This window comes from Manacus vitellinus, unplaced genomic scaffold, assembly GCF_001715985.3.
Source record: "Manacus vitellinus isolate BGI_N305 unplaced genomic scaffold, ASM171598v3 scaffold_6_pilon, whole genome shotgun sequence".
NCBI lineage: Eukaryota > Metazoa > Chordata > Aves > Passeriformes > Pipridae > Manacus > Manacus vitellinus.
Window position 1 is genome coordinate 17,645,489 of NW_021940750.1, and position 71,521 is coordinate 17,717,009.

At 44.3% G+C, this 71,521-nt stretch overlaps 2 protein-coding genes across 2 annotated transcripts in view; one reads left to right on the forward strand and one right to left on the reverse strand.

The window, feature by feature from the left end:
• Positions 1-3,347, forward strand: part of PSMA6 (proteasome subunit alpha 6) — an 8,412-nt gene extending 5,065 nt beyond the window's left edge. Inside the window, exons 6-8 of the mRNA XM_029964083.1 lie at positions 532-710; positions 1,349-1,443; positions 3,141-3,347. Coding sequence (XP_029819943.1) covers positions 532-710; positions 1,349-1,443; positions 3,141-3,198 — 332 coding nt within the window. The 3' untranslated portion in view covers positions 3,199-3,347. The remainder of the gene's footprint in view (positions 1-531; positions 711-1,348; positions 1,444-3,140) is intronic.
• Positions 3,348-32,124: 28,777 nt separating this feature from the next.
• Positions 32,125-35,640, reverse strand: NFKBIA (NFKB inhibitor alpha). Its single transcript, XM_029964087.1, has 6 exons — positions 35,460-35,640; positions 35,064-35,185; positions 34,336-34,546; positions 33,754-33,842; positions 33,376-33,636; positions 32,125-32,881 (listed from the first exon to the last, which is right to left on the reverse strand). The coding sequence occupies exons 1-6, from the start codon at positions 35,638-35,640 to the stop codon at positions 32,834-32,836; spliced, it is 912 nt and encodes a 303-aa protein (XP_029819947.1). The 3' UTR covers positions 32,125-32,833.
• Positions 35,641-71,521: the final 35,881 nt, after the last annotated feature.

Sequence of the window (71,521 nt, forward strand, 5' to 3'; positions counted from 1 at the left end):
TCTCCATTTAATTTCAGATTCTTTTTTTCTTTAAAGAAAAGAGGAAAAGGTATATAATGCTTTTCAGTGCTTTTTAGGAATATAAACGAGAAATCTAAATTCGATCTTTTAATATTTCCATTATTTTCAACATGTTTGTAAAGTTGCTTTCTAATAGAAAGCAACATGGTAATGGAACTATTGTTTACACTTTGTGTCATATAACACAGGATGTGAGCTGTGGCTAGGTTAACTTTTGTGTTTCCTGACTTTGTGGTTCTTTACACACTGAGCGTGGTAAAAATGCGTTTTTAATGAGTAGCCTTCCTTGGGAATCACGGAAATATGGTTCGTGCTAAACTGAGTCACACCTGGTAATGAGATGCTCATAAGAAATGGCAAATTAAAGAGGAAATCGCAGCTCCAGGTATGGACTGATTCCCAGAAATGTACTGCTGTGCGTGCACGTTTTTTCACAGGAGTATCCATTCTATTCTTGAATTGAATTGATAAAATTGGGAAATAAAAAGATTAACAAATTTTCTCTTCAAGGTATGATTTTGATTGGTATTGATGAAGAACACGGCCCTCAGGTATACAAGTGTGATCCAGCAGGTTACTATTGTGGATTCAAGGCCACAGCTGCAGGAGTTAAACAGACAGAGTCAACCAGTTTTCTTGAAAAGAAAGTAAAGAAGAAATTTGACTGGACATATGAACAGACAGTAGAGGTAGGCCAGCAGAAGGAAATAAAGATTTGTTAAAGTATTTTTAATGAATGTGCTGCATGTAGGCTTGCAATATAGAGAAATGCAGGTAGGCATTTCTGCTTTCCTTGCACTTCCGTATTGCTGCCATAGCAAGAATAGCTATTCCAACGAGAAAATCTTTTGAAGGTATTCTGCAGATGTTTAAATAGTCATCTATTCTGCTTTTTCTGCTTTATGTTAGCTGAAGAAGATTCTGTAATTGTAGCACTCCCATTGTAGCTGGTGGTTGGTTACTACAGTGCTTGGTTTTGGGAATACCAGTATGACTTACTTTTAGTCGCATTTAAAACAATCTTCATATTAGAAGGCATTTCAGACAGGATCTTTGCATGATAGAAAGTTGGTTTTGTTGTGTGGTTTTTTTACTACGAAAATGACTTGTCCTTTGCTTTTTGTAGATTGGTCTTTTTAGGGAGAGGAGTGGAGAGGTACTGTGTTCTGTAGCAAGGAAAAACTATTTGGAACTTCTAAGCTGAGGTTTTGAAGTGAAAGGAAATAACTTTAAACCAGAAGGAAGGGTAGTTGTTAATGCTATGTCTATTTAAAAGAAAAGCCTTAGTGCTTTATTTTTAATGATGAGGGGTTTTGTCATCTTTCAGACAGCAATAACATGCCTATCTACTGTACTGTCCATTGATTTCAAACCTTCAGAAATAGAAGTTGGTGTAGTCACGGTGGAAAATCCTAAATTCAGGTAGGTGATCAGTGTTGATAAAACTTGGTGTGTTTCTCTGGTTATTCGCAATTAGTTTTACCTTGTGTAATCGTAAATCAAGAAAAGAGATAAATGCCAGAGGCTGATGTTCTAGAGATTTTTTTACTTGTAACTCTTCAAAACATGTAGGGGTAGAAAACATTGTTTTAAAAAAATAATACATTTTTAAAACGTTTGACATGGTTAAGGGATTCAGTAAAGTGTTCCCTTTCATTTCTTAAAAGGGTATTGTTTTACCTGATGATTGAAATGTAGTTACATCTGGTCTAGTTGTGCTCTCATGGTTAGAAGCATAAAAATCTTTCTTCGTACTGGTAGCTGGAGTTCACTTCCAAATCATCGTCGTGCCAATTAATGCAGTAAAGTCTGGTGTACATTATGAAACATTTACAAGTTCCTTATTTTTTTTAATCCTTTTCTAAATTTAATCTTTAAATTATTCTTGCTCATCTTGTAAATGTAGCAGTTTTTAACATCTCCAGTATATAGTTAATAGAATGTGAATTTGTATGATTTGAAATATTCTATTTAAATTTGACAAGATTAAAAGATCTTGGATTTAAAAAATCACTGTAGTGATTTGGAAATGGCTGAACTTTTACTTCCTGAACACACTGAATTCCTATCCACCATGAAAGCAAGGCACCTGTTATTTCTTCCCTCCCTGATTGTTGCCTGAGTGTGAATGCAGCACACTGTGTGGACCAAGATTACTTGGTCAGTGTGTTAAGACAACACCTGGAAGTCTTCCTGTTGAGGGCAGGAATACTTCACATCGGATACAGTGTACTGGACAGCCTTCTGAAGGCACAATGAAGTATGTGTATAATGCATACAGAAGTATGAATGAAACGTGGAAGAAAAAGCTTTGGGGATTTTTTGTAATGCAAAACAACCCTCCAGATACAGCTTACCTAAAATTTTGATAAGTTTGACTTGCTTCATAGGGGCTCAGTTATTTCTGCCTTAAGCCGTCATTGGTTCTTTTATTTATTTAAGAAGAAAAAAAGAGAGGAACAACTAAATAGGCAATAAAGTCCTCTGCTACTTTAGTCTAATTACTTTGTAAGTGGAGATTGGAGGGAGGCTTCAAACCATTGGGTCCTACAGGTGCAATCTTTTAAATGTTTCCTTCCTAAGGTTTTTTGAAGTTGACACAATGATGGTGGGTGGTTTTACATTTGGTGGTGTGTGCTTAGAACAACAGAATAGCTCAACATCTTTGAGAAAGCGTGCAGGAGCTGTATTACTGCTTTTCTACTGCTGCTCAAGTGTCAAGTGCTAGCTTTCTGACAAACTTTATTTATTGGTCATCTGTCCTTTTCAGAAAGGGCAGATAACAAGCAGAGGGAGAAGGCTATGAAAACATGGAGTAATCATACTACTAATTGCCATGCCCATTCTTCTTACCAGGTCCTAACTTGAAAATGTATTACTTGTGAAGAATTACCTGTTCTGTTTCCACCATTTGTTACCTCCTTTTCTCTAGTGCCTTTGATTATTCCTTTATTTTTCAAAAAGAATTGAAATGTCAGCCTGTGGCCCTGGCAGCAGGACTTTAAAGGGTAGAAAGATGCATTGCTATAAAACTTAATTGTGGAGATATTAGGTGGTAATATTGGAACTTAAGGGGAAGAATCATTTAAGCTATTTAAGATTTCTTTTTGTTCTTTCAGGATCCTTACAGAAGCAGAGATTGATGTGCACCTTGTAGCTCTGGCAGAGAGAGACTAATTAGCATTCCCATTTCCATTGTCTGTGCTTCTGGCCAGGATGGTTGGTGAAAAGAAAACAGTTACTGATGGTTTTAGATTATGGGTGGGAAACAATGTTCGCTATATGATGTATTTTACTCTGTACAAATAAAACAGAGGTTTTTGAAATGTGTTGTATCTCCTTTTAATACAATTTTTTCAACTTTCAATTCTATGAAACTTATCCAAATGCCTGATGATTTTTAGTGTTCTGTGATGATTGCTTGCCTTTTAATTGTATTTTAAGAGAAGTTTTATACTCTGAGCTGTATTTTTCATCTGAGCTATTTGGCTCCTAGTGTAAAGTTATATATCAGTTTTTGTGGTGTGTGTCCCCTGAGATAATTCTTACATTCACATTCATTCTCTCCTTGCCCTGATGTTAAAAGGCTTACAACGTTACTGGTTTAATTGTGGGGAAATTAAGAAGATCTTAATATTTGCTCAGGTTTGTAGGAGGATATAGGGCAAAAACTGAAGGAAAAAGCTTGAGCTGTGAGCTCCAGTCCAGTCCTTTACACTAATTTATTTGGGGTACAGGTAGTGAACAGACGTCTGCTGTAATTAAACAGCTCTGAAGCTAATATTTATTTAGGGAACATATTCTATGTGCATATAGAACACATTCTATATGCAGTGTACTTTAGGATTTTGGCTGTTAGTCACCTACCAGGTTTTGAGGCTTTGGCAGGCAGTGCCAGAAGCAATGCTGGGGCTGGATGTGGCCAACAGACAAAATCCATCAACAAGAGTGTCTCTGTGAAGCAATTGCTCTTGCTCCTTCAGAGATTCTGGGTTAGGAGAGAAGACAGCAAAAACTTGAGTGAAGGTAAAGAAAAATGCATTTTTGTTTTGCTTCAATTGAAGGGGTTCCAGCCTCAGCAGGAAGAATGGAGATGAAGTGGTGAGGAAGGAGACACTGAGGAGAAAGGGAAGATTACCAGACAGTTTTAGCTGTTGCACAGACACGTTGAGTCTTCTTGAAAGAGTGCCAAGCTAATACAACTTAGTTCCTTACCTTCATTCTTCTGCTGTGCTCTTCCCACATTGGCTTTCATTATTCCAAAATTTTCTTTGAATTTTTTTCAAGACCTTTGGGGAAGGCTTCATAAGTCATCAGAAACTGGAATTGTGTAATTTTTTTCTTTGTGCTTTACAGTTAAAGCCCCTTGAATGTGTATTTTTCAAGTTCATTGTAGTAAAGAAGATGCAATTCTGTGTTTGGTGGTTTTAATAAAAGACAATGCTAACCTTATGTGATAACTCAGTTGAAGAGATTCAGATATACTGTGAATTGTTGACTTCACAAAGCTTTTTGAATTTTCATTCATGCCTCTGTGCTTCCCTCATGTCAGATAGTGTAGTACAGATGATAAAATGAAGCACTTCTGCTTCTGGTTTTGGGTTGGTTATCTGAGGATTCTGTGTGGGTTTGTGAAACAGTTGGCACATTTGTGCAACTAATGGCGTGTTTAGAAAGGTGTGTTGTTTCAGCTGTCAGTGATGGCTGAGTTTCTGAAACACTCCAGGATCTTTCTTCCTAATACTCCAGTTGTATAACAACCTGGAATTTGAACAGACTTAGGTCATCATTTATTCTACCATAAAATATAATCCACTGATAATTTGTTCTTGATCAGCTTTAATAATTTATAGAAAACTTCACTAATGACTTCTTGAACTTCCTTGAAAATTAAAAGGAAGACGACAATCAGAGAGCCATATGACTAGAGCTCATTTGCATAGTATTTAGTATCAAAACTCCCTGCAACTCCTTTAATTCTAAATTTTGGAGCTTGTATGGCATTGTATAACTCAGGTGATGGTTCTGAGAGGAGTGGGTGTTTGTTCATACATTGTTTTGCATGCCTGTTTTGCAATGCAGAACAACCCATTTTGTGTTCAGAGATGAGGAAATAAGCTGTCTACAATATATTAGCTGTAAATGTTGCTTTTTTTTAATAAGCAAAGTTAAAATTGCAGCAACTGAAATGTTATTTTTGCTAGTGTTTTCCCTGTAGTGAAAATTCATGATTCTCTTTTCATACTAATAATGGGGATTTTTCTTTTTCAGTCAAAGCTTTTTGTTATTGAAGGTAAGGCAGTAATGCAGGTGGGGATACCTGACCAAATGGGAAAGCCCCGTGTGTTATGCATAACACATAATTACATTTTTCACACCCTGGAGCAGATAGCACCTGCAACCAAACTACCAGCCATAGCTGGTGTTGAGTTGTACCTGTTATCACCTTCTGTTCCAAACCTGGCACTTGCAAAGAAACTAGAGTATGTGTGGTACAATCCTAACACTTCTAATTCGGGTATGGCTTAGCAAGAGCGATACCAGACTTGGGATAGCTCCACATCTTTGTGGTTTGTTGTGCTAGTGCTGAAAACTTACAGATCTAGTTACAGTGTGAATGCATGAGTAGTTAAACAGGAATAGGATCGAGTTTTATTTGCATACTAGACCTAGATCAGTGTTACCTATACTAAATTTGGACTGGCTCTTTACCAGTGTTCTTTATCTGTGTTGTAGTGTAAGGATGTAAATGCATTAGCCAGCTTTCAGTCAACTGGAATGTCTCCAGATTCCTAAGACTATTCAAAAATCATCCAAAGAGGGCTAATGACATCAGATGTCTTTATGAGTATTGTCGCATCCCATCAGGCTCCACAGACTTAGAGCGATCCAGCTAAGTGGTAGATCCCGCACAAGTTCAGGGTCGACTGGGAGTTTCTAATTCTCGCAGCCATGGTCCTCCAGCTCAGGACACTGGGACCCTCTTAGCCTGTCTTTGGTGTTGAAGACAGAGGTAAAGAAGGTATTAAACATTTCTGCTTTTTCTGTGTCCCAGTTTGTGAGGTGATTATTCTTATCCTCTAATGGGCTGATGTTATTTCTGTGCTGTCTTTTCCTGTTAGTGTATTTTAAAAAACTTTTTATTGTCCCCTACATTTCTGGCCAGTTTCAACTCCAGTTGAGCTTTGGGTGCACAAATATTCTCCCTACAGTGTCAAGCAGCATCTTTGTTTCTCTCATGTCACTTGACCTTGCTTCCACTGGGCATACATCTTCCTTTTTTGCCTTAACTCCAAGAGAAGATTCCTGTTCAGCCAAGCTGGCCTTCTGCCTCGCCTGCTTGACTTCCGACATTTTGGAATTGCCTGTTCCTATGCCCTTAGTATAACAGAATAACAGAATATTCTGAGTTGGAAGAGACCCACAAGGATCATCAAGTCCAACTCTTAAATGAACGGCCCATATGAGGATTGAACACACAACCTTGGTGTTATTAGCACCATGCTCTGACCAACTGAGCTAATCTCAGGGTAAAAGAAAAAAGTAATTAGCACTGATGGACCCCAGCACCTTCAAAAGGGTTTTCCCAGGGGACCTTACCAATTAGTTTCCCGAGAAGCCTGAATTCTGCTCTCCTTATGTCCGGAGTTGAGGTTTTGCTAGCACTTTTCCTCCTGTCAAAAGAGATTTTAAACTCAATTGCTTTGTAGTCACTGTGGCCAAGAAGGTCACCAATCACCACTTCACTCGTGAGACTCTCCCTTAACAAGCAACAATCATGTTATAAGGCAGGCAATAGTGAACCTCTCTAGGATTTCAGATACTTCTTAAGAGCAATGTGGTACTGAATCAACTTGTAATGCGTAATATTTGGCCATATAATTTCACTGTAAAGCTGATGACAGTCTAAGGACAGAGTGGTAGATCGGGAGTTTAGGTGCAGTGAGTACATACAGATATATTACAGCAATTTTAATGACATGGAATAATATGTGGCATACTTCTCTACCTTCTTTGTCCTGTTTTTCATTAAGTCAATGTCCAGGTTTACTAAATAAATATTTTGGCTCAGTGCACATTGTTGGAAGTAAGCTGAAAGAACTAGATCTTGCTGGCATCTGAATTAAAAAAGTATTTAACTTTCCCATTTTTTAGCCTGACACAGCAGCAAAGCCTGCTATTTTGAGATCTGTAAAACAGCAGCCTTATTGGGTCATGAGATCAAGTTTTGTGAAGCGTATCCCGTGACAGTGTTCATGTTTTCTTCCAGAAAAAACCCTACACTACCAGGGTAGTAACGGTAGGGGCACTGCTTTTCATTTTGTAATCAGTGATCTTGGGGTTTTTTTCAGGTGGAAATTTTTAAATTGTCATAGCTTGTTCCAGCCAGTTCTTGCTAGTAACAGTTTGTTCTGTTCTCTTGTTTTGCTGTAACCTAAACTACTTGGAAACAATGCAAGACATCCTGTAGCTGAGGATCTGTTGCAACAGTGAACTTAAACCTCTCATGCCTAAACTAAAACAAGGACCATCACATGCTCATGCAAAACTGTTTAAAATAGTGTCTGGATGTTGTTTATTTATCGTGGTTCTCATATTTTAAAAAAAACTCCATTAAACACTTTAGCCTGTCCTTTGTAAGTATATCTGTACAGATAGACTTGCATTTTTAAGAGACTGTCAAACCCCTCAGTTATTAGCAGTATTTGCTGCTGTTCACCAAGCTTTTCATAGCATAGTAATCTTTTCTCTAGTAGTAGTCTTAGCTGTGTCACCATCATCTATGAAAATTCTGTGCTGCAATGTTAAATACAGGAACTCTGCTGTTCTTGACTATAAACATGTTGAATAAATAGAGCCAGCATATCACTAAATCAAAATCCAGCTAACTGCTTGGCAGAATTGAGTCATCTGCAAAGTAGATCGTGCTTCCACTTTTTGGGGATAGTGTTTTTCTCCTGGTCCTTTTAAGAATCTGCCATCCATAGCTGAGCTTCCTGGCACTGCAGCTGCACTACTTGTCCATCTTCTACAGCTCATTGTGACTTAGTAGTTCGTTGAACCACAAGCATCTGGAATGAAGTTTCCTATCTAAGCCTCTAGCAGCATAGTGTGCAGTGCAGGTTAGTACACACAAGCCAAGATCTAATTTTTTTCACCAGCAAATTGTATCTGTTTTCCAGAAAATGGAGTCTTATGACACCTACTGGAATAGAGAATTGTAAACATAAGGTATTTAATCCTTATGGGATTCCTTAGACTAGAAAGCAACCCTCTCTCAAGTTAGAGAGTCAAACTTACTAGTTGTGGATGGAGAAACATGGCATGAAAGTGCATGGACTGGGATTGCACAATCAGGAACAGGGATGCCTTTCAGTGGCATCCGATGTTGCTGTGCTTAATCTCCCTGTTTTGTTCCCAGCTATGTCTGCCCTCTTCCTTCAGCCAGCACTGCTCACTTACATTTGTAATGAGCCATTCTCTTTACTTAATTAATGGAAAACATTGTTTTGTTTGGTTCAGTTCTCTGTTCCATTAGTGACCTGAATCAGCTCACTCGGGGATCAAATTGGCTGTAATGCTGGTGTAAAGGAGGGAAGAGGGAAATGAGATTGCACTGCGTCTGGTTTAAGCTGCTGTGGAAACCACACCATGGATCACCAAAGGAGCAGGAGTATCCATAACTCAATATCTCCTTGGGTACTGTTTGACTTAAACCTATATGGTGACACCTGGTTCACCAAAGTGGTGTTTGCCTGTGTCAGCAGGTGACTCAAGCCTTCCCTCAGGCAGCATCAAGATGACCCCCATCTACTCTGAACGTTTCTTTGGCAACAATGCTCTTACAGCAGCTCCTTCTCAGTTTCTCTGCTCCTATACTCATTGCGTAGCTTAGCAATTTCCAGAACTATCCAGGGAACCTGAATTGGAAACAAGCTTATGTTTAAAAAAAAAAAAATCCAGCCAGAGAAGTAGCTGAGTTTGGACACCGGTTTAACCTTGATCCTGCTCCTGCAACAGTAATATTAGCACAGGGGGCAGTGCAGCACAGGATCCACGGGCCAGGTCTGGTTAAACTAGCGGCACACCCGGTAGGAGTAACAGTCAGAATGCTCCCTTGTAAGTAAGTATTTTCCTCTGGGAAAGAGGGGATATTAGCTCTCAGAATCTGTAGAAACCTCCTTTATGGAATTTAACTGAAGGTTGGCATGGCTGGCTAGGCAGGGGGTTTCTCTGGGCAGTGTACCTTAAGGTCATTTAGGAAGGTAGAATTTCCAACAACATATCAAGAAAACCTGCAGAAGTTGGCTGCCAAAGGGGACAGCAGCTGCCCTGCAGTGGCAGCACAAGTAGGATTTCTTTCTTTTCCTTTTCTGTCTGCATCCCTTAAACCACTTTTAGCCTTCCATATTTTTAGGGTGTTGTGAAGAAATTTATTTGCATTGAATATTAGCTTAGTTTCAGTTAACAGTATTTGGAAATGCCTGGCTGACAGAAAACGTTTCTCATCTAAGGATGTGGTGAACCTTGAAAATAGGCTACCAGGTTAGCTTTGTTACTCACTGCCCCTGAAGGTACCAGGAAGCGGGCTGAGGGTTGTCGAGGCTGTTGGCAGAAAGGATGGGAGAGAACGGAGGATTTTCGGTGATGACCAGGAAGGCTGCCTGACTTGCCGCAAGGTAGTGGCAAGTTGCCTGAACCCTCAGTCTCCACTGGATTTTCCAGCCTGTAGCTCCTAGTTGCTGTGCCTTGTGGGTGTCTGCGCACATGAAATGTTTGTTGAATACTTGTTAGAAGATTAGGTGACGATGTTCCCCATTCTTATCTCCAGGAGAAGTTTCCATTACTAACCTCTCTTGCCTCATAACAAACCAAGTAAACAAGGTATAAAATAGTGTAAAGGTAGCATTGTAAGTGCAAAAATAGTTATATCCCAGGGGTGACAACAATACTCACCCAGGAAGTTATTTTTTTAACTTTTTTTCCTACTTTGAGTACTTGCACTGACACCTACATCTTTCTCACTCCAACGCAGAAAACAGACCTGGCCTCTTGTGTAGGTAGTTCATCCGGGGACATCTGCCTGAAGTGCAGCAATTGTCCATAAATTCAGAGTTAAGAGATGGGCTGCAAAATAAGTCTGGAGGGGGAAGACAAAAAACAAACCCAGGTGGAGTGAATGTCCTGATATCCAGGTAAGGATTTCAGTGGTCTAAAAAAGAGCACAAGGTTGTCCAGAAATTGAAGAGAACAAAGCAAATCAGTGATAAGTAGCATTACAAGTGGTCATTATTACAGGAATGAAGTAGCAAAGGTCAATTTCAAGAAGGAAATTTAGTTACTAATAGAGAAAAAGAGAATAAAATGGATTTTTCTGCTCACTGATGCTAGACATATTGACAAATGAAAGCATGTGCAGTCAGCAGGATGACTGAGAAACTGCTTCTGTTGATGAAGTACATATTTGCAAAATGATGTTACAGTCCTTATTTGAAATACAGATAATAACAAGTGTGCGATACTTTCCCACTTTGCCTTCAGTCGCTGCCTGGTCCCACACTGCCCTTGTGCCAGCACTGGCATCCATGTGATTGCAAGCTGACACTGTTCAGGGAACCCATCTGGGCCAGTACTCATCCCTTCTTCACTGCAGGATTAACTTTTGTCTGGCTCAGCTCACTGGCTCACTGCACAGTTGCATGAGCTCCACTGCTTGTAGAAGGGAGAGGGATAAGATGTTGTGGAAACAGGGAGGGTAGGACCCAGTTAGCACAGGCTCCTGTTTTATCATTCTGTCAGAGTGCAAAAAGCACACCCCTCGATTTGGTTGTATCCCATACTGTGGGTTGCCACGGTTATATTGTGTTGGTATTTTAAACATTTTGAGATGGGTCGTTTCCTTGGAGAATAAACTATTGCTTTTTGCCAACATCTCTGTCTCAAGCACTCTCCAGCAGTAAAGTACAATCCTCCAGATGGTACTTCAGTGGACTCTGCAGGTACCTCCTCATTCACAGCCATACAAAAGAGCATGAAACTCTTTATGTATGTGCTTCTTTGAGCTTCTGCAAAATGCAAAACGGGTGTTTGAAAGGGCTGGATTTAAGAACTGCGGTTGCTGTCTGGAATCGCTCCAGCTGGTGAAAAGCTCCAGCTCCCTCCCTCTGCTCTTGACAAATATCGTGGAGCTGCTGAGACAGGTTAGTTGTGCTCGTTAGTATGTTGTTGTCTGCTCTCCCACAAAGTTCTGCCTCGGATTTACCTTCAGGTCTTTAGAAAAAAATTAAATAAAATACAGCAAAACTCTTAAAGTACATCTATGCTGAAAGATAGGCATTTAACACAACTTGAATTTGCAATAACTGTGAACAAAACCTGGGCACTTGGTTTTGCACATCCATTGATTTTTAGAGCAGGGGAAGAAAACAGCCCTGTCCTCAGTAAGCAGGGTCATGTGAGGATAGCTGAGCTAGAAAGGAAGCCAACCCAAGCACTGCTGTTCTCTCGGGAGCCTTGTGCCATAGGCTGTGGAAGATTATTCAGAACAGTATTAAATATAGTTGCAGCAGAACCTGCCTGGCTGGTTTCTTCTGGATCTGTGCTTTAAAATTTTCATTAAATATGTCCGTGCGTGGTGTAGTCTCGCCAATGATAGCAGGATGGACACATCTCCACCATCCCTTGAGTCCTGCCTGCTCACCCTGCGGCAGGCGGGGCCACAGGACTTGGTGATTTGCTAATTCCCCTACAGCTACAGTGTCCCATCTTGGGTGGCTCCCAAGCAGTCCTCTGCCACTGTTAACAGGAAGAAATGTTGCCACCCTACCTTCTTTCCTCTTTTAATTATAAATTATGATTATTTTTTAGCATGTTTATAGAGTGGTCTCTGCTGACTGACCAGCTTCTATGAACTGCTTTCATTTTCAGGTGTCTTTAAAAACCTCTCATGGCCAGTCACAGACGTACTTTTGGATCTGAGAGAAGGGATCAGTGATTTATTTTTTTTTTGGAGACAAAAATGATGAGAAGTTCTGGTAGCAGTAAGTTATAAAATATCAGGATAAAGATAGTTTGAAATTTGTTAAATCAGTGCTTGCCCTAATCCTGTCTCCTCCAACTTCCATATGCTCGACAGTTAATTACTCCTCGACCATACCGGGGAGAAACATTTCAAGGTAATTTTCTCCACCCCAGCTGCTCCAAGGCCCACCCTGAAAGAAGCACGGAAAACCTGGGCTTGTTTTTGTTGGTACCACACCCTCAGCACTGGGCTCCACCCTGGAGGGAATTCCCACGCTTGGTAATTGCACCCCAGCATGCCGGCAAACATTGAACAGGCTCAGGATCGAGCTTGATTGCAGATCCTGTTAATAAAGTAGAAATCTTCATGAATGTGCACGGCCTTTTTGGTGTCCTTCCCCCTCTGAAGATTTTCTGTGCTAGTGCCTGTGACTCTCCTGCAGTCAGATAAGCTGTATCTGCTCAGCACAGAGAGCTGTCATTGCCTTTGCAGCTGACTGGGACTGGTTTCTGATGACAAACTGAATAATAGGGTTTCCTGTGATAACTAGAGTGCTCTGGTCTATGCTTTTATCTCCTGTGGTCAGATGGGCAGTGACATCTTTCCACCTGTAGCTCAAACCTAATTGTGTTTCAAATACTACAACACAGACAATGGCTTTGCAGCAAAATTTCCTGCTAAGTTAGCTGCTGTATCTAAGATGAGTGCTTAAACTTGGGGTTTGGTCTCTTGAACAAGTTTTGTAAAAAGGTCTGCAGATGGTGTGAGCAGGGGATGTTGCAGGCTGTGTGGGGATGGTGCAGCTTATCTGAGCCCAGGCAGGTACACCAGCCACCTGACACCCCTCTCTGTGCCATGGAGTGTGTCATACTCCCACTGCCCTGCAGTGATGTGGGGTGATCCCAGCAGCATGGTGGGATAAGAGATGCTGGAAAGGACTGGTGGATGCAATGCTTGCTACTGGGGAGCCACTGCAGGCTGGCAGGGCTTGGGTGTGGATGGAACTCATGGGTCAGTCCCACCTTCCCTGGAGTTGTATGCCAGTCCTAGCCCTGCCAGAAGTGTTTTGTAGTGTCAGAAGGTCCACAAGTAGGACGCAGGAGATTCTTCATGTGTTTTGTGTGCATCATACAGCTTACAGGGTCCTGCCTGGCTTGCGAGGGCCTGCCTGGTGGTTGCTGTGGCCTGCCTGCATGGGGAAACTGCCACAGGCTTGACTGGGATCTGAATTACTGGCTCAGTAAAGGAGAAGTAAAGGTACCAAAACCCCCTCCTGGTTTTCCTGTTCTCAGACTTCTCCTCCATTCAAAAGTACTGTGTTTAAAGACAGTGTCACTCTCTGGGAAACCCCTGTCTTGCACAGTTTCCTTCCGCTTTTCTTCTTCTGTAACGCAGTGCCTTTGTCATTACCCAGCCACACAGTGTCCTCTGAGCAAGGAGAAGAGAGAGCACTCAGTGGTGCTCCATTCATAACAGTCTCTGGAGACTCACTGGGAGACCCTTCTGGTATGAGGAGAAGGGATGGATTCTTCTTTTATCCTCCATCATTTTGTCAGGAGAACAGACAGTGCCTCTGGGCACAGGCAGCTTTTAAAACCCATAAATTTTCTAACTTTTTTTTGGCCAAAATGTTCTTGAATTTAAGCAGATAAGGCACAAGGGAAAACAGACTCAGCGTGTAAATGGAGGTGAAGAGATGCTGTACAACCAGCACCAACAGAGTTTTTCACTTTGGTAGAAATATATTTTTCACAAAGAGGAAAATCCCTTCAAATCCCTAAAGCCTGATTTGTTGGCTATAGGGTCTGGAGAATTAGGGGCTATGAACACATCTGACTGCAAGCCTTGGTTCTCCTCCCCCTGCTCTCAGCAGGACAAGGACCAGGCATTACCATGAACTGTGTGAAATAGTTCCTCCTGGCAAAGTTCATTTGCTTCTCTTCTGGAGGTCAGAGATTATTTACTTGCTGCTGAAGGGAAGCTGCTTTAGTCACAGTGCCGATTATTTTCTTCTAGAAATCCCCCTGAGGAGAAGCTGAGTAAGCTGAACCAGTGGATACTGAGGCCACAGTGATGCTTTCCTCCTAAAGCCGCTGTTGTCACATACAACCAAGCAGAAGAAAAAAAGGACAAAAAAGGCAAACAACCAAACAGAAAAAGATGGAAAAAAGCAACGGAGGGGAAGTGTGCCCAGGGAAATATTATGTCACCAAGGTCTCTTGCTGTGTTCAGCTGCAAGGCAAAATTGGCTGAAAAAAATAGGAGGAACGTGTCTTGTTTTCACGTAAGGACTGCAGTGCATCCATCTTGTAGTTCCCGTGGGATTGGTTTTTATCCTTTTTTCCTGACTAACCAATCTCACTTTTAGATGTGTGTGTTTTCCACCCAAGTCCTACAGGCTTGCTGGAAACATCCTCAGGTGCTTTCTCCTCCAGACAAATGATCAGCAGGAATGGGGGAGATCCCAAGCGACACTTGGACTAGGAGAGGGCAGCTCAGCTCAGCTTACGGCCCAAACCTTCTGCTTCTGTAGTGCTTCAGAGCAGCAGAGTGCTACAGGGGGATTAAATGGGACTAGGATGGGGAACACAACTGTTTGTCACTGACCTTCCGATCAGCGCATGGCCCTCCGAGGCTGTACACTCAGTGGAAATCAGGTCCTGACAGTGTTTTCCACTTGAATCACTATGAAAGTGGATGAGAAGAGCCTTAGGGAAGTTGGTATTAACCAGAAAAGGCATAAGGCACCTTATGGGCCTTATTGTGCTGTGAGTAATTTTCCCCTCAGCTGCCTGGAGCCACCTTGGTGGGCCATGGGAGCACCCTCCTCATGGCCGGTGGCTTGGTCTTGGCTTGGACTTGAGAGCAGCAGAGGACACTGCCTGCCTGCATTAGGGAAGTAAGAAATGGTTTAGTAAGACCCATCAGGTGTATGCTGTGTTTATTTTGGTCTGGGTAATTCCCCAGAAAACCACAGTCCAGGCTGGATGGGTGGCTTGGCGCCGGCACTGGCACAGCTCCGCTGCTGCAGCCTTCCATGGGAGCTGCAACAGCAGCCTCTCTCCCAGCTTCTGCAGCAGCCAGGCACGTGTAAAGCAAAAAGAAGAAAAAGAGTATGAGGACAGAAAGATGATCCTCCTGGCTGGTCCCAAGCTCAACAGAAAGCCTTCACCCCAACCTGTCCCACTGGGGACTCTCCCTGGGAAAAAGTCTTTTCCTTCCAAACTAGAGAACAGGAGTTTTTCTTTGCAAGTTACCACAGGAAACACTCTGCTTTCTGGGAAAAAAAAAAACAAACAACTTTAAAAAAAAATTATCTGCATGGCACACCCATTTGCACTGAAATCCAGTACATTCAGCTAGAAATTACATCAGCTTGATCCCAGGGTAATTTTGCTCTGATGATAGCAAATGTCTTCATTTGAACCTCTGTGCCCTGGTCTCCTTTGGTTGCCTGACAATGGCCTTCCCCCAGTGCTCAATTTCTGCAAGTTTCTGTGTTTCTGCCCCCAACCCTGATCCTCACTAAGAAGTTGTCCTGAGTTCTCACAGCTATTGTGAAACATGTCATGTAGTTACCTTCAAAACGAGGGATTGTCTGACTGCTCCATGGCAACTGCACACTGGCATCTGCTTTTTGCTCCTCCAGAGCTGAATTCTTTCCCACTTCAGGATTTGGATCTTTTCTTTCACAGCCCTTCTGCAGTGGCCACGCTCAGTGCAGCATGTCACCGGTTACAGTGACTTCAAGGCAAATTCACCTCTGCCCTCTAAGAAAATGGTATAAAGAAGGGCACTGTCAGCTCAGCTATGACATAAAGCATCCATGAAGTGGAGAAGAAAGATCAGCTCTAACACATGCCTTGCTGGCTTAGATAATTAGAGTGGAAGTGGTGAAACCCTCCTTGATGAGCGGCAACAGGTCATGAGAGCTGAGTCATCAGGACACCTATCTGTCAGCAGTTGATCTGGGAAATGTCAGCCTTCTCTCAATAGACCCACACATTTGATGGCACATGCCGATCACATCGCAAAGATTTAACTGAGCATGTTAACTGAGGAAATGGAGGGTAGCTGTCACACCATGGTTAACACAAGAAGGGAAGCCTGCATATAGTGCAGGATGGATATTTTTATATTCAGCACTGGTTTTGTTCATACAGCCTGAGTGTAGGCAGTAACTCCACCAAAACAAGCTTGAAAACTGAACATTTCACTTGTGGAAGGAACTTGGAATTTCCCAAGGTGAGAGCAGCAGGTTTAAGTGATTGCATTTACATCGAGCATCTGGCATCCTTTTCAGTGCCCCACCTCCACCTCTCCAACCTCCTCAAAGGCTGAGGAAGGCTGCAGCTCCTCTGGTTCACAGCCAGCGCTGGAGCTCAGTGCCTGTCTGCCTGGTGCCAGGCCTACTTTTCAAGGTGAGCCCTTGTATGTGAGCAGGGACAACTGCTGTTCACTGGGACAGCCGTGCAACTCATCTCCTCTCCTCCCTGATGCCGGGTGGCCCCAGGGCCTGCAGGGAGCTGAAGATTGATGCTGCCAGTTGCCATGGTGAAGCACTGAGAGCCAGCAGAATCTTCTCCCAGTTTTCTCAATTTTCTCTGTTTTCAGTAGAGCAAACTCTTGGTCATGCAAGTTGCCATTTTGCCTGGCAGTTTCTCATGGCAGCCCAATCTCCCAGCATGTCCAGCATCTATTTCCCTGGTGTCCTCCTGACCTTGACTGCTCCCTGAGGGGGGCTCTCTCCCACATCCAGCTTTCTCTGTGCTCCCAAGTAGTCCTACTGGCTTCTCTTACTCATTCCCATGATAAGTTGTCAGGGCCCTTTCTGACTTTTTATATGGAAAGTGCACAAACTCCACCTCTCCATTCCTCTGGGCTCAGCACAAGCCTTTTTGCCTGCTGCTAGAAAGAGATGCTGCTGCTGCCTGTCCTGGTAATTTGGCGGATTTCCAGGAGGGGTTCCTTTCATGGATTGGGCCACAAGGACTTTTATTCCTCTGGAATGATACCTCTGGAAGAGGTTTTCAGTCTCCCTGCTCTCACCCTCCCACTGGCAGTTGCTCCCCCTCAGATGGCTGGTGGAGTAATTGAGAGCAGTTTCCTGTGTTTGCTTTGGTCAAATTTATACAGTTTAATTTAAACTAGTCTAGGGCACCCTGGTTGGTTCTGTCTACTTGAACTAAGGGAAAGCTCATGCAGCCCTCTCTGCCAGCTGCACTGCTAGCAGCCAGGCAGACCAGGGTCATCTGCCCACAAATCTAGGGCTGAAGCAAGCCCTGTCCTAGTGTTGCACTTCTCCACTAGGGGCCAAAACCAACAAACGAGCTCTGTGCTAAATGGAGCCGTTCATTAGCTGGAAGCACTGAGCACAGGTTCTGCCTGAAGATCTGCCTCTCCTAACATTCAGACTCTTGACTCAGCGGGAGCTGGCTGTTTCCTCAGGTCTGGTGTGAACAGTGCTGCCCTTTCACAACCTTCCTCTTTTCCTCCTGAAATATGCCAAAGGTAACAGTCTCCCACGTGAACACAATAAACTTCCAGCTAGGGCATCCACCTGAGAAATGGATTTCTTGCCCTTCAGCCCAAGGGCAGTCAGGCACATCTCCATGGAAGATGAGGCCTGACTCCTAGGTAGAAGTTAAGAGTAAGAAGAAGGGACACACTGTCTCCTTTTCTTCCCTAATTCCAGAGTTTCAGGGTGATGGTGTAGGGTCAGGAGCAGAGTGTGCAACAGTGTGGGATTAGGTTGCTTGGCTGGGAAGGAGGGAAGATCTAACAGTCCTTCCTCTCAGGAAGGGAAGTGGTGGGAGTTTCTGAGTGGGCCCACTGAGGGGTCTTTGGATGAGGCATGCACCCATGCAGACCCCTGGCTGTTCAAGGGCTTCCAAGCCAAACAGGGAGAAGCCACTAGTGAGCTGTACACATTGCAGGAGGTATGGAGCTGCTGAGCACAGCCTTTCCAGATGCCAACTTTGGATAGAGGTTTTTACAGCCTACCAGCATTCTGATTTAGGGTCTTAAAATCTCTTTTGGGATCCATGCTCAAAGGCTGATTTGCACTATGCTACTGCAGAGAAGCTGGTGAAAAGAAAAATGAAAGAACTGCTGTATTACTGTGGCGCTTTAGAATGCATTTCTGTAGGCCCTGCAGCATAAGCCCTAGTTGGGATCAGATTATACTGCTCTTAGTTCTCCTGCTGTTGGGTAGTTAAGATAGTCCCCAGCATGGGCAGAAGCATCTCTTTGCACAGGCCTGAACTACTAGTTGCCTAAGAGCCCAAGTGATGGTGAGGTTATTTATATCCCCACCTTTCCAGCATTGGTCATGGCTGGACAACACACCAGACTGAAAAGACCTCTGGGCTGGTGACTGTGGTGGTCTTATTAAGTGTCAAACTCAGCCTGTTGCTCAACAAGCTGTTTTTTCATGTAACCCAGTATCCCTGACACAGCTTGCAATAGCCTGTCTGGCAAATCAATTGCAGCACTACAGGCAATGTGAGCAGCTCCCTCAGTGCCTCCACATGTGCCCAAAGTTGATCATCTTTGGCATTAATTATGGATTTGCTCAACTCTGAGGACGAGGCCTCTGTTTTGCAGTGTAAGTATAATCAAACATGAGTCAGATGGCCCCAAGCACATCTTTGATTGTCACATTGTGCAAGTGCAGAGAGCACGTGCAGCTACTGCAGCACCTGCTAGGTAAACACGCTAGGGCTGACAGAGGTGAGTGACCTTGGAACCTGTCACCACATCCTGGATGCTGAGGATGTTGTTGGAAAATCTCTTGCCAGGGGCTTTCCTGCTTGTGTAACTTTTGGCAGTCCCTTCCTGCAGAGCCATCTCTGGTGGCCAATAGAGGCTGCCAGTTCCCGCGGCAAGGCTTCTAGGAACAGACTGATTTATCCTCTCCAAGCTGTTAAATCTAACCAAATGAAACACAAGAATTCAATGAGCTGAGAAACCTACTTTGCACAAGAACTTGTGTGATCAGACTTGCAGCTGTCACAAGCCAGGACTGGCCATGGCTGGCAACCTCTAGGGTGGTAGTGGGCTGGGAGAAAGAAAGAGAGCATTGGTATTGAAAAAGCTAAAGCTATGTCTTCCTGTAGGTAACTGCAGGCTTGGTGGATGCCTGTCTCCAAGCACTGGCATTACTATGTGGCTGGAATGTGTCCAGGTGTCCTTCCAAGAGCAGTAACTAGGTTGATGGCTTAGGGAGGTGACTTTATTCAGGTGATAGAAAGGTCTGGGGACAGGGGGATTTCCAGCTTTTCATGTCATTTGAATTTGGAAGGCTGCAAACTTGTGGCAAGAAAAAAGAAAGCTCTACCAAGATTAACGACAAGCTATTTCACGTGCAGACCTCACTGCTGAATTAGTGGCAAGTTTCTGTCCAAACCAGGGCTCTGTCCAGCTAAGAACAGTGACAACCTACTGGCACATCTGTGTGGACACATGGAAGGGGCCAAAGGAGCAGTGCATGGGTCCATCCTTAGCAAACAATCTGTAGGGGAAGTCCTCTGACCTGTTCCGTGGAAGAGATCCCTGAGCGCACCAGTTACCCTGGGCTGACATTGAGCAACCCCAGCAAAACAGCAGCTGTCATCAGTCACCTGAATGTCTGGAAATCCTGGACTCTTGTAGCAGAAGTGCAGCTGAAGTGCCCTGGCTGAATGGAGCAGACTATCCCCTCAGGTGCCAGATTTGCCAAGTGTGTAACCAGCCAGGCTTACCACATGCATGCAGCTTCTCTCAGCACAGGAACCTTTATTTCAGACCAGGAAACCCCAAACAGAAATAGGGCAACCTCTGCCTGCCCAAACAGCTTACTGGGATTTCTCCCTAGCAATGCACTGCATTTTTTTGCAGCAAACCACAACCCAGCTTGCTTGCAACAAGTCACGTATTTTTCCTGGCCACAGAGCCCAAGCCTTGTACTTGGACCCGGCCGTTTCGAACAGCCTGCAGAGGCAGGCACAGCAACATGCCTGGCTGCCAGCTGCAGGGACAAGGGCTGCAGCTCCCGGATGCTTCGGCTGGGAGCCATGACTGATGTGCTGGGCAGCCTGTCCCAGATCTTAATATTTAGTCAGACAGCAGCAGGCTGAAGCTGTGGCAGGAGTGTTAGAGTTCAGCTCCAGTTCTTTGTCTAAGTATTACGTAAGCCTTGCTCAAACCATATCTAGATTAAAAATGCTGGGTTCTTCAAGGAAGATATTTATTCCTTTCCTGAGTGGCTGTACCCATGGGGAGTTGTGGATATGCATTTTCCAGTGGATCAGAGAGGGGCGAAATATTCTAGCTGTTTCCCCCTGCCCTCTGTCCTATGCAGCAAGGGTTTCTGCTCCCCATATTATAGTGCCTTGGAACAAGCCTTTCTCAGTTATCTCTGGGAGAGGGACAGTCTGCAGAGCCCCATGCTGTCATGGGGTGCACTCCTTTCTGCATGCCTCAGGTCAAGGGGGCAAAAGCAGAGGCCATGGAGAACATTTTTCACAGAACAGCTGTGTCATGACCTCTGATCCCGAGTTACTTCCTTCCCTCCATGCTGGCCAGTCTGAGGCTGGATGTGTACCTCTGGCCTTGACATTCCCCTTTGCTTGTGTAGGCATCCCCTTGCTCCATGTTCTGGGCACCAGATCTGCTCAGTGGACTCCCGCAAGCTGGCAGGCACACAAAAATGAGGTGATGCAATGCCTATCACTGCCATGCTTACACCTTTCCAAGGAGCTGGTCTTTTATCTTTTGACATCACATCCCACTGCCCTTATGCATCTGTACACAAAGAGAGGTTCTCTGTAAGAAGCAACTGGATTGTCCAGAAAATACCCTGCAATTCACTCTGCCAGCTGGCCCTGGAAAACAGCTCTGTGTGGCTCTGCACTTGCTAAGATGTGGTAAACACATCTCCAAGGAGTAACTTGAAAGAGAGATGGGCTTTTTCAGTAGATACAGCTAAGTGCAGGGAAGGAGCACACAGCAGGGACCTGAGGTGGAAAGAAAACCTGTCACTGGTTTATGTGTTTTAATCTCAGAGCAGCAGTCATCTTCTGAACTTCCCTTAGAAGTAAGAAATCAAAGATGATTCACATCCCATTCCCCGGCTCAGCCTTAAAGCAGAGTTAGTGTGACTAAGGTTCTCGCTGCATCATTTCTTTCTCCATCTGATGCTGAGAAGGTCGTAGCAGGGCAGACTGTGATTAAGTGGAATTTCTCAATGTTGAAAGATGTTTGATGTTGTTCCCGGTGATTAATAAAATTACTTGGGGTGCCATAGGAAAATCTGATCCTATACATTTTTTTCTGACAAGCATGAACCATTTGAAAGTCCCATGTGTGAAAACTTAGAGAACAGCATTTGCATAGGGTGCCTCTGCCAGCATAGCTGAGCAAAGGTGAAACCTGTCACACTGCAGGGCCCCTGCCCAGCAAGAAATCCTCCTGAATTTCTGCATAGCTCTGGTTACTGGAGTCCACAGCCTTTTACCTTACCTTATTTCACACCACTGGCAGAAGTCTGCTAATTTAGTAGAGCCTACAGCACCCGAGGGAGGCCCAATGCACAGATGACAGCTCAAATCTTGCCTGTCCCAGCAGACATCAAAGCGGGTATGTTTGCAGCTGCTTTAACACCGTAGCTGTTGGCTTCATCATTTCATGTTCCTTGTGGGTCTGCAGAGGAGAGAACTGGCAGCCCATATGCTCCAGGAAGCTCTGCAAACACCTATTTAAAGGCATTCCCTGCCCTGGGAAGTTTACAGCCCTAAGCTGGGGCAAAGAAGCTGTGGGCCAGATGCTTGGTTCAGGCTATGACTCCATGTCCTACAGCAACATTTTGTGTCTGCTGGTTTGTGGTGCCCTAAGGTGCACATGTAGCCTGCCTGGGTGAGGAGCAGAAGAGCTGCATGGAGTGGCAGTGGCTTTGCCCCAGTCATACACATGATGAACAGCAGAGATGGAGCCAGACCTGGCCTTTGCCAGTTTGTGCCACTTGTTACTAGAAGCTGCTTTTAAGGAGAGGTGATGTTTCACTTTCTTGTTGTTCTCAGTGCTGTCAAGGAGCAGGCTGAGCCCTCCTATGCTGCAGCATAAACTGCTGGCTATCTGTACCTCAGTTTTCCCATTGAGAACTTTGAGCATTTGTACTGTGAGTGCTTTGAGAGGCTAACACCACATTCGGTCAGACTCACTGTTGTTATTGCAATTCCTAATTTTAAGTACTGGCTGTTCACTAGCAAAGGCATTTCTTTCACCCTCCCTCATTCCTTTAGTATTGATCAGCCTGTTCTCTCCTGGCTTCTAGCAGGGAGTTTTCTCTCAGAACATCTGCAGCCCCAGTTGACAGATGCTGGAAGAACACAGCTCTCGTGGAGGTCCATTCTGGGGACTCTCAAAACTGTGCCAGCAGTGTATCTGACATTGCACATGAGATCTGTGAGGTGTGTGTATGGACAGAGGACCCAGTAGATTGCCAGTCAGCAAAAGGGAGATGCTCTGAGTTTATGCAGGAGCAAGTTCATTAGGTGTATGATCACAGTTCTACAGGAAATAATTTAGCTGGCAGCTGTAGGAGAGAGAGAGACCAGTGTAGCTGCTGCACTACATATGAGAAGACCCATCCTATCTGCAGCTTGATGCAGCTCATACCACATGCATATACTTCAAACAATTTCCTCTTTCTTCTACATTTCTTGTAAAGCAGCCATGCGTGTTGAGCTCTCACTTTTAAGGGCAGATCTTCAGTATGTATTTCAATCCTGTCTGAGTAGGAGTCAAAAAATCCCAACTGGTATTGATGGGATAAAGGCCCTTACTTCACAGCCAGGAGAGCAGTCAGTCATTGCAGCAAGATCCACATCAATCATAAGTCACAACCATGCAGCTCAGGGACCACAGGGTTCCCTACTGAAGCCTTGATGCCTTGCAGATATTTGCATGTATCACCACTGCCTCTTTTTCTCACCACTGCTTCATAAAAAGAGGTAAAATGCAATCCCATGCAAAGCAGCTCCACCACTCTGCACCAGCTTGAACTTTCCTTTCCGAATAGCTCCTGGAGGCTCAGTTCAGAGGAGGTGAGCTGCTCCATTCAGTGGAGGTTAAAAGCAGAAGACGCCTCTCTGCTTTAACCCTTTAAAGGGGGACATTTTGCAGTGCTTGCTCTCATTTTAAGGCTTGCTTTCTTCTGAATGTCATGACTGTTTACATCCACTATAGGTGCTTTGTGCCATAAACTCTGGATTTCCACACTCTGGTGACAGACTAATGAGGTTAAGTGAGACCATGCTCTGCACATTTCAGTGATCTCACACATCTTGTCTTTTACTTCCTACTGTGGTTTACTGAAGCTGGTCCTTGACAGCTAATGGGATAGGGTTTAGAGTACCAGGCACTGGAGTGTTTCAGTGATGAGGACACTTTCTGCTCTGACTACAGGCTCTGATGTCAGGAGCACTTGTACCCAGTGACCAGCTCTGGATGGGGACTCATGTGCCACCAGAAGCAAAGAGCAACTGCTTTGCATGTGTCACAGAACTGCTCTTTGGGCTAAGTAATGATGAAACATGATAAAAAATTCCTCCCTGTCATTAGGGCACACTTGCTTTTTAGTTCACCCTGAAAAGGCCCCTTCGTGATGGGCCACAACAGTGTGCATCCTTCTTCACCTCTGACTGGGCCAGGGTCACACCCAGCCTGGGACAAATGCTCTCCATCTCCCTGCAGCACCAATAGGCAGGCATGGGGGAAGGAGGGGACACCAAGAGGCAGGATTATTTGTGCCATTGCCAGCACCCTGTGCAGCAGCAGCATCTTCACTGATGCCACATTCACCTGTGCACCTCAGCTCAGGCAGGAGCCTGGCCACCGCCTAGGGGGAGGCTGCTCCCAAGTTATTTGCTTGCTGTCCCCAGAGACAGGACTCAGAACCTCTGGGGATTGGCGGTGAAAATGATATTTCATGTGCCATTAAGCAAAATGATTAATGTCTACACGGAGCTGCCTGTATCCTGTGCTTACAAGGAACATACAGTTTCTATTGACAACATTCAAGGGCCCAGCTGTAAATTCAGTGAAGCGGAATAGCTGCAGAGATAACATTTTTCTTATGGCAATGTTGAGAAGCCATGTGTGGTGGTGTTTCATGGTGAATGTGCTTACGATACCAGGGTATATTTAGAGCAGCCAAAATATGGAATAGAGGGTAGAGGGAATAGGGTGTACATGTGTGAAGGGGGCTGGATGATGTGAGGGTGAGAGACAGACAAGCAGACCTGATGGAAGGCTGCTAGCTCTAAGGAGAAATGAAGTCCTGCCCCTACCCAAGCATGACGAGTTTAATAGCTATTATATAGATGGTAATTGGGTACAAATTAGAGGATTGGCTTTTCAGAGATGGCATGGTAAGCCCCAGGATGGAGGTATGCCCAGTTCACATGACTCAGGAGAAGAGCGGAAGAGAAAATTCTACTATGTCACAATCACAAACATTTAGGAGAAAACATTTTTTGGGTGAGTGAGAAAACAGACACCTGAATTTTCCAATGGGTAAGAAAAAAACTACATAAATTCTTTTTTTCTGAGTCTAAAGAAGTAATCTCCTTTAGTTGGGAAATCCTCAATATGATTTTAATCATATGAATTTTTTAAAAAATGCATTGTTTCTAACTAAAACAAAGAACAGAAAAATATTTCCTTTGCAAAATGGAAAAAAAATGGCTACTCTGAATTATTCTACTTGTTCTTAAATTTGAAGCAGAAAATTTGGAGATATTGGCACTCATTCCCAGGATACTGCAATGCAGTTGAGCTCACATGTTTTACACATACATACACATCTTTGGGAGAAATATCTGCGGTCCTACTTGTGGCATGGAGCTGCCATGTGCTCTAAGGAGATGTTCTATTTTTGTGCAGTGCATGGATGCAGCTCTCTCCTTTTGTCTTCTGCCCCTCAGTACAGCTGTTTTTAGACAGAGACTTCTCAGAGCACCATGCCTAGGAAGGCTTGCTTGATCATGCCACCAAGTGCCTGGAACTGCTCATGGAAGAAAACCAACTGCTGAGTAACCTGCACAGTTTCCCTTTTCTCCTTTGCCTGGACTTCTCTGGAAAATGAAACAGAGTTATCGGTTCCTTACTCTACGAGCACCTCAGATAAAGGAGTTGCTCATGGAGGCAAGTGGGTGGTTGGATCACCTTGGCAGTCAGCTGCATGGAGAAGAGAAACTGGCTTTGTGTGCCATAACCCAGGGAGAGAAGGCACATGTCCTGAAGTCCTTACCTTCCCTGGACCTGCTTTCCTCCCTTCCTCTGGTGTAGAGACCAAGTGTTATGGTTTAGTTGTTAAAATTATTAGAAATGCCTCTGCTCGAATTAAGGTGCAAACAAGACCATGTGCCAAAGTCAATAGTATGGATTTTATTTAACAGTAAATGTGAGGCAGAGAGAGAGAGAAAAAGAAATAGGGAAAAGGAGGGGCGGGAGGGGGGAAGGAAAGAGTGACAGAGAGAGATTAAATAGAAAATGTATCACCACACCGTGGAATCCAGAGGTGTCCCATGGGTCCTGTTCTTCTGGTCTTCTTGGTGGTGAGGGTCCCGCAAAACATAGAGTCCAGTGGATTAATACATGTTCAGGAGATGCCCAGCATCTCCCCTGGGGGGTGAAGCTTTGCGATCTCTTGCGACAGGCTCTGGAATTGTTGCATCAGTTGGATCATGTGCAGTCCCCTGGTGGTGGAAGGCCTAAGGAATGAGTCTGAAGGGGGTTTTGAGGGTCTTTGATGGTCTATGACCTCTTCTCAGCTGCCTCTCATGGGAATGTCCCATGTGTACCTGGTCTTTCTGGAGGGCGGGGTTACTACTCCTGTTTGGTGTGGAGAGATTTCACCATCACACATCCAAACCCCCCCCCTCCACCACCCACTGAGCCCAGCTAGAGCTGATTCTTAACACAGATATATTCTCCTTCCCTGAGCCTGGTTTACTTTTCCTCAGACCTGAGTCTTATCTAAAGTTCCTGTCACAGTCCAAATTCCAGTCTAGAAGCATATTCAAGAGGGGAGGTGCTTCGATGGTCCCAGACGGGCAGTTGCTTCTTTTCAGTTTGACAAAAATCTTTCTATGATTTTGACAATGTTTAAGACATTAACAGCATTTCAGTCTATCACAACAGACGAGAGAGGATGCTGTGGGGAAAGCTTAAGCATTTCTGTTTGAAAAGTGCTATGGCTGGGCTGGGAAAGGGGTGAGATAACCTCAGCAGTGGACCTATGGAACCTACTGGACCCTTGGCTGCTGCTGCTGGTGTCCCTCCTAGCTTTTGCATCCTGGTGGCACTGCTGCCTTCTTGCCATTTCAGTTGCTGAACGTGCCCTTGTTCTGTTTGAACCTGGCCAACTGCAGCTGAAGCCTGCCAGCCTCCCACACCACTGTAGAGTTAACCCTGTTTCCACCTCATTATTTCAGTTTACACAGATTTGAATGCTGTCCTGCAAGAGTGATGGTCAAGGCAGGAGACATGGTGGTTTGAGAGCTTTCCCTTGCTATGGTGGGGTGGTCCAGCCATTCAGCACCAGACATTTCAGCTTGCCAGAGGTCAAGGCTGCAGGGATGGGAGCATGGAGAGGTCTAGGATGGATGGACAAACAGAAGAGGTTGGATGTTTCACTAATTTTTTTTTTTACTTCAACAGCCTACTTCATAGGCTGTTAGAGAGGAGATGGAGGTCAAGTGTGATTGAGGGTCAGTAAGTGGTTTGAATCCCTCTCCTTGGGATTGTTTTCCCCAAGCTATGCTTGGCACAGCCCAGAGTAAGGAGCCTCCTCACAGCTTGGGGGAGGGCTAGTTTGTTTGTTTGCCAGGGCAAAACTTCTCAGAGAAGCTGCTTCCAGGGGTCAGATCTAAGTTTTTGGATGAAATCCAGAAGCACCAGCCTTGACGCATGCTGGAATGGAAACCCGTCCACTTCAAAAAAATGGAAAGAAGAGAGTGGTTTCATTCTGTGTGCTGCACAGGCTGGACAAGCATCCTTACAGACTCTTAGTCCTCCTCAGCTCAGTACTTTCAGAACTTTGATTGACACATAGTGTGTCCTTTTCCCACGCAACACAGCACGGGTCCTCCCACACTGCAGGAGCAAACCCACGGACCGGCTCTCTATTAACACTGGTCCATGCTCCTCCGCGGGAGCTGCCTCTCACTTGACCCCTGGGCACTCCCCAGTGAGAACAAAGAGCGTCGCTGAAACGGAGCAGCAGCATTCACAGAGACCTTCTGTAGGGCCTTGGGAAATTCCCTCCTTCAAGCTACTGAAACCCAGGGGCAATAATTAACCATGCTAAGTGTTACACTCTGATTGTAGCTGAGTGCCCTTCAAGGGCTGCATGTATGTTAAAAATATTTGTGTTTTAAGGCTCTTTCTTGAAGCATACATTTGCTCACATTTTGCTTTCAGCTGGAGGGATGAAAATTTTACCTTGAAAGATGCACAGGAAAAGTAACCTGAATTAGCTAAAACTGCAAATGGAAAAAGGATTTAAATTAAAGGAGTGCAGGCCTGTTCCTCAGAGCAAGGGAGCCCCTGGGGCTGGTAGTGGACAGGCAGGAGGCTGCATTCCTGCAGCTGGAGAGGCAATGTAGCTTGGTGTCATGGCTCATGGCAGCTGTAATAGGGTGAAACTGCAGAAAGGAGTGAGCAGGGAAAACCCCAGCTCACTTCTGACAGGACTGGAAAGTCCTGTTTGGAAAATTGAACAAGGAGACAGTCCTGGGAAAATTTGAGGGCTGGAGCAAGGTGAGGGCAGGCAGTCAAACCTCCAGGGTGTCAGAGTGAGTTCCTGTTTCAACCTCTCTGGACTTCTTGCATTATGGCCTGATAAATGTGTCAGCATTTAAAGGGAGCCCTTTGGTCTTGACAATGCTTCAGAGAGCTATCTGAAGGGACAGGGAGGTGAACAATGCCAGAGCTGTGACAGGCAGTTGCTGAGGCTGTCTGGTTGCATGTGCTGTTCTGGCTGGCATGAGGGGACAGGGCCTTCCTGCTCACTCATCCCTTGGGATACTGTGCAGTTCTCATTCTCCAGCAAAGCACTGGTGCTGGGAGCACAGAAATTCTGGAAAAATCCCTTCCTCCTGTCACCTCAAGTGAGGGCAGCCTTTCGTCCAGGGAGAGATTCTTCTCAGCCACCTCTGCACTCTGTTTTGCAATTCTTTCTTCTAGGAACAACCAGATGCTTAATTATTTTCAAAGCTCATTTTCTACAGAAAAACTATCTGTGCTGGGCCTCTGCCTGGCCTGGAGTCCACCACCATTGAAAATTTCACATTAAAACAAGTCACAAATGCCACTTGTCCTCATCCTTGGAGATCATGGTGTCTTCCCTTGGGTTTTGTTGCTGGTTTCACTTTTTTCTTTCCTCACTCAACCATCTTGCTCATCCGGATCTGAACTGAAGCTGTGAAGCAAAGCCAGCAGCAGTGGGGCTGCCATTCTGGTGACCTGGTGGCCTTACTGCCTTCTTCTGCATCAAGTCCTGCTGAGGCAGGCAGGTACGTGTGTCCACCAGAGCTGGTGCAGGACATGTGGTTGGTAAACACTGTCTGTTGGCCCCTGCCTGGATCTATAGTTTCTCTTGCAGTGTAAAACGCTAAGTACTCAAATAGAGAGCCCCTTCCTAATGTCAAAAGGCTGAAAGAGGAGGAGGAAGGCAGTAAAAGTTAAGGCCTCTAAGTTTGGACTGTGGCCCCTTGTGATGTCCAAGCCCATCAGCAATCAGACAGGCAGGCAGCTCCTTGGGCTGCCCATCCCACCTCTCTTTGTTGAGGGAGCGGAGACACCTACATCCATGTGTCAAACAGGTCACACGGACCAAAGTGTGTGCAAGGAGGAACAAAACCTAAGAGCAGCAGAACAAGCAGACAGGGAGGATGGTGAAAGGTTTCTCCTCATGACTGTAGAGGTCATGCTGACGCTGTAGCCAGTGGGAGAACGCAGGTTCCCTGTATGTGTCTCCAGGTGCAGGGTTACCTTTTGCGCTTGCTTTTTACACTTTACAAAGCTGCAGTGAATGGAAGAGATGGGTTCCAAATTACTGGGGGGAAAATCAGGCCTTGGGCTCTGCTGTCCAGTGTCACCTCCCTGGAGATCTGTATATTTTATCTGTCACCACCATAAGGTTCTTGAGAAGTCCGGGACTGATGCTAAGAAGGGTGAAAGCCAGGAGAGCAGAGGCTGAAGGTGGCCTCTTGCTTGTGATTATGGTGAGAAAGGTCTGCAGTGAGCTGGAATGAAAGCAGGAAGAGGAGGGTGTGGGAGGAAATGGGGAGTTCTGTTCTTTGTGTGCAATATAAGGAAGTATGGGAATATCCTTGCAGGATTTTCAGAGATTTACAAGAATGGGCAGCAGAGAAAGGCTGTGGGAAAAAAAATGTAACCTCATGCTGTGTAATGACAGGTGAATGACTGGTGTTGCAGGTGAAGAGGGAGGGGGAACCTGTGGAAAGGGAGGAAAGGAGAAAAGAACAAGCAGAGGCAGATATGAGTGCCAAGGGCAGTAAGAGCAGAGGACACAGGCACGTCAGTTATGAAACTAAATCTGAACTTCGCAGGACCTTGATCTATAGCAGCATGGCTGCTCTTGAAGCTTGCAGACACACACAAGGCAGTTGGAAAAGGTGCTTGTGAGAGAATTTTGAACTTTGGACCAGTATGGGGAGGCACTGGCAGTAGAAGCAAGAACAAGCTAATGTGCTCTGCAAAAGCAGCTGTGCTGTCTGAATAAGGAAAAAGTGATGCTGGAATAATAAATGCATATGGAGTTCTTGCTCCATGCCCAACAAATGGGACCATGCAACATATCTGCCAGAATGCTGAGAAGACCTCATGAAGGCAGGTTATCACCAGAAACACTCTCAGAAGATCTTTCTAAAGGTATAGGTGTGGAAAGGGCAGAGACAGTGGACATGCAGCCATTAAGAGCACATGTTCGAAACTAGGGGTGCAGGATTGTCCTACAGCGGACAATCTTGCTGTATAATGGAAGTGAACAGGCAAAGCTCTGCACTGAGTAACCCCGCATTAGCAACGCACAAACACACAACATGCCCCAGCTTATTTTGCTAACAAACACATATTCTCACATTAATCTCCATCCTACTTGCTTTACCTGTGGTTCCTCTGCATACGTTACGTGCTTACTTTTGCATGACTGGTGGAGGCAAACAGTAGCAAACCCAGCATGTGGTATTTGGGCAATGATTTGTTTAGCTGCAGAACTTCCTCATACAGTAAAACATTTATTTAATTTATTAAGTCATTGCAGAATTCTTGCAAGATTATAGCAGTGCCTTCCTAGATACTGTTTGTGTAAATATTGCAATGGACAGCAGAGAATGTACCACTGCCTCTGAAACTACTAGACCAGCCTGGTACTACTGATAACTGCATTTTTCTCCATCCCTCTGGCAGTTCAAATGAGAAGTATTTGCATTCAGATGGTATCTATTCAAGTACTTGCATAGCAGGTCCAGCTGTGTACCCAAGCACTTTCAGAGCACTGATGGCTGTAGCTGGTGAATGCCTCTGCAGGACCTTGACAGCATTTCCAGTCCATCTTGCAATGGGAAACTGAGTGGAGCATTGCTGTTTCTACTTCCAGACATGGAATCACTTGAGATTCTTTGCTGTAGCAGCAAGTGAACAAACCCCCTCAATCTCTACTCCCAGCTCAGATTTAGTGGTTGGTCAGAGTGTAGGGTGAGTTTGCAACAAGAAGGGGTTTTGGCAGATTCTCGCCCCGCCCCACACCTGGAAAACTTTGCAGGTTTGCAATGCAGATGTGGCCATCTGCCAGAAGGAACTTTCAGCGCATACACCTGGGTTACGCTTATGCAATTAGAGGGGAAGGGAAATAAAAATGACTCAGGATGACAATTTTATATAAAACTTTCCACAATGGCCTTTGGCTCCCATGCAAATTAGGAAGTACCCAGCCAGCTGTGGTGTTCTTCCTCATACCAGTGAGCCCTCCTTAGAGCAGGTCATGTGTCAGAAACCCCTTGCGAAGAGCAGGGTAGAAAAAGGAATGGGTGTTCCTGTGCAACCTGGGGCCATGGCATTCTCCAGCAGCCTGAGCTAGGCCAGGTGCCAGCAGCACATAAGTCCCCTGGCCAACATACTTGGCAGAACTCCAGCCTGCGTCAGCAGCATTGCTGCTCCCTGTTCCCATCCACGGGGTACAGCACAGAAGGAACAGGGCATGGTCACCCTTCACACAGCTCATCCTTTACCCCGACACACAACAGGCTAAAATTTGTGTCTGAAAGTACTCCTGTGCTGTGATGTGCTGCCAGCAGAAAATGAGGTGTAGGAAAGGACTTGAGCAAAGTGACTCTGTTTCCCTGAATGCTGGAGAGAAACCTGAGGAATAACTGAAGGGGATTAAAGCCATATCCTTTACTGCTATGAATTGGACAAGAATAGCTGTAACTCCTGCAGTGGGGAAGCTGGGAGGCCCCCTACCTGAATTTCAGTGGTGGAAGCACCCTGGGAGTGTTCCCTCTTCCCATGGAAATCCCCTTCGGAAATTCCAAAGGTGTCAGAGTTCCAGCTGGAACTGGGCCAGGAGATAAACAAGAGGTGAGCAGACACAGGGTTGTGCTGCAAACCTCCAGCCTCCTGGAAAAAACTGCCAAGTACTGGAGCTGGAACAAAAGGTGCTATGAGGGCAGAAGTGGTCAGGTGCTGCCACAAACAGCCTAAAAAACCCCGCTCTAGTGGGCGGGGAGCCTGGTGCTGGGTGACAGAGGGGGAATCCCGGCCCCACAGCCCGCCTGCTGCAATGGGTGCAGGAAACAACACCTACGTCTGCCTCCAAAATTAGCTGCAGCAGAAGGGCTGAGAGCTGCAAGCTGCTCAGATGTCTTATCACTGCTGAGGTGAACTACCTAAAACCCCTGAGACCGTGACCCCATTGGTCTACTAGGTGGTAAATGTTTCTTAAAAAGCAAACCAGGCAGGTTCCCATGATCTCAGGACAAAGAGGTGAGCAATGAACCATTCCACAGACTAGATACAGTAATCTGACTTTTTTTAATAAATACATATCTCACATGTACCAAAATAATTATAAACAAAAAATGTACAGTATTTACACAATATACAATTGCTAAAAAGTGTAGCAATTATGACACACATGGTGTGAAACACACTGTTTCCAATGCCCACAGTTAACATTATTGCTACTTTCTCCTATGAGCCAGGAGGTCACCAGTCCCTTGGTCCTACTCCTCCACTTGGAATGCCCCACTGAGAGCACTGACCCCAACCTGAGGTCAGTCAGAACGCCAGGGACTGCCACCAGCCCAACGCAAATTAACACACAGGCTCTGAGAAGAAGGGGTGTTGGTATGAGTCCACCTTGCCATGAAAGTACACGTGTTCCTTGCAGTACTTAATGCCACAAGCAAGCTCTCTGTAATGAGCAGGTTGGATGTGTAGTCTGTTACCTTTGTAGGGCTGAGAAAATGAGCTACATGGCTCTTTATCAGGTGGCGTGAATAATCACAGATCTCTACTGATGTTACATATCCCACTCCTGTATTTAAACACGGGGCAGATCCTGGAACTGTCTTGTTAAAATTATGAGCTCCTTCTCCTTGCTGGGCAGTGTAGTATTTCCTTCCTGTTTTTTCTCTCCACATTGCGACTTTCTTTTTAAATGAAGAAAGTCAGTCCTTTTTCTATACATAGGTATATAGTCACTTCACAGAAAGCTCTGCTTTAAAATGCCAGCTGTCGTCCTCCAATAAGGCAGTCATCATATATAAGCTACAAGAAAAAAAAACAAAAGCTGTTAATGCAAAAATCTTACTGAAAATACTGTATCCACTCTGGGACAACAGCCAAATTCTGCATGCCCAGACTTCAGCAGTGTATACAGTTTTTACACCAAAATGGTTACTTTTGCCATTTAACAGCATTCAGAATGTTAGAAAAACAAAGGCTGGGGAAGAGGAAACCGCCCATTAACTTGAATTTTATCTCATGAGGTTCTCTGTCAGCCACAGAATGGTGTGCAGAGAACCATGTTGCATGAAGTTAACCTCCATTCCCTCATGTTATTTTTTTACTTTTTATTCTTACTCTGTTTATATGCTTGCCCCACTTGCATTTTGCTCACTGCTGACAGCATGACCTTATTTATACATGCCTGTTATACTGCAAGAGGTTACTGGGGCATGTTGTCAGAGCAGCAGTAACAAAAAAACCTACACAAGACAGGATTTTCCCCTTCTCTTGAAAAGAAGCAAACAGTTACTTACTTCATCCTCTGTGAATTCAGGTTCTGATTCACTGCTCTCCTCATCCTCACTTTCCGGCAACATCTGCAGGTCAGCTGTGGTCAGCTGCTTCAGCTTTTCCTGTATGCTTGAGTTGTCTCTTCCCCATGTGAGCTGATAGGGGGAATAGCCCTGATAGGTCACTTTGTTCACATCTGCCCCATGTTTCAGAAGAAGCGACACCAGGTCTGAATTCTGCAGATCAACAGCCAAATGTAGTGCTGTTCTGCCATTGCACGGCTCCTGTGTGAAAATAACATAAGGTTTGGCATGTTAGGAGAGGCAGAGCCGCTGCCAGATCTTTTGATTCTTAAGACTACACAGCCCCACTCAGTTAAAGTCATGGTACACATTACATACCTGTGCATTTACATCTGCTCCCAAGGACAGCAGATACTCGACAATAGCCAGGTATCCTTGAATGGATGCCAAATGAAGACACGTATGTCCTGCAAAACACAAACAAAGGGAAAATCTGAGTAAGTCTAACTCAATGCCTCATCATTTCTTAAAAGTCAAGATGATAGGCCAGGATGCTACTAAATTTGCAATTCATCCATGGCAAAAGGGTGTTTTCCAGAAGAGCTTTCCAGCTTCCAGTGAGCATGAATAACAAGGTTGGATTTTGAAAAGATTTCTTAGGGGTTTTATTCCAGTGCTTGACTGCAACTTATTACAACCAAAAAAGAAGGAGCATGGCAAAAGTACTCACTAAAAATGCAAAATTCGAAGCCATGAGAGACAATAATCGACACAGAGGAGGCCTGTAAGACAGTGGCATTTTAAAGAAGTCACACACTGCTGTGTGCTTAGGGCTCCTCAACTCTCAAATGGTCATAATAATCCTTCTCCACCTCTCCAGAGATCTTTGAGATCTACAGGACACCAACCCTACCCTCAGTGCAGCACATCAAGATAAGCTGTTTAGCAGTGTGCCTGTACCTTTGTAGTTGGTTGCCTGCAGGACAGCGAGGAGGTGGTGTGGCTGGCAGTACTGCGTGAGGACGCTGACGCTCCTAAGGGAGCCCTGCTGGCAGGCAATGTGCAGGGGGGTGTTTCCTCGGAAGTCCCTGACTTCCAGGTCGCATCCAGCCTTCAGAAGATGCTCAGCAATTTCAGGCTGATCAGTTATCACTGCCAGGTGAAGAGGAGTCTGCATTAAAGAGAGAAAAAGCAGCCTGTAAGTTACAGTGCAAACTTGCAGCAACATCTGGACAAGCAGACCTCTCGACCCCTTGGAGATTTGTGCCACCAGCTAAAAGCACACTTGATAAACTCAATTCTTTATGCTTCCCAAGATATTGTATAGTTGCCCTTTCCTCTGGAAGTGATGAACTTAGGGCTCTCTGGACACCGAACAGTCCATCTATATGAAGTGTATCATTAACATCTCAATAAAGAGGGATGCAACTCATTGCATCATATTTGAAAAATGTGGGTGTTAAATGCCACTCTTTCAGGGGAGAGGAAGCATTGTACTAATACCGGCTGGAGCCAGCTGGGGACTTTCCCGAATGCAGGCTTTGATTTAAGTAGGTTTTGATTCAATTGATTCCATCAATTAAAACAAAAAAAAAAATTAAAAGGACTTTTTTGGGGGAATTCCCCAGAGGCCTTGTGTGGGGGTAGCTGGGGCTGATCCGGATTTGGGGCTGTGGAGGTGAAAGTACCTGGCTGAGGTTGTTCTGGAAGTTCAGGAAAGCCCGGTCGCCGGCTGCCTGTTGGATCACCTCCAGGCTCAGGGCTTTTTCCTCGTGAATAATTGCCAAATGGAGAAAACTGCACGGGAAAAAAAAGAATAATTAAGCGACACTCGTTAAACCCCCCTAATGCCACGTTAGCCCCCCCAGATCTCCTGCGGCGTGGCCCGGGGCAGGGTCCACGCGCGGTGTCGCAAAGCCGGGGTTTCGGTTCGGCGGGGCGGCCGGGGCCTTTCCGCGGCCCGGGCCGCCTCTTCCCTGCCGCCAACTCCAGGGACCTTTCCGCCCTCCCTCCCTTCCCTTCTCCGCGCGCGCGGCCCAGCCCTGGCGCCTCCCCGCCGGCACAACGTCCTGCCCCGTCCCCACCGGTCTGCCGTGTCCCCATCCGTGTGGCGAGCCACCCCGCCCCGTTTCGAACACCCCCACTAAATAACGTTCCCAGTCCCTCCGTCAGCTGCTGTGCCCAGGCGGGCGGCCTCGCGGGGCTTGTAGCCGTCATGTCCTCCAGCCTCTTCCAACCAGCTTGCCGGTACTCCTCCTCCTTCATGAGTCGATAAGCCACTGTCGTGGCGGATCGTTCGAGCGGAACGCCGCCCCTGACGGTCCTCCTGGGGTGCTCGTAGCCCTCCATCGGCTGGGGCGGCTCGGCGCGCGGCGGCGCTGATCATGGCGAACGGAGCCTGCGGGCGCTGCGAGTGAAGCGGCAAAGTGGCGGCCCGCCTCGCATATACACCGCGGCCAGGGGATTTCTGCGGGGGAGGAGCCGCCGAGGACGGGAATTTCCAGCCAGTCAAAGCCTGACTGACGGGTCTGGTCCTGCTCGGCGCCGCCGGCACTGGCAGGGAGGGCGGAGCAGCTGGGGCCGCCCAGAAGGGGCGTCGGAGGGGAGGGGAGGAAAGATGTCGGCGCGAGAGGGAACTTGGCGTTTTTCCAGGGGGGAAGTACTGGCCTCTCCGGCGTCCCCGTCGGTAGTTCCCTGCCGCACCCCGGGGGGATTTCCCTTCCCTTCCCTGCCCTGCCCGGTCCTGAGGCTCCAGGTGCCCCCTCCCTGGCGGGCAGGGGGTGTGGGCACCGCTGCGGGGTCTCACTGCACGCTGTGGGGACCCCTTGAACACCCCTCACTGGCTGGGCACTGCTGGCCCTGATTGCACCCTGCATCCACCGACTTTCTATAAGTTCGGTAAGAGGGGCTGTGGAATCACAAAATAATAGAATAATTTGGGTTGGAAGGATTCTCTAAAGGCCCACTAGTCCAACCCCCCTGCCATCAGCAGGGTCATCTTTAGCTGTATCAGGTTGCTCAGAGCCCAGTCCAGTCTGACCTTGAATGTTTCCAGGTATCAGGCATCCACCACCTCTCTGGGCAACCTGTGACAACCTGTGACCTTCACCACCCTCACTGTAAAAAATGCTATCTAATATTTAATTATATCTAATCTAAATTGACCTTCCTATTTAAAACCCTTATCCCTTGTCCTATTGCAACAGGCCCTGCTAAGAAGCCTGTCCCCATCTTTTTTATAGGCTCCCTTTGAACACTGCAAGACCACAGTAAGGTTTCCTAAGGTGACTCTGGCCAGAAGCCCAGGCTGTAAGCATAAATACTCTTAGAAGCTCCTCTCTCTTCCACTATCTGCACAACGGCAGATCCCTGAGCCTGTGAGGATCTTTTTGAGGTCTGATGAGCGGGACTCTTAGGAGTCATTAACCAGTGCTCATCTAACGATCAGTAACAAGTTTTGTAGCCAGCCCAGGGTGGCGAAGTCATGCTAAAATTTCAGGGAACCAAATACTACCAGAGAATGCTGAGGCTGCTACTGCATCTGCCCTGCTTGGGGGGGGGGGGGGGGGGTATCACTTTTTGGAGAGATTGAGGTAGTATTGCAGATGATGGACGTTTATGCTGTCACAACACCTGCAAGTGTGCAGGTGCTGCCTCAGCGTTTAGAGGATTTTGCATCTTTGCAGTGGAAATTTTCACTCTGTTTCAGTGCTGTGGGATCAGTGCTGTGAGAATTCTGAGCCACTCCTGTACATCTAGTTCTAGTCCAGGACTAGATAGGCCTCTTTCAAAGGGTACATACCCATAATGGAACAAAGAAATTACATCTTTGACTTATTACTTTCTCTGCCCATTCCTACTGACTCTTCTCTGCTCCTTTTTACTGCTATTGTGCCATCTGTGGGTAATGAAAACTGGATAAATGCAGGCTCCAACATGGATAAAAGACGTCTGCAGAGCTGAGAGCACTGAATTTTTCCCTGGTGAATTTTTGCTTCGACTTCTCAGATGTAGGGGATTCCCATGAAGAATTTTTCTTCCCTTGCAACTATTGCTGACCTCACTGAGTAATAATGTCTGCACTTTTTTTTCTTTTGTCATTTTCCCATGGGATGGCATCCCTTTGAACAAGAACTTATGAGAAAATCCAAAGATGAAAGGAGGAGCTAGAGGAGAGGGAGAATGCCTGGCTTTCTCTGAGCAGATGTTCCTAATTTTCAGCCCAGCTGTGCCATACCTGGACTTTTTTTCAGTGTTTATCACTTGGCCTGGGACAATCCAGTGGTGCTTTTGGACATGTTTAGAAAAAAGCCATACAATTCTTTCTGTTATAGGTTAAGGGTTATGAAAGTTTTGTGAGTTTTTTGAAACAGTTTCCCCTTTTTAACATAAATTGGCAGGGGAAATTTAATTAACAAATGAATATCTTCCTACCCGCTTCTCTGCAAAAAAGGGAGGATGAGAGTTGGAAAGCAATCTCTTGCTCTGTCTAGCAGGGGAATTGAGCCCAGTGAGTTGGGATTTTGCTAGAACCACACAGAAATTAAACTTTAAAAGTTCTATCCTCACTGTGATGGCTGGAAACCGAGTTCAGCAAAGGGAATTCTTTGCTTCCTTCCATAAATGACCTCCAGGTGCTCTCGCAGGCTACCATAAGGCTATTTTTAGCAATCATTTGCCAGCAACAACCTCTTTTCAGAGGCACATGAGATACTTTTATTTTGTGTGTGTTTAAGCTTGGTGATACTGCAGCTAGTTGTGGGCAGCAGAAAGGTGATCAAAAATGTTTTCTGAATGGAAAGTCATGCCAAGGCCAGTCCACTTCCTGCCCCAGGGAGATGCTGCTGCTCTGCAGCCTGGCCATAAGCATCACAGGGGGCCCCAGACCCCTGAGTATTAGGCAGGCAAAGCAAGGCTTGAGAAGGGATTTAGCCCTAAACCCTGGTCCATATATAAAGCAGCAACCAGCTGAAGATGCAGGGGCAAGTGGAACCCTCATTAACAAATAAAGCTGCTGTCTCCTCTGTAACTCCTCACAGCTACCACAGTTGTTGTACGATATTTGCCTAAGGGGATGGTGTATAGAAGATAGCATAAATCAAAGATTTTGGAGTGGTCATGAAGGTCATCGATGCTGGTTTTGTGCTGCTGAAGTACTGTCTTTTTTTCTAAATTACTACATTCTAGCAGTTCTTCTATACAATTTTCTACATGGTCCACAAGAGAAGAAGAATAGGAAGAAACAAACTCAGCTTTTTGGATATAGAGTGGAGCCTATTGCAACTCCAGTTTCCTATGTGGCCTCTAACCCAGGTGTTGCAGTTCTGGGAGGCTCAAACATGCCCCCCAGGGGATGGAGCAGCTGTACCTATCCAGGAACAGGGGTTGGCCCTGCTGAAACAGGAGGAAAACTTCTTGAATGCTGCAGTCATCTGTGCCAGCCTGAACCCCCTTTTTCTGCTTGTGTATTCTGGTTTAATACCTCTGCTATGCCTGCATTAATTTCACAGGAGTGTTTTTTGTGCTCTTCAGTTTGAGAGGAGATTAATGTTCTCTTCATTTTTTATTCAAAACAGCCTCCGCTGCCTGGTCCAGCAGGCACTTCAGGACCAAGGGACTACCTGAAAGTCACTTTAACAATGTAAAAGGCTGTAACCACGGGAGGTGGATTTGCACCGGATACCTAAGAGCTAGGTTTTGCAAAAGCCTCCTCTACTCTGTATGCCCTGAGAACACAATTGTCAAGTTTGTGGGGCTGCAGGGATGTAATGTTTGTTTTTGTTCTACCTTGCAGAAAGCAGCTGGCAGGGCTCCGAGAAGCAGCCTTGAGTGCCTGAATACTGAAAAGGGGCAGTAGGGTTTTAATTAGTTTTTAAAGTACATGAAGGATTCTCGTGCTCCTTCCTCCAGCAAACACATTAAACTGTAATTTCCTGATTGCCACACTAATCATGAGAACTGTCTAGTGCTGTTGATTAACCAGAGTTGGTCCCTCAACTTCATCCTTTTGTGATTGCTGCTGCAGATACCTATTAGCTGTTTCCTCTTATTAAATCTTGAGGACTGTGCATGGCTCACAGTAAATATACCAGGAGAGGTAGTTAACAACATCCAGCAAGATCTTGGCCCAGGTTGTTAAAACCAAAAGCAAAGCAAATCAGTGTAGTAGACCTGCTGTCTGTACATGTACATGCATGTGCAGCTACCTCTTTGGAACAGGACTCTGGTTTGTTGCTCCAGAAGTCTGTGAACTTTGCTAGTGCGAGGGAAGCCAGGGGACACTTCATGTTGTCATTCTGATAACATTTTGCAGTTAAAATCCACATATCTCAGTCTCCAATTTACAGCTACTATAGAGATAAGAACCATGCAGCTCTGAACAATTAGTCCAGTGGTAAACAAGGAACACATATTTCCCTCCTGCTTTCTAATAATAATATGAGTTACTAATCTGAAAGCTTTTAAAAAACAGCCAAATAAGAGGAAGGAAAATTACTCAAAGTCACTTTTTGTTAGCCAGGATGAGGGCTGATGATGTTACATGTGCCATGTGGCCTGTATGCCTACCTCCTCAAAATTTTTCATCAGAGGCAGATCCTCTAGTCACATACTCCAACAAGCTGAATGGTGGATGCAGTAGGAAGCATATCTCCACCTTATTTGAGCTGATATAATATCCAAGCAAATAGTGCATGGGGTAATTTTTGGCACATAAAGCCAAGATCCAAATTAGGGCATTTAAAATCCTACCCATGTCCCACAGCCACAAAAATAGCGTTAGCTGGGGTGTTCTGATCAGAGTCTAATGGATCTAGATTCCTGGTTGGCTACTCTAGTCTGTTTTTATTTTTTGACTGCAACTTATTTTTGGCATCTCTTAAACTGGCGAATTGCATCCCTGGGAAGATCTGCGTTTCTCTGCATGAACTATGAGCTGTTTGTATATCATCTAGTTGCATTTCTGAGTATCCTTAGGGATGAGATGTACTGTATCAGTTTAAACTGCTTTTATTGTTATGCCTTAAGGGTAAATATAAGTCAAGTCATTTGAAATTGGCTACCACTTGGATGATAAGTTTTCTCTGGTGTCATTCCCGTTTCTCATGTGGAAGCTTTGCTAAAGCATGTTGCTCAAAAAGCTTTAATCTGATGCTTGCTGCCTGATGCAGTGAAGCTTGCTGCCACATGTGTTTCATGTAGGAAAAAAGAGTCTTGTGCAGGAGGAAGTAAAGGCAGATCTCTTGAGCTTGCTGTACAACTTTCCCTCTGGCAATGGCATTGCTCCCCATCAGTATGGCCCCCTCCATGGGTGCAGACGGAGTGGAAGCACCTGATGGGGAAAATATGAACTGGGAGCATGCTAATAATTAAAAAGGGCCTTTCCCCCTACAGGCAACTGTGATATTTGGTAATGTTACAGTCTCTAGTTCTTCCCAGCAAGTGGGAATATTGCAAAGGTGGAGAGAGTGGCAGAGTGGGACCATGCAGAAAACAGAGCCAGTGAGGATTCAGGAGGGGTAGATCAACCTGGCACAATGTGAGCATTCTCAGCCAGCAGGGCTGTGCCAAACAGGGAGCTACTTGCCTTTCTCTTTGGATTACGGATACAGAATGTCAAAACTAGATCAAGATATAAATTTCTCAGTGGTACTGGATGGTATTTTGAGCAAACTAAGAACGTTAACGGAGTTACTCTGGGCCGTTCGAGCCAGGCTGCACATGGGCAGTGAAAGCTGTCTATCTCAGCACATGCTTTGCTCTCAACCTCTACATGCTCCGTGCAACCTTTGTGCCTAAACTTGGTGGGTGCAAATAATCGTGGATAAAGGTAAAAATTCAACACACTGCTCTTCTGTACACACTGGGAGCCTGGTGCAGTAGACAGGCGCATGGGAAGCCTCAGTTAGAAGCTGAACTGCATGTGGGCCCAGGGATTTCCCTGGGGACGGATGTGGCAAACACAGGGGCTAATGAACTGAGTGCTGTAGCTGTTTGTCTGAGCTAGCAGGGGAGCTGCCAGGGGAGGAAGCAGGAAATACTAGACAATACTAACAGTATAACCCTGAGAGAAAAAACCCACAACAACAGAAGATGAACTTTGGGCTGGGTGCTTCCTGAAAAAGCCCAGGAACAGCCAGCCAAGGGACTGTCGAGGTCAGCTGCTCCTGTGCACACCCTCTTTGAAGGAAGGCAGACCCTCTGCTCTCTGCTCTTTCTCCTGGTGAAAGTCCTTTGGAGCCCCAAAGCCCGGCAGACTGCATGGTTCCAGAAGGGGTAACCCCGATCTGCCACCCCCGATCTGTCTTCCAGCTTGCCTGAGGCTGGCAAGGGGTGTCAGCTGCTGCTGCTGAGATAGTTCTATGCAGGGTTTGGCTTTAGGTATCTCAGTGCAAAACACCCACCTATGTGTTCTGGGGCTCTGCTTGAGAAGTTCCCAAGGTTTTAACCTAAGTGTTTTCTGGCATGGCTGTGGGCTGTGCTTGGAGCTGGAGCATTGACTGTGCCAGCAGGGAGCGTGCAGCATTGCCAAGGGCTGGATGTGCTTCTAGTGTGGTGTCCTGGTCCAGCCCATCCTTCTTCTAGCTATACAAGTGGCTGTTGATGAGAGTGGGGCTGCAGTGCCTTGGGTAGCTCAGTTATTCTCTACAGAAGAGCAAGCTGGGAGAATAGCTCCAAGGGACAACAAAGAGGCTGCATTTATAGGGTTATTAGGTGAGCTCTGATTTACACACTGAGAGATGCTAAAGGCAGGCTGAGAGAGGTTATATACAGATTCTTCCAAACTCCAAACATCCCCAAACACTCTGAATATTGCCTGCATTCCCAGGACACAGGTTCTCCAGACAGAGTTATAATAGAATCCTCTTTTCTCACACATCTCTTGTTCCCTTGTATTCCTATTTATTTTCATGCAGCCAACTGTTTACTCTGAGCAGGTGATGAGTGGCAGCAAGTTCAGGGCCACCATCACTTGTGGGAGCCAGGGAATGAGCAGTGCCATCCTGGGGGGCTGTTCACCTCTGCTGCCCAGGCTGGTGATCGGAAGTTGGCTGGTCCTGCTGCTCCAGTGGTACCTGAGCTGCACATGGAAAGGGGGAACTGGAAGCAACAGTGCATCTTTCAGAGTGGGCTGGGACAAGTGATTCATAGTTGGAGCTGTGTTAGGAAGGAAGAGGGAGCAGATGAAGACTGCAACACAGATTTTCCAGCCTGGAAGGAGTTTAAATTTATCTCTCCAAGGTTGCATCCATTCCTGGAATGACTTCCCATTTAGCATATGCTTTTTAGGGCTCTGATTTCTTCAGATTTCATGGAAGTAATTTCCTAACTTATGGCTGTGGTGTTTCCCAGGCAGAAATATCTCTCTGGGATAAGCTCCTGCCTTTCTTGGAAAGATAGTTTGTGCACAGGCAGGAAATTCAGTTCTTCTGTGAACTCCCCATCCTGTGTGCACGTTATGGCGACATCTGGAGGGCCTGCATGTGGCATATTCCCAAGGGCACATGGTGCTGAACATCCCTATATGTCTAGAAACACTGTACAAACGGGGGAAAAACTAATGCTTGGGTTCTTCCTCGGCCAAATTTCTGAGCAGGGAAAAATATAACTTGCTTGGGAAAACACTGACCTCTGGTAACAGGCTTAGGGCCACAAGCTTGGTTTTATGTTTGAGACAGAATATTTGTGGAGGCTCTGAAACACATTTGTGGGAAAGCCAGCAAGGGAAAGGAGATTGAAGGGAGTGATTTTCCCCAGAGCACTGAAGAGAAGCTGTATCAGTCCCATTTTGAAACAAGTGTTTGACAGTCACGCTAATTCTTCTGCTTGCATTCACAGACATGAGCCCTTTTCTTGGCTGCATCCTCTGCTTCCCAAAGCCCACCATCCCACTATGGCCATTGCAACTAACTCCTGTATCCTCACCAGCTGGCAGCTCTATGGCCCTGCAGACCTGAAAGGTAGAGGTCATCGAATTCAATGTGACTGTGTTACCTTGTATCCAGGAGCCTACAGGAACTTGACCCCTTGCAGGATTCAGCGGGCTGTACTGTTACCTTATGTCTCACCCTCTATTCACAGCAACACTCTGTTCATCACATTATATTCATATATATCCTTCAAAGGAGAATCCTCCCTCACCCACACTCTCTGCTGTTCCTGTCATGGTGGTGTCACTCAGTGACTGTCTATCCCACTGGCACTTCCGTGCTCTGGCCTCTGCCTGGAACAGACTGTGGGCTTTGCACTGCTCCGCAAAGCTTTGTACCCATGCGGTCCTGCACTTCTTTAAGACATCACTGGAGTGTGTGAGCATTAGCTAATGGGTAATTATAGAATTATGGAATGGTTTGGGTTGGAAATGACCTTAAAGATCATCCAGTTCTACCCCCTTCGCCATGGGCGTGGACACCTTCCTCTTGACCAGATTGCTCAGGGCTCCATCCAACCTGGCCTTTAACACTTCCAGTGACAGGGCATTCACAACTTTTCTGGGCAATGAACTTCTTGTGGGTGATGAGCAGGAAAAGGACATCTGGGGATTGTGTGCCTTTCCCCCCCTTCCTAGCAAGCACTATCAAGTCCCTGTGACCTCATGGTCATGCAGCCTGCTTGACCATGGAGAAAGCCCCCTCCAGCATGGGGCTGAGCTGTCCTCTCTGGGCAGGGAATGCAGTTCCTTTGCTCCCCTTTTGTTTGGGAACTACCTGCAGATCTCTATGACTCCTTCCATATCTCTGGATTAGGTAATGTCAAATGACAACACATAGTAGAATGAAAATCAAGCCAGATCACCCAGTTTCATGCACAATGTGACTGTGAGAGCTAGTCACACTCCTGTATCCCTCAATATCTTCCCTCAGCTGCCTCATCCAGAGACCTCTGATAAACATAGCTTTGATGCTACTGATCCCAAGGAGCGTAACAATGGTCTGGGGAGACATCATACCCGGAGGAAGGTGTTGATCACAAGGAAGTAGGCATGGGTAAGCTCTTGCTGCTGGAGCAGTGGTCTGCCCATTTGGGCTTTTCCAGATAGCTACAGGTGAGAAAACTTTAGCATCAGGTCTGATCTCTCTACATTGTCATGGTGCTGTGATGCAGAACCTTACCTGTGACCTTCTAAATGTGGTGAAGGACACCTGTGGGGAGATGTCCAGAGCTTGGTCACTGCACAAGTTCTCCCACGTAGGCAGGCACTGCTATGGGGCTGGGGCTTAGTCTGGGTTTGGGAGAGTGGAGCAGTGGGGTGAGCCTCTCTGTGGAGGAGGGGGCAGGAGGGCAGCACAAGTGGGGTCTTAGCTTGTGAGGGTGAGGGTGGGGTGTGCTTAAGAGGGTGGAGGAGGAAATATCTCAGTTTACTGGGCTGTTGCACTGCTGCCTTCACAGGTGGCACCCACTCAAGCAAAATCTGGAAAAAAACAGTTCAGCTTAGTTTAGCCTAGTTTTTTTAGCCCTGTTGAGGTGAGCTGTTGTGAGAAATCACACTACATGTGATCAAGCACGCACTGGCAGACGCAGGAGCATTTCCCAAATGGTTTCTTTCCTAAGGACCATTCAGATGGACCAAAATGCATTGTCTTACAGGAAGGATGGAGCCTCTGGGAGGTGGATTGGGCAGATAAAAGCCTGTCTTCAGGAGCCCAGCTGCACATTAGTTTTAGCTGCATCATCAAAGTGAGTCATTCAATAAAAACAATTAGCTGAGGAAATATCGCTAAACAGTAATAATTATCCAAACGTCCTAGCATTGACCATTTAGATGACTAAATCAACACAATCAATTGTGTTAATGAATGCTAATTCAAATATAATAACTTTCTGTTTTATTTGATTATGTATAAAGAAGTCACCTGCAGTCTTTGGACAGGATGGGGCTGCAGAGCAGCCAGATGCTTGATCACCTGCCTACCCTGTGGACTCTGTGCAGGTGTTGTCCCCAACCTGCCAACAGCACATACACTATCCCCTAGTTACTCTGCGGAGCAGAAGAGGAGTGCTGAGATGATGTCTAGGTGCCTTTCATCTGGGCAGGCAGCAGCTTTCGTGGACTTCAGGGGGACTTATGCCCATACAGAAATGTGGTCACAGAATTACAGAATATTTTGAGTTGGAAGGCACCCACAAGGATCATCAAATTCAACTCCTGCCCTTGCACAGGACCATCCCCAAGAGTCACATCACGTGCCTGAGAGTATCATCCAAATGCTTCTTGAACTCTATCAGGCTTGGTGCTGTGACCACTTCTCTGGGGAGCCTGTTCCAGTGCCCAACTACTCTCTAGGTGAACTTTTTCTAGTATCTAATGTAAAACTCCCCTGAGACAACTTCAGGCCATTCCCTCAGGTCCTGTCACTGGTCACCACAAAGAAGAGACCAGTATCTGCCCCTCTTCCCCTCATGAGGAAGTTCTAGACTGCAATGAGGTCTCACCTCAGTGTCCTACAGGCTGAACAGACCAAGTGACCTCAGTCACTCCTCACATGGATTCCCCTCAAGGTGCTTCACCCTCTTCATTGCCCTACTTTGGATGCTCTCTAAGAGCTTAATGTCTTTCCTATATTATGGCACCCAAAACTTCACACAATATTTAAGGTGCAGAGCGGAGCAGAACAATCCTCTCCCTCGACCAGCTGCTGATGCTTTGCCTGATGTCCCCCAGGACATGGTTGGCCCTCCTGGCTGCCAGGGCACTGCTGACTCATATTCAACTTCCCATCATCCAGGACCCCCAGGTCCCTTTCTGTGGCACTGCTTTCCAGCATCTCATTCCCCAGTCTGTATGAACATTCAGGCTTCCCCCACCCCAGGTGCAGAATCTGGCACTTTCCCTTGTTGAACTTCATATGGTTGGGGATTGCCCAGTCCTCTTATTTGTCGAGGTCTCTCTGCAGGACCTCCCTGCCTTTGAGGGAGTCAACAGCTCCTCCCAGTTTTGTGTCAGCTGCAAACTTGCTTAGTATCCCTTCCAGTCCTGCATCCAAGTCATTTATGAAGATGTTGAGGAGCACAGGACCCAAGATAGAGCCCTGTGGAACCCCACTAGTGACAGGTCACCAGTCTGATGTTACCCCATTCACTGTTACCCTCTGTGCTCAACCAGTGAGCCAATTGCTCACCAACCACATGGTGTGTTTATCCAGCTGTGTGCTGGACATTTTGTCCAGAAGGATATTGTGAATGACAATTCTGAAAGCTTTACTGAAATCCAAAAGATTACATCAACTGGCTTCCCTGTGGTGAAGCCTCTCAGGAGAGGCTACATTCTCCTTCCTTCTTGCCTGAAGTTTTCACAGGGATTTGAATCTCCTAAATGGGATGACTGGACAAAGTCACACAAACACCAGAAATCCACATTGTCTGCCTCAAAATAAAGAGGTATGGAGGGAACTCATGCTTAAAACCAATGATTACAGTTTCAGTCAAGAACAAGTCACACTCTGTAATTCATATTGGAAATGGACCCTCTGGCTCAGGCTTTTTCTGTCTCCTTTCCTCATCACTGGTACCTAGGCTCTGGAGGTCTTCCCCAAAGTGCTTCATGCTCTGGATGGACTGTGATCACGGTTCATTTTATTAAGTATGGGTATAGTTTTGTTGTGTCTGGACATTGGCATGATGCTTGCCACCGCAATACATGGATATCTGGAAACTATGGATGTTATAGATCCAATGGGATTCAGCTTGGTGCTGGAATTGCCCTCACACTTCTCTTAAAGGTGCAGTGAGCTCCTCTACCCCACTGCCAACACACTCACCCTTCTTAGCCCATATCTGTAGGTTCTTGGGAGAGATTAATTCAGAAAAGTTTATTCTTTATCAGTATTTCAAGAAAGGAAGCAGCAAAGGCACCAAGAAGGCAGCCTGCCCTGAAAACTGATGTCTGTCATGCTATTTTCACATCTGTGTAGAAATTGTTATGTTTAGCTCTCCTTGTGCTCTGCAAATGCAGGAAGGAGTGAGCATGTCTGGCATAGAGACTGGTGATGCACTTCTGCAACATGGTGTGCCAGGGTTGGTGAAAACCCAGCACCTCTGAGGTAAGCAGGCTGTGCTTGTGCCTCTCATGCCGATGCCCCATCCACTGAAACACATTTTTGCTTCAGGTGAATTTTTCCTGCTGCCTGCTACCTGTTCTTGCTATGACATTATAGGGTTTTCTAAATGGGGATAGTTTGCAGGTGAATCACTGCGATGTGCTGCAGCAGGTCTGGCTCTGTCCCTCTCGCACTCATCATCCACAGCAGGTCTGGCAGTGAGAGCAGGAGCCATCCCAGGGAGGTAGGAACATTTGCCATCAGCTGAGGGAGCCTGGCTATGTTGTTGGTAGGAGCGGCTCTTCTCTGCCTGTATTAACATTCATTTGCTTGCTGAAGCAGACTTGGTTTATATTTTTTTTAGGTCATTCTGTGTAACATAATCATATTGGAGTAGAATTCTTCTGCCTAATCAAATGAAACATCATGTAGTTAGTTTGTCCTTAGCATTTACTAATGAATGTGATTGTGAGGATTTAGTTTCTCACATGGTTAATAGGAAGGCATTTAGATAATTACAGCTGTCTAGTGTCTTTCCACTGCTAATCGCTTTTACTGCCTGGTTCATTTCCAGACCAGCAAGTGAAACTCTGGCACACAGTTGTGCAGAGAAACTGCCCCTGCAGATATGTATTGCTGTATTCCTGATATGATGGTTTGTAAGTGTGAAGTCAGCTCTCAACTCCAACCTAAATTTCATATGAACTTCAGAGAATCATAGCCTTGCTGTGATCCAGCTTTCCCACTTGGCTAACACTATGCTAGGTCACATAGTCCAGCAATCCCTCTCTGACACTGGCCAACTGGAGACACCTAGGGAAGAAAAAATATAAGCAGACGAATATGTAATGGTCCTTCTCCTGGACTGTGCATCCAGCTTCCAGAGCTTTAGGAGCTTTCCATGCACCTTTGTTTAGCACTTGCAGTGAATTTATCTAATCCCTTGATGGGCTTTGCCACATCTTTGATCCCCACAATGTTCTGCAATAATGATTAATTATAAATATTCTGAACAGAAAACTTCACCAAAACTCTCTGGGTTTTTTGTTGTTGTTGTTGTTTTTTGTTTTTGTTTTTGTGTTGTTTTTTTTTTAAACTACTAAGTGGTATTTTAATTGAGAAAAATGAATACTTCTGTTAAGTGAAACAGGGAATGAGATTTTGTTCTCCACCTTTTTGGGGCACCTGTGATGTGACTGAGCTGTCACCACCCTCTGTTCTCTCCTTTCCAAGCTTCAGTTAGTCCTGCTTCTAACCTGGTTAGTTTTTTCTCAAATGAGAGCCTTTCCATACTTCATCATCTTTTACAGAACCCATTTTTTAATTTTTTTTGCTATCTTTTTAATACAAAGTGCAAACTGTAGTTAAGAAGGATTTATAAAACAGTAAAGTGATGTTAATTCTGATAATTCTTTCTGTTTTGCCCATCATGGAGCCCTGATCTCAAGTATCCATCATGGCTCTGAGATTTGTTTCCTAGTAAAACCAGTTCATTTAAAGTCTGTGACACATATAGATTTCCCCCCTCAGGTGCTATATAGTGCATTTGTTCATGTGGAATTAATGCAAAATCTGACTTCTTATTGCTCTACAATGTCCTATTATGAAATATTTCTGCACTTCTTTGCTGTAGTTTAATCTCTTCTGAATACTTCTGTATCAGCTGCAGCCTTTGCTACTTTGCCCTTCACTCCCTTTACATAGATCATTTATGGATGTGGTAAGAACTTGGCATTGTTTTCTTGGAAGACAAGATCGGGAGTGAGGAAACACACCTATTATACAAGCTAAGTGAAGTGTGTTACAATGATGATAATGATAATTCTCATAAACTTTTTTGTCATTACTCTGTCCTTTGATAGTTATCTTGTTGCTAACAAACAATTCAGTAGCTCTTTAGAACAGTACTATTTTTTTAGGAACTAAGTGGGTCAAGGGGTCTCTGCCAGCAGGGGAATTTCTGGCAAGATGAAGAGAACCAGGAGCAAGCTGTTTTTGGCTAATAATTAAGTTAAAATGAAGACCTGCGCCTACTGCTCTGAGAGGAGGACCCAAGTACCCTTGGAAACTTTAGCATCCCTCTCAACAGTTGCTTTTCAGTTTACTAGGACTGTATTTAATTTTAATTAACAAATTTTATTTTATTTTATTTTATTTTATTTTATTTTAGTTTAGTTTAGTTTAGTTTAGTTTAGTTTAGTGTAGTTTAATTTGGTTTAGTTTGGTTTATCATTACTTCCCCCTCGTCCTTTCCCGTTTATTCCCCTCACAGGTTTTGATGCGGCACCCCTCTCCGTCCCGCTCCCCCCGCGGTGCCCGAGAAGGGCGAAAGGGGAAGGGACAGAGGAAGGGCGCCTCGCCCCCTCCGCGGCATCCGGCGGGAGCATCCCGGCGGGAGCATCCCGGCGGCCCGGCACAGCCCGCTGCCATCCCCGCCCCTGCTCTCGCCGCTCGTCCCTTTCCTTCTGGAGCTCAGGGGAGGGCCGAGGCGGTGCTGGGTTTCCCTCTAGTGGTGCCTGAGCCCTGCGGAAGGATGCAGGGTCCTGTTTGCTGCCTTCTGCCATTATGGCACTGCATTTCTCTCCCCTTGCTCAGTCTGACTGCATGTTCGCTTCTGAGACAAGAAAGACTGTTGAGGGGATGCCACCTGTTGCTGACCCACATTTGACCATCTTGGGATCCTCATTCTGGCAGTGTCAATTGGATTCTCCAGTACTGCCATTGGCCTCGCTTCCTCCATATATTTTCCCACTAACCTACCATCTCCTTCCCTCTCAGTCCCTTCAGCAGCAGCTGCTAGAAGCCATTGAAGGGCTGCACTCTTTTCATCATACGCAGGTCTTGTCATGAGAATAGGAAACATCATTTTGTTCTTTGACATCTGGTAGAGGAAGCAGGCGATTCTTCTGATTATTGCTCTTAAAATGAAAAAGCTGTTATGGGTACCTTAAAATGTTATTAGTGTGTTGAAGTAGTAATGTTAATAGTTAATTCATGCTCAGTAATGTTATATCTTTTAAATATTATTATATTAAGTCTTGTAGGAACGGCTTTAAAGGTTCTTCATTAGCTTTTAGTTAAGGCAAAGCAGAGCAGTGACTGTGGATGTGCATCCAGCTCTATGTGGGATGCAATCATAGGACTCAGGCAGGACTCAGACATTTTGGTTCAAAGCTGTGATGATGAGAATACCTCTCAGCAACTGTCTGACCCTTTTCCACTTTCATATGGCAAAGGACTTCAGCTGCTGAACATCCAATGTTTCAGCCCCCATACAGACCCAAGGTTCTTGGGGATCTTCAGCCCCTTATCCTCCAGGGCCTGGCTGGAGTGGGCTTGAGGCAGCTGGCGCTTTCTTTGGAAACAACTTCTGCTCTTTTTTTTACATATCAGTGATTAACACACTGGGGACCTGGGCTGCATCCCTTCCTCGCAATGTGTCTTTTGAGCACCTAGGCCAGTGAGCCTCCCATGCTGCACCTTTGGTAAGGTGCTTCTTCATGTAGACTCTTCAAAATTTCTTTTGTTGTGGATTAAAGATTAACTGGGAAAAGGTTTATGCTCCACTCCCTGCATGCAGCTACTCAGTGGCTATTTCACAAGAAAGACAAATTCTCCCTGGGGCATGATTTGAAGCCCTAGGCATCCTGATCCCCAGGTGAGCATTCCCATTCCTTCATTGTCTTTCACAATCTCCTAAAGATGCTGAATGTTTGCAAGAGGTCAAAAGTGAATGGTTGGAAAGGCCAATCTATTAAATCTATTAAATAAAAAGACACCACTCAGGAATTGCCTGCACCAAAGGTGGCTGTTGAGAGAATATTTAGAGATAGTACCACTTTATGCTTTCTTGTTCCTGTCCTTTTTTTCAAGCCCCTGCTCTTGGCCACTGTAGCAGACAAAAATACAAGGTTAGATGGGCTTTCATCAAGAAAACAGGATATTTTTATAAAAATATATCCATAAAATATATAATACACATGTATTTATAAAGCTGCAGAAGCCTTTCTGTGCTGCCTTCTTGCTAGCATCTTACAAAATCCTAAGTTTTTTGTAGATGAGTCTTCAGTGGTAGTTCTGGTTGTATCAGAAAGCTTAAAATTAACCAGGTAATAAGGTAATGAAAATGAGAATAACATTAAGATTGCAAAGTAAGCACTTAGAAAGAAAAAAATGTTAACATAAGGGGACTTGTAATCTTAGGATTGTAACTTTTTGAAAATTCCCAGTCCAATGCCCTCCTGTGTGTACTAGGAGATAGACTTGCTTTACACAGTAGTACCCTATTTTTAACATAGGGTCCCTCCCTTGTTCATATCACAGAGTGGAGGGTGACTAGCATTGAATGAGGAGCACAGGGTGAAGGAGAGGGTAGCCTGCAGAGTCCCACCTCCTCCTCCTGCCTGCAGAAGCTCGTGGACAGAGAGGAACTGCTGGTGAAAGCTGAGGATGGTCAACAAATGCCATGAGATGCTGCCCCTGAGAGCGTGCCAGCGCGATGTTTTATGCCGTCAGTGAAATCACATTTTTCAACAGAGGGCTGAAATGGCTGCTTGTTTTTGGGTGCTGACTGAGGACCTGGTGCTTAGCCATAGAAATGTTTGCCCTCACCTCACCTCAGGTCTGCTAAAGCTGTGCACATCTGACAGCTCCATGTATTATGAGAAAAATTTCTATGTCGGGGCCCGATTCAAAATTTCTTTTTCACGAGAAGCAAGATTAACTCACAGTATATATAAGTATATATTTTGAAGGATGTATCTTTGTTTTTAGCAGTGTCCATGCAGACATCTATGGTTAGGTACTCCGTTGTAAAAATGAGAGCAGTGTTTTGATGACAACAGCACTGGTAACCAGAATGTTGTCTAATGCTTTACATGCAAGTACATGTAAAGACCAAGAAAGCTGTCCAGGAGGTTTGATTTAGGCTATGGTGAGTTGCCCCTGAAGGTGTCTGTCTCTCCACCGAGTGTAAAAGGCATTTAGCCAACTAATTTAGATTACACACCTATTTTTAAAGTGGCTAACATTTAGTGACATGAAGAGGAACATTTTGACCTTGTATTCCTAGGGTTGGCTATTGTCACATGAAAAGTGCTTTTTTAATAAAAAAACCCCAAGCAACAAAATACTAACTGATTTCATAATCTATTTAAAGATTACTGAGAGCAGAAGAAAAGAGTGTATTTTTTTAACACATTGTTGTAATTGTGCCTTGCCTGAAAACACCAGTCCATGAAAAAATATACCTGCCACTCAACCTGAAAATTTCTTCCCAACAGGTAATGAAGACATCAGTTCCCTCCGTATTGAAGTTAAAATGTGATTAAGGTTATGTCACTTTGGAAAAGTTCGTTGATGATGTGGTGGGTAAAGGGAGGCAAGACTGCAGAGTTGAAATGTGCTGGAAATTAGCATAAAGTATTATGCACTCACAGCAATCTTTGTTGTGTCCTGGCAGTTTGTCATGAGAGTGTCTGTGAGTGAAGGAGGCAATACTTTGACTGTGATACACAGCATGAAAACATGTGATAAGCAGGAAGGCAGGTGTGATGGGGAATTTTCTGGAGTATTTGATCTAAACTTAATGTAAACAGATTATTAGGAGGAGGAGAAGTGTGTGTAAATAACTATTGGCATTGTTTATCTATGTGGAAGTATGAGAGAACTTTCCCTCAAAGTGAGAAGAGAAATTTCTGAAATAACAACTTTTAAAATATAATATGCTCAGATTTTGTGACTTCCCAACATGTCTAGAGGTTACAGTGGAGACTGCATCAAAGAGAGTAAAGTTTTTCATTCTTCATTTTTATTGTCCATTTTTTTAATTAAAATCACTGGGAACTGTTTAGCAGGAAATTTAAAATAAAAAACCATAACTTGTGGAAAGTTCTCAAAGAAAACAAAAAATCCTATGGGTGTTGACACATCCTATCATCAGGTTTAGAAGGTAAATACAAGAAAAACGATTGTTATCAGGTGTGAATTAACATGCAGTGAGTTTGCTCACAACTGAAGGTGACAGATATAACATATGCATTAATAAAACTCCAGATGAAAAGTATGGCCATAATTAGACATGGTACTTGGAGAAATGCTATTGATTCCAGAAATTGAATTTAATTTGATGGCTTTTACTGTAATTAACACAATGGTTTGTATCAACATAGATCTCGTAACATTATTATCTAAGGTGACAAATTATAAAATTAAATGTTCAGTTAAGATGTAATTCAAAAGTTTTAAAGGTTTTCTTGAGTCAATGGGTCTCAGTTAATTTCCTTAAAGCTAAAGGACCTGATTTTTTTTATTCTACCTGTTTTCTGCCAATAAAGCTACTCCTGATTTATGTCAATGCTGAAATGAAGGCAACATACACAAAGGAAACATTCACAGGTTCTGATGAGTTCTTGACAGCCCCTATTGCATATGCTTTGCAAGCTTGAAAGTTATTTTCTTTGTAGCATTGGATTTTAATGGTACTGAATGTAACGTGTATATAATAACAATAATTCACTTTCCTTGTGTTTGCCCATTTATCTTGTCATATATCTGCTAGATGCAGGGTCTGATTCTCTTCTCTTTTACACCTGTTTTACCCAAGGGCTGTTTATTTTGATGCAGCTACTCCCAATTTAGACCTGTATATATGAATCTGTTATCTGCGAGAGGTAAATTAATGCTTTTAATCAAGACCTCTCTTCTGCCTACCCATCAACATCAAAGCCTAGACATGCTATTAGTTACTGAGAAAGGAAGCACAGTGTTAGTAAGCAGCCTTCAGCTATCTCTGGTTCTCCATTACCAGAATTTTAACACCATTACATCAAAACCATGAATACTTTTATCCTCACAGTCACTTGGAAATGCTGTATATCCCCATTTTACAGACCAAAGACACAGAAGGCAGAATTTGTGCAGAAGTGAGGAGTCTGAATCCAAATGTAATCCTCAAGACCATTTTGAGCAGCTGCTACCCAAAGTCTCCTACTTTGAAGGTGCCTCTGTTATGGATATTAGAGTCCCACATACCTGAAGATTTCTTTCTGACCATACTTTGAAGGACCCTGATCTTGTCAGATCATAGCAGCTGCCTGTCTAAACTTTTCTCTGTCAGAGAAAAGTGACCTCAGCAGGACTCTCTCCAGTGGAAAGTGAATCTGTCTGCTGAAATCTTCAAGACATTTAACTCCAGTGGAGTTACTTTCTTTTTTTTTCCTTCAGTTTCCCTTTTCCCAGATGCAAAAAGCTCTGGTGGCCTTCTCACTGATCTTATATTTGATAGTTGAATGAATAGATCAGTCATTCAGGATGTAGGTGAGGAAGCAGCAGACTATTTATGCATTGTCTGTGCATGCTTTCAGTTAACTGCCCAGGCCATGAGCTAAAAAGTAGGATTCCCAATTTACTGAGATCCACTAATTTCACTGAGGCCTGTTGAAGATGCAGTGCACCACCTCTGTCTCTGCATGCCATCCTCTTAGGTGCAACCAGGGCACTCTGCTGAACTTTTTCCTCAGAGATGGGTGAGAAATATGGGGTTTCATGCTAGATTCCTTGTAGTTTGGGTAAAAAATTCCTGTAGGCAGCCCTGCTATAAGGTTCTATATAGAACAACTATTGGATGAAGAAATATGAGCCATTCTTGGAGCAGGGACTGGAACAGGTGGTTAGGTTTTTCTCTGGTTGTCTTAGACATCAAGCAGCAAAGCTGATCTCTCACTTCTCCCCTTTTCCATGAGTATTTAAATAATTCAAAAACAGTGACTTTATTCCTTTGGAGAGAGTGGAGAGTACCACAATACAGCTAACTCCGTCATCAGATGGTGAGAGACATTCTTAGAAAGGGGAAGGGTGGACTCTGCTGTGACAGATAAAAGCATTGAGTCTGGTTTTCTATGTCTTGGGTACATGTTGTATGAGGGTGTAAAATATGGTGTAATGCATTATAGAAACTCATAATCCCTTTTTTGCTTTCTCAAGAACATGGCTAAGAAGCCTTCGTTGAGAGGAGGATGTAGGTCTCCAAATCTCAAGTGAGCAATGGCACTTGTGTGCAGTGCTGTGCCAGAATGCCTAAGACCTAGTGAAGTTTGGAGGTTATGATGTAGCAGCCTTTACAATGCCCACTGGGTTCCTTACGTGTTTCCCTGTTCCCTGTGACAGCTGTGAATCCAGCTGTGGATAGTCCTGGGCTCCCTAGGAGATGCTGGGCGCTCAGGCGAGGGCTGTGCATCTGCCAGCGGAACCCGGAGCCTGTGGTCTGGGTGCTGCAGTGGGCAGCCAGCCCAGTGGTGGTGAGAGCAGTTCCCGGGTGTGCTGAGATTAATTCACGGGCAGATTCAAACGGCATTTAGGCACTGCAGGACAGAGATCAGACGCATCTAGCAGGATGGCATGCCCTTTCTGAAGCCCTCTGTCAGCTCCTTCCTTCTGGAGGGGCAGTAACAAGAGTGTAACCCGCGCCGCCGGGCTTGTCGGGGAGGCCAGAGGAACTCGGCGAAACGCGGCGGGACGGGATGGAAGGGGCGCGGCGGGGCGGCGTGGGAAGGGGCGCGGCGGGGCCGGTGGCGTTGCCGGTGTCGGGGGCCGACGGCAATGGTGCGTCTGCGGGAGGCCCGCAGCCTGCCGGCCCTGCTGCCCTGTGGAGTGTCCGGTCCCGCGGTGCACGCCGCAAAAGGCAGCGCCGCGGGCGCATCCCGGCCGTGCCCCCGCCCCGCTCGCCGCCACTGCCCAGCAGGGACCGCTGAGTAGTCGGGAAGCGATGAGCAAGGGCCAAACAATTTTTTAAAACACGCAGTTCAGCGTGTAGACTGCTGTCCCTCTTTATTTGTCGGGTGATTATAGTTGTAATTGCCTTGCTATTTATCCATGAAGCAGCTTGTTCCGTGAAGAATTCTAATTAGTTAAACCCAAAATTTTGAATTTTGGGTCTTAAAGACAGATGGAAGAATTGATTAAAAAAGGAGCTTCCATCCAGACTGGGCAATGCAATGCTCTGAGACAATTCTATGTGCTAGGCTGCTGACCTGAGCAGTATTCCTTACCAATGGCAACAGCAGAAAAGAAAATGGGGGAACAAATTGATAAGCAATTCAGCTATAAAATTATTTTAAGGAGACTGTTAGAAAAGTGCACAGTTTTCAAAACCAACATCGTGGTCCAATGCTGTTGTAATGTGAATTAATGAAAAATTAGTTTAAGAGAAACCCCAAAGACAAATAATTCTCTAAGCTTAAAAACTGAAATGTAAACTCTAGCATTACTTCTGCGCATGTGGTTGTCAGAGGAGTAATGAATAAAATGATAATTAATAAAGAGAATAGCAAGTTTCTATTAATGCCTATAAATACATATTCCTTAGTCAGATAATGACCAATAGAAACATTCAGAAAATAGCTGATATATATATATTAAAAAAACCCGACAAAAACCAAGTGGCTAAAATATATAATCCTGCACCTCAGTAATTGTTAAAGGAAGGACATATTATCATAATTATGTTTCTGGAACAAACATTATTTCAATGTGATAAAAGATGACATGACACTAAAGGTAAAGCCGTAGCAGATGTTACATGAGTAACAAGACACTATGCCCACATTCTGGTAATTTCTCCCCCCAGACATGTTCTCATTAATCTGTGATTAATAGGATTTGAGTATAGTAAATGATGTTGACCTATTGTCTGTCTTTGTCCCACACCATAGAGAGAGCAATTTGTCAGCTCAGCTTTTGTGTGACTATTTAATAGCAAAGAGGGGGAGAGAAAAGACGCTAATCTTCTAATTGGCATCTATAGAGAAAGGTCTAAGAACATTGCCTGCCTGGAAATAGCTTATGTGCAATTCCTATGCCTGCGAGGCTGAGGCGGACAGACAGCCATACATCCCTGGGTACCCATGGAAAAGGAACAGTGTGTATCTATCACACAAACAGCTGCTGTCCAAAGGCAGAGTGGAGAGCAAGGTGCACTATAGAACAAGGTGCAATTGCTAACTCTTCCAAGTCTGTTATGTTTCAGCCTGTTACATGTCAAGGGAGTACTTCTTGACTGGTATGACTTTAATAAAGACAGAAAGCTTTCTCCTTCCTAGAGCAGAAAACAGAATGAGGCAAGGGAGAAATGGGGGGCAGTGATGGAGGCCAGAATAGTCCTCTCACCAGCAAAATTGGAATCAATGGAAGGAACATGAAGTGCCCAAACACCTTTCCAGAGATGTCAGGTGAATAATGGCTTTGTGCTAATATAGTGCCACTTATAACTTAATGATCCTCTTTAGGTGCTAAGGTTACCTGATGAAATGATTGACATAAAATACGAATAATTTCACAATTAAGTCACTAGTCCCAATTCAGCAAAACATAGAAGCTACTGCTAGGCATGAGGACAAGTGCTTCATCTTTCCCATATCCCCAAGTATCTATCTGATGCTCTTCAGAAGGTCAGAATCAAGACTTGCTTTTTGGGTGCAGTTGAGGACTGGATCCCTTTGGCGTGTCTACATCGCAGAAAAATGTAGATTTGTCTTGTGTAATGATTTCTTAGGTGATGAATGTAGCAAAAGTGTTCCTTGTTCAGTTTAACCACCTGAACCATTCTGGCAATACAACATTTAAGAAAATGCAGCAACACTACAAAAATATTATTTTTTTTAGGACCTATATCTGTTTTTTACAGGTGCAATTTATTGGACATTTCTTTTATTGGTTTGTCACCCCAATGGGTGGAACTAGTGAATTGCCTCAAGAAAGGTGGGGTTGCCTTAAATCAGCTTTACCACTTGGAAATTGTTCTGTGGAGACTCACATAAAGTTGTTTCTACCTATGTAACTCTTCAATGGATATAACACAGAAAATCTCTACTGACTGTTTTTTTTAATGCTAATGCATTTCAGCAGGATTTAATAGAAATTGATGAAGGATAAAAACTAGATAAAGAGATGTTTCACTTGAGGAAAAATAAAACTACAGACAGCATTGAATCTGATTTAAAATGGAGAAGAGTGTAGGGAAAGGAGTTGACAATACTGAGGTTAAAGAAAAAGGCTATCAAAGGTGTGCATTTAAGTTAACAATATTTACCACCACAGTTCACAAACAATCACATCCCTATTCAAAGCCACCAGAATCCACTGAGTGTATGAACCAGCACTTCAGCATGTACTACAGCCGTTGTGTTGGCTGGGCTCTGCAGGGAAAACACTTGGGATTTGGAGATCAGATGTGAGTCTGGGCATAGACAAAGCAAGTGGGGCAAATTGTACCATCTTGCATATGAATTTGCAAAACCAGAGCATTTCACTGCTGCTTGGTAATGTTAATTGGCATGCTGAACACAATTATCACCAAGCACAAAGCATAGCCCTTTTTCTGCCTTTGGGGGTAAGCACAGACATTTGTCCCCATTTCATGCATGGCAGAGAGCATGCATCCAAACTGTCCCTGTGGAAACACCCAAAACTTTCCCAGTGGAAAGAGCTTCCTCAACTGAGGTGCTGGGACTGTCCTGGATCTATTAATCTCACACTGGGAAGTACAGTGCCAGAATCCCTTCCTGAGCCAGGGCCACGTGAATGAGATGAAGCGCAGTAGTACAGCCATGTCAGCATGACTGTATTTTAACTTGTATGTCTTTCAAGGAGACGAAATTGTCCATCTTGCTTCTGAACATGAGCACAATGACAGCTTGCTGCACAGTGTAGATTTATGGTCAGAAGCTTGGGGCTCTCTGCCTTGTGCTCCGGTCTGGGTGGACCCTGATGGGACACCTGCTCTTTTTGACTGCTGTGATCAAGGAAGACAGGGTTTCATGATTCAAAACTGGAAGGCCTTTGGGCATGCCAAGACATATCCTGGACTAGCTAGTTACCTCTACCACCCTACTCAATTCCCTTCCTAGAGGAGAGAGGGGTTCTGCAGCCTGGGTGGACTGTACCTAAACAGCCTGTTTCCATAGAAGTTTTCATAGATTTCCCTATAGTGATCACTGGGAGAAGAGGGGCAGAACACACCCCCCTTAACTCCAGCCTTCTGACACCATTTGAAGGTTTTCTTGGTGTCGAGGTGTACTGGCACAAAAAAGCCCTCCAAGACTGCATACAACTGTCTGTGTGGCATTGTACAGGGACAGGGAAACCATGGGTAGTCAAAACAATAACCATTAGTCATACATTCCTTTTTAGAGGATAGGGTACTTTGTCCTGCCCAAGATATACCGGAAAATGTTCCAGCTTACAGGAGTTTAAGTCTAAATGCATACACTTACCATAAGCTCAATTCTTATGTAATACTTTTGTACAAATATATGTTGTGGGCAGGTTCAAATACTGCAAGTTTTGGTTCTTTTTTAAAAATGAGATTAATTTTTAATTTTAAAAGTCTCAGAGCTGTGAGAATGGGAAGGTTTGTTAATCTTGTAGCAAATAAGCAAAATGCCACCAAATGCTTGTTCTGAGTAGACCAGGAGACGCTGGGAGGCTGCAGGTGGTTGTCTGTGATCTTGACTTCATCTGACAAAGCCCTCTGCATCAACACATGAATTTATTGCAACTGCCCATCACCACAGCTCATTACATTTAACTTGAACTTAAACTGTCACATATTTTCTAACATATTAATCTCTATCTAGCACGTTAAGTTATTGTGAGTACAATTTATTTGATATTTCATGCTCTCAGTTTGTTCAAAAAGCTGCTTAGTTAAGAAAGATGAAAATGCAGAATGACATTTCTCTTTAAAAAAACATAATTACAGAAAGACTCTGGGGTGGTTAAAATGTGAGAATACCGTGATAGTAGTGAGTGTTATAAAAGTTATTTTAAAACCTGATCAGCTGTCTGTTTGTCTCTTAGTATCACTGTGCTTAGAGGGGGAGGGAGGTTGTATTTGGAGCAGTTATCTTCTAGGAAGGCAATAGCATCTGGTGATACTAAAATGTCATTAGATGAAAACATATGCAATGGGGTCCACCTCATTTGAATATGAAATGCAAAGACAATCCAAGGCAGACAACTGCTTGTTTAGACTGATATCTAAATCCAAAGGCTGGATCATCAATAATAGATTGAGGGTTTTTTGCCTGTTGTAAATTAGAGGTTGGATGGGTATTGTAGTTTTGGTTTTTAATTATTTATCACATTAGCAGGGCTGGCTGTTATAAAACACCAGGCAGAGTAAAAATGTAAAATACAAAGTGGGAAGAATTAATTTTAAAATCTGTCACTAGAATAAAGCATCAAAGCCCTGTATCAACTACACTGAAAATTAGATAGTAACATTCTAGTAGTTCTGTCAAAGTCAAATACAGAAGCAATTGTTAAGTGTTGATAGGCAGTGGGTAGAAGGTGTGATCCACTGGGAAGGTTTTGATCTGAAATGAAACAGTTTTCTACCCCTGCTAGTCAGGCAGAAATCTAATTACTCTCTTCTGATCTCTATGGAGAGGTTAACCAAAGAGTTATAGGTTATGGACAGTTTTATTGATTTTTATCTCAGAAATCAACAAGTGCAGGCTTTACACTTTACACATACTTGCTTAGCTGGTGTTAGGATCAAATATTTCAAACTGGCTTTCCCTGCTACCAGGTCAATAAGCATTTTAGTTGTTTTGTTCAAGTTGCACTGTGGATGTTAATATTACAGAACTTTTTTTGCACTTAGAAGCTTTGGGGGGAAAGACGGCCAGGTTTGTATCTGCACATTTAAAAGCAAAAGTCTAACCATTTGGTTTTCCATCTACTTATTTCTCTCCTGCAAGACTGCATTTTTATATTATGGCTTTAACTGGAGAAGCCTCATATTCTAACTCCACGTATGTAATAAGAATCTTCATTGTAAATGCAGCAGAATCACAGTCTGAACAGGAAGGATCTGCCAGTTTCTGAAGGTTTACCATCCCTTCCATTGTCAAGGTAGAGAAAGACAATTGAAATTCAGCTGGTAACAGCACCTAAAACCATTTCTGGAGTGCTCGCAAGACATTTCTAAGGCAGTCCTGGAGTGCAAAGGAGGAGAAGGCTTTCTGTTTCTGGAATCCGCAGTGCGCCTTTGAGAAATCAGACACAAACTTCACTGCTTGCATTCTAGCACTGAAATATACCTTGGTCCTTGGTCCTGTCTCTGTGGGTCCAAACATTTCCACAAATACCTGCTCTCATCACTTCAGCTTACGGAAATATTTAATTTAAAAAAACCTGAATCCTTCTTCTCCAACTACTTACTATAAATCCTGTGTAATTTTGCATAATGAGTTCAGACATGGGCTGAAATGACCAAAGAGAGAGAAGTCCTTGTTTTACATGCAGACATTTTTCATTAAGTTTAAACGTATGTGAAAGATTTCACTGCTAGTCTTACCTAAAACCTTGGAATGCAATCATGTCCCCAGTGCAAGAAGGATTTGTGCTATCAAGTTAAAGTTGTCAAGATTTCATGCCAACTTTTTAGAGTTATAATTATTTGGGATCTATTGTTTTTAATTATACATTTTCATGCAATCTAATCAGTCTTCAAGAATGAGCATCAAGTCAGGGTCTGCTTGTTCATACACACAAAAAAGCCAGTTATTCGCATTTAACTCCGCTGTCAGAGCCACAGGCACAGACAGGGAGCCTGGGATGAGTGTAGCTTTGTGATTATTTTGATAGCTTCTCTTCTTCATGTCCTGGGACATAGGGCTGTTTCTCCCACAGCTGCGTTTTTTCCTGAATGACTGACAACCCCTTTAGAGGAGATGAACCCCTTTTTGTGCCCTTTCACTCACTCAGAGGTTATCAGCTAAAACTGCACTCAGCATTCAATCACATCTTTCCCCTGTGGCTGTAACTCCTGCTAACACAATTAACCTTCTGATGGGAACATAAAATGAATCTAGGGAGGGAAAAAGAGCAGAAATACATTCCCATGTTAAGGATTAAATGGCCATAGTTCTTATAGCAGTGTTTTTTCGCCTCTTTCTCTTCCATGACATTGTGTATTCATGACATTCCATGGCTATTAGGAAGAAGTCAGCTGTCACAAAATTCTTCCTAGCAATCCAGTAACTCTTATTTTATTGGCAATTTTTCTTTTACTTTAAGATTAATGGAAAGTATTATAGGACATAAAACTAGCTTGACCAACAAATGCAAATATGTATTTGTTTGTGTTTTGGCTTGCTTACCCTCCTCTACTCCCTTCCTCCCCCCACCCCCCAAAAAAAAGAATCTAAATCTGAAAGATACTGATTGACATCCATCAATCATCCATCCCTTTTTTTTCGGGGGGGGGTGATGGGAATGATGGGGACAAATAGTATCTGTCTTTGTTTTGGTTCCTTTTTCTATGACAGCATTTTTGAATGATAAAAAAGCCCACTGTATGTTCATCTTTGTTTTCATCTCCTGAATGTGTATCTGTACTGAGCTCTGTATAAGTCCATGTGTGTCTCCCTGGCTGTGCTCTAGTGTGTGTCTGCTGTAAGCATGTTTTAGCCACAGTATTCTTGAGGGATCTGAGTACACCCTCGGCTCTCCCAAAGCTAAGATACAAATTTTCATCCAAGCTTTCCCTTTTTATGTACCTCTCTGCTCCATGGGTAACTTATGGTCCTGAAGAGCAATGGGGCTGGGATGGAGGCCAGCAATGTCCCCGTGCACAGACTGGAGCCTGTGGCACCGAGGGTGCTGTGCAGATCTAGTGCTGAATAAAACTCTGGTCTGGCTCTGGTTCTCACTCTGGTTATCTTGAACAAGCTAATGCTCTGTCCCACTTTCCTCTACAAAAATATTTGTGAAGATTTTCCCTCAATTTTGAGTGAATCAAAGTCTTTGCACAATGAACTAGGTATCTATTTGAGCTGCTGAGGCAAAGTACTTGGAGAACACCTCCTTGGACCCATTGACTCCCAGTGGTGAGACTGAAGGTGGAACAGGGTTGGAAGGCACTTGTTCTCTGACTGACAGAGCCTACACCCCCCATGGGGTCAGGAGAAGAACTCAGGGATTCTGGGCTTTTTGAATTTCTTGGATATTGCTGAAGTGTTGTCCAGCAGCAGGTACTTGGCCTCTGCATGGTTTCAGTACTCCAGGTGTTTGCAGGACTTCCTGGTGAAACTTTTAACTGGACAAGGGATGGAAAATCAATATCAGTTTTCTAGCATAGGCACATCCCCAAGCACACAGTGGTTTAACTGAGGCAGCAGTTAAATGAGATAAGGACATTTTGTGTTTTCCTGTAAGATTAGTATAATGCTGATTTTGATTCTACCTCATTTACCTGGTTTGCATAAACACAGTAAGTGCCCAGGTCTAGCTGCTAAGGGTGTACCTGCACTCTTCCTCTGTCAGTTGAATCAGCTTTATGCATGGCTTCGGTGACATATCGAGGGAACTTTCATCATTGTAGCATCAGATATTTGTCACACAAGTGCCAGATTTTTTTATTTTCAGCACCCTTCTCAGAGGCAGAGGTAATTGGTTATACAGTAACTGAAGCAGGCAGGAAAGAGGAACAAGTCGGTCCATAATATCTGTAATTCTTACATATTTTTGTATGCTGCGATGCAAGGGATAATATTATATGCACATTATAAAAAGAAATGGACAATGAAAAATAATTACATTTTTGGGATGGACTTAATAGTGTCCAGTCTGATTTGTATGTTGTTACATTTCCAAGTTTCTCCCTCAGTTTCTCATTAGGGCCCTGTTCTCCCAGGTAGGGAGTTAGGGGATGATCTGCATGTCTGTGGACATGTGTTGTGGCTGTAGATTTGTTGAAGTGTCATGAGTTAAAACTTACACTGAAAAAATAATAATGTTGGAATGTGTCCCTGGCAAAGTGAAACAAAGTCTTTGCAGCTAGAGACAAGTGCCTGGTACTGCTAAAGAGGAGCCAAGGGAGCTCTGTGTATCTGCCAGTTTGCAGATGAAGCTGCTATAGGGCTTGCAAAAGAAAAGCAAGGAAATACAGTTGATGGGAAAAGGAAGATGCAAGGATGTCAGCTGATAACTAAAAACTGGGCTAATTTTCATTGTAGTTTTTTTTTTTTCTCTATTTCATATCTCTTTTCTCTTTTCAGTTCAGATGTGTTAGTTGTTCACCTATCGTTTTCCTGAGAATTGATTGTTGCATCCATGGGAGATTTCTGGAGCAAAAAAACACTTTCAGTAATTAAAGTGAAGAAGGCTGATGTCAGGCTTGCTTCTCCCTTTCAAAGGAGCTACGAACCTCACCAGAAAACAGTTTTGTTTGCAAGCAAACTTCATTCCAGTGGGTGCAGTATCCATACTGACCCAAATGAAATACAGCTTATTGTGGTGCTGTAGCAATGGAGCACAACTGTGGAGCTCTGTGGTGGAGGTCACCTTTAAGGTAACGGTACAACAGAAGAACTGAACATAGAAAGGCCAATAAAGGATGAGGCAAGGTTAAATAACATCATGTCTGTGGCTCGCTTTTCACAGGAGATACCAGTTAGCCACTGCCCTTCTCCAACAACTGCCTCCAACTCAAGCATCATTTTGTACGTTTCTGCTGTGGTGTCTTTAGAGGACACAAAACCTGTGTGCACTTGGTGGGGTTACAGGGAGATGGCCACAAAAAGACGCTCTGTGTGACAGGGCAAGGGCTGCACTCAGGACACTGGATGCAGAAGTGCTTTCTGCTGGGCTGAGCCATCAGTGGAGCTCATAACCAGCATGCTGGTGGGTTGAGAGCAATGTCATTAACTTGGGTTTTCAAACTGGGGAGCGAGACATGGATGTAGATTAAACAGCTGTAAAAATAGGAATGCAAGATATACTAAGCAGCTCTTATCCTCCCAAAAGACGTGTGTGCTGGGATGTTATGTAAATCTTGAAAGGATACAGCCTCCAGCTCATCCCATTGTTGAAAGGATTAAGCCTCTCTGAGTGCTGGGCACTCAGAGATTATGGCTCAGCATCCAGAGAGGAATGCACCCGAAGTGACTTATGGTGTTAAAGAGCTTTATGCCTTCACTGAACACCTGCAGCTGCTAGGATTTCTTTTGCTTGGTTTCTAGAAGTGTCGCAACAGATGCAGTTTGCCCAGGTCCCATTGAAATGCAGATCATCATTGATTCTTTTTCCTTGGATCTGGAAACAGATGTGCTACTGAAAAAGTGTATTTGAGAGATGTCACCATGTCTTTTCTGCTAAACTTAGTCACCTTTACACAGAGCAGCTACCATGTATGTCTTCCTTTACTGCCTGAGACTCACAGCTGTACCAGGTAAATCTGTCACCAATCCTCTCCCAGAACAGCCTCACTATATTTTACAGTCCCTGGCACTTTGGATTACTCCTTCATGTAAAGGTTCAGTGTTGTGGTCTAGCCCTTGGGAATTACAGTGTCTGGCTTTGCAGTACAGGGGTGATGTGATTATCAGTTCTTCTGTCACTGTCTGGGGGGTGGGCTTGTGCATTAATACATAATGCATCAAACCTCTGGCGTGGCGGCTTCTTCAGAAGAGTAGATGAATTTTTCACTGCCCTGTGTGACTCTGTGCAGGGCTCTGCCATTCCACATACCAGGGATCTGCTTACCAGCATCAGGAGATTCAACTAAGAGAGCAGAAGATTAGGTTTGGTTATTCTGAAAAATGTGACCTGCTTAAGATGCCACTTAACACAACTGTGGGGTTTTGTAAAGGAGTCTTCCCATACAGTTCTTGGGGGAAAGAAAAAGAGCTTAACTGGGAAATAAACTGAAACAATTCTGTAATAAAGATTATTCCCTCTTCCTCATCTTTTTCAGTAGGAAATGGTGGGACAATCTCCTGCACCATTGGCTGTGGGAAAGTCATACCTTCACTTCATCATTTTTATATTTTTTTTTGCATTGAGATGAACTCCTTTTGTTACAACTTCAGAGAGTAGCTGAGGCTGTATGATGTAGGCTGTCCACTGCTGTTTTGCACTCTGCATTCAACAACTCAAGAGTCCCAATGGACATCAGTGACAAGTGGTGTCCTCACTGGTCCATACTGGGACTAGTGTTATTTAATATCTTCCTTAATGACATAGATGAAGGGATTGAGTGCACCCTCAGCAAATCTGCAGATGACACCCAGCTGAGTGGTGCCACTGACACACGTGAAGGATGGGATGCCATCCAGGGGGACCTAAACAGGCTGAAGAAGTGGATCTGTGGGAATTTCATGAGCTTTACCAAGACCAAGCATAAGGTGCTGCACCTTTGTCAGGGCAACCCCTGGTATCAACACAGGCTGGGGGATAAATGGATTGAGAGCACCCTGCTGAGGAGGCTTGGGGGTGTTGGTGGATGAGAGGCTGGACATGACCTGGCAATGTGTACTTGCAGCCCAGAAAGCCAAACTGGGTTGTATCCAAAGCAGTGTGGGCAGCAGGTTGAGGGAGGCGATTCTGCCTGTCTACTCTGCTCTGGTGAGACCTGACTTGGAGCACTGCATCTAGCTTTGGGGTCCCCAGTACAGAAAGGACATCGAGCTCTTGGAGAGAGAGTCCAGAGCAGGGCCACCAAGATGATAAGAGCAATGGACTTGATGATCTTGGAGGTCCCTTCCAACCCAGCTGGTTCTATGATTCTGTGATTTTCACCTGTATTTTCCATGCACAAAAACTGCAATGGAAAAATATCAGAGCAAAATTGGCAGTGTGTGCCTGGATGTCCCTTTGAAAAAAACGGGTCCATTCAAAACTGTATTTCACCCTTGGTCCTAAATAACTGATTTATGTTCCAGGTGAATTTCTATAGCAATTTGCAGTTCTTCTACTGTTTCAATTATCCATTTTTCCCCTATTGAGATCTTATTCATTTCCATTTACTTCTGCAAAGTCTTTTTCCTGCTCATAGTACCATTACACCTTCCCTGACTATTTCTTTGAAATTAAGTGCTTGGTTCTTTATCTTTTTATCATTAATTACTGATGTCTTTTTGACCTCTGCTTTGTAAGCGACCATGTCATATTTCTATTTTCTATCTTTTAGACTCATTTAAGATATTTTTTTTTCTTTAATGACCTGCTCTGAATAGCTTTGTTCTTGTTTTTCAGTCAGTTCCCAGAATGGCCACACAGCTGAACCTTTGCCCTCCTCTCTTGTTTTTCATCTTGTCTCTTTTATATCAATGGCCTAGTTAAAAATGTATTTTACAGCTCCCTGAGGCCAAACTGCTCTCCATTTTTATAATTATGCTGATTATAATCTATATAGGTACCTCAAAAACCTTCTGCTATGACTCTGGTCCAGTTAGCACCTCTCTTGTGAGGGCCATATGTGGTTTGGTGTGAACAGAAGTGGGTGCCACTGTAGGACTTCGGAGGGGGGCTTGGTTTAGGAGACAGGAATAACATGAACAGAAGACTCAATGAATTTTGGGTTAGTGAAATGTTAGTTTAAAGGACTGAGGACTTTTTCCTTTTCAAAACTTGTGAGCTTTTTTTTGAAAGTTTTTCAGTGAGATGGGTGATACTTTGAATCTTCAGAAAGATTCAAACATGTCCTTAGGTATCCCAATTACTTCTTGGACTGGCTCCACATATACCATTTCACCATGCCTTATAGTGGAATTTTCATTTGCTTCTTTCTCAAATAATGCTCAAAGGTTTTTTTATTTTATAATTGAAAATATTCAAATAGTTCAGAAATTATTTTCCTGTCTTTGCCAAATCTCCCATTAGTGTCAGAGGAGTCTCATTTAGCAAGCGAGGTTAGACTACCATAGCCTTTCACTACTCCTTTCTTGAGAAATGATGGCTAGGAAGGAAGACCAGATGTTTTTTTTAAAACTATGAGAGTGCTGGGCCTCATCACTGAAATATGTTTAATATAATATGTTAAATATATCAAATATATTTAATGTAATATATAATATATCATGTAAGGAGAGACATGATAAATGCAGACATTTGATGTCATTTTGTTCTTTTAAATAAATAACTGAGTATAATGAGTCTTAGCCACAGAATGAACATAATGAACCTCCAAAAAAGATGTTGTCTGAAAGCAATATTTACCACTGAGGAAAGGATTGTTACAGAAATGAGAATTGTTTAGACGTTAGTGGGTGAGGTAAGAATCTATTAAAGGAATTAAAAGCGAAGATGACTCATCACACATTTCTGCTTATTTGTGAGAGACATATGAAAGGCAGGGATTTCAAAACATTTGTATTAGAAAAACATCAATAACAAAGCCCTCTGATTTAATTTTTCAGTCCCTCAGGCTTCAAAAGAAGATGTGACTTTTCCACATTTGTCTTGAAAAACACACAGCACTGGAAATTAGCAGAGGCTTTCTTTGATTTGCCACATTTCATTTTTAGACTGGTCACCTATAGATGATATTTACACCATTTTCTTCTCTGCGGAAATCTAGAAACTGTCTGATGTTTCAAAGGGGTGAAATGATGCTGCTGCCGAGGCTGCTGCGACTTGCCAGGGAAAGCCTGCCTCACATTCTACTTGCCACTCACTCCCCTTCTCCAGCCAACCCACTGCTCTCCCTGCTAAGAAAATTCCTTTGTAACAGAGATCAAGGTAGTCAATCAGCTGTGTTTTGCTTCTCCCTGTCATTGGCAGGAGACACTTGCAATGGGTTACTGTAATGATTTAGGTACAACAGGGCCATGCCTCTATGAGGTTATGTGGGTACTGGAGCAGAGTCTCACAGCATAACCGTGGTAGAAAATTTGTCTTAGAGTGTTTTACATAGCAGAATACAGATAATATTGATAACATAGTATACTAATAATACAGGATTCCTATGGCTACCTTTGCTGTAGGAGGATAATAGAGAACACAGCAACAAAAGCAAGAAACAGAGAAAGATGTGAAAGCAGAGGAGAATGTGTACATAAAGAGGCAAGCTGTTGACCAGTGCGGTGACTCTGATGGAAAAAAAAAAGAAGTTACACTTTAGTAAATCTCAATCCCTTTTGTTGTACAGCTCGAGTTTTGCTGAATGATATTATTTCAGATGTCTCCTGTAAATCCATCATCTATTAAACAGCCTTTGAAAATGAACTGGCTTGTACCAGCTGCTGCTAATTTGGACAGGGGAGTCAGTGTTGGAAAGCAGCAATAATTTCCCCAGCACAGGACGGATACGTCAAGGACTAAACACCTTTATAAGGCTGTACAGCAGCTGGGAAAGACCAAGACAGGGAGGAGAGAGAAGAGTGTGGTTTGGCTGTTTCCTGAGTGAGATGGAGCCACTTGCCTGAGCATCACTGGGGAGACTTGCCACACTGCTGCAGTGCTGTATCTCCTCTGCCTTCCTCAGTTCCTGACTTGGCAGAGCCCTGTGATTTCGAGTGGTCACAGCCCTGCAGCTCCCTGACTTGGAGGAAATGTGCCACACATTTTGGAAAATGAAGCTGTGCTGGGCTCAGGGCTGCAAGGTCAGTGTCTGACACCTGCCAGGCTTCTCCAGTCAGCCCCATGGGCTCATTCCCGAGGATGAGAAGGGTAAGCAGGTGGAGAGAGGACAAATGAGGTCCTGAGATCTCACATGATCCTTTGAAAGGTGCTCTTGGATCTAGCAAGGTCAGCAGAAAGTGAAGGGAGCTACTTCTGCTTGTGGCGTCATCCTCCCCATTCCCCAAAACACCACCACCTCCTGCATGGGCTGGGTACAGTAGGCACTGAAACATAAAACAGCTTCTGGGGGCTTTATTTCTTAGGAAAAAGTGATTCCTTTCTGAAGTGCAACTTTGGGGGGAGGGTGGAAATCAAATAATTCTCATTCTGAGAATTAAGAAAAACTTTATTTTAATGGCAATTTTTCTCTTTACCCCATACCAGCTAAAAATGCCAAACTGCATCTTTCCTCCCACTTAAAAGTACAATAAGCCATATAAACATAAACCAGGCACAGGACACTTCAACCAAGGAGCCAACTGATTTTCAGATTCATCACAGTCTAAGAAAAATGTCTTTGTGCTAAGAAACACCACACAGCCATAGGAGTCACTGCCATGTTTGTTACAACAGCTAATACTTATTTCAAGTCCTTTTTTCAACTCCAATATTCTTTATTGCGATTTTCATTTCTGATACAGTTCTCTTTGTGTGTCTTCCAACTGAACATACTGTGCTTCTGTTTAACTGTCTATTTATAGTCATAAGAGAAATAAACATATAAAATAAATGCATCTTGATGCATAGCTGTGCAGCAGTACAGATGTTTTATTAATGAAAATGAATCCAGCTTTTTGTAAGTCATGGCAGCAATATAACATATCATTGTTTGCTTCTCTGCTAGATGGTCCCTGCTGTTTTTACATAGAAATTCCTGTAATACTTAATGGACATCTGGAAGAATTCAGCCAATTAATCGAATTCATGCAGGAGCTAGGCTAATGGCTGTCTGAAAGGCAGATTACATTAAATCAAACTTGCAATATGAATGAAAGTACTTAATCATACATGCAACATTCATTAGACGTGGCACAGCAAGTGTTTTGATTACTTTAATGAAAGATCAGGTAAAGTGCATCAACTGAACAGATTGAAGAGACAGCATGCTTACAAATGTTTGATTATGTTGACTATCAACAGAAACAGTGCCAGTAATTTATAGCAAAACATATTTGGCGGAGGAGGAGGAGGAGGATGGAGCCAATGAACTTGGGAGGTGAAGTGAAATTTAGGCCTTGCCTTCAAGCACTTTAATAGTTAGGTTAGCAAAACTTTAATCAAATGTCATGAAAGAAGCAAAACGGATGTGGAGAATCCTGTATGGCAACTGCTAGGGATCACTTATGTTTGCAGTACTTGGAGCCTGATGCTAGTTTTGAGTCCCCTGCCTCACTTTGGAGTAAGCAGAGCTAAGTCCTAAGAGGAAAAAAATATCTTCAAAACAATGAAATATATGTTTGATGATTTTGGTTTGGTGCTGCTTTTCTCCTTGGGTTCTGCTGGAGACACCTTCCAGCCACCACTGCCCTTGCTCTCTGCGTGGCTGCTGGCTCCTGGAGGGGGGAGAGCAGCTGAAGAGGGGCTTTGGCTATGGATCATCCTGAAGCACTCCTGCATTTTTGCTTTTCCTACCTCATCAGCCAGCAGAGCATTTTGTCATTGCCCCCCAGGGTTGCCCATGAGTGTTTGCCCACCAAAACCAG

Bases quoted from the DNA above. Each gene is read 5' to 3' on its own strand.
- NFKBIA (XM_029964087.1), bottom strand. From the start codon at position 35,640: ATGAAGGAGGAGGAGTACCGGCAAGCTGGTTGGAAGAGGCTGGAGGAC. The intron at 35,186-35,459 runs GTGGGGACGGGG...AATTATTCTTTT, and splicing joins GATGGGGACACGGCAGACCG to TTTTCCCGTGCAGTTTTCTC. The intron at 32,882-33,375 runs GTAAGTAACTGT...TTTTTCTTGTAG, and splicing joins CTGAATTCACAGAGGATGAA to CTTATATATGATGACTGCCT.